Consider the following 72,089-nt stretch of genomic DNA (forward strand, 5'->3'; position numbering starts at 1 on the left):
GAGACAGTTAATGTAGTAAAGGAGTTTTGCTATTTGGGGAGCAAAATAACTGATGATGGTCGATGTAGAGAGGATATAAAATGTAGACTGGCTATGGCAAGGAAAGCGTTTCTGAAGAAGAGAAATTTGTTAACATCGAGTATAGATTTAAGTGTCAGGAAGTCGTTTCTCAAAGTATTTGTATGGAGTGTAGCCATGTATGGAAGTGAAACATGGACGATAAATAGTTTGGACAAGAAGACAATAGATGCTTTCGAAATGTGGTGCTACAGAAGAATCCTGAAGATTAGATAGGTAGATCACATAACTAATGAGGAGGTATTGAACAGAACTGGGGAGAAGAGAAGTCTGTGGCACAACTTGACAAGAAGAAGGGACCGGTTGGTAGGACATGTTCTGAGGCATCAAGGGATCACAAATATAGCATTGGAGGGCAGCGTGGAGGGTAAAAATCGTAGAGGGCGACCAAGAGATGAATACACTAAACAGATTTAGAAGGCTGTAGGTTGCAGTAAGTACTGGGAGATGTAGAAGCTTGCACAGGATAGAGTAGCATGGAGAGCTGCATCAAACCAGTCTCAGGACTGAAGACCACAACAACAACAGGTATGTCAGTATTGTTGAACACGGAAGCAGAAGTCTTCATGCAAATAAGGTAAAGATGTTCAATATTTATGATATCTGTTATTGCCAGCGCGTTAGTATAGAAGAGTTGGCTGATAACTTGTAATTGTTGAGTAGCTCCGGAATGTATGTAAACTGTTTCGAGAAAAAGACTAGTTAGATATTTCATTTTTGTAATGCGTATAAAATTTGTTAACAGAGCCATGTGTAATTTGATGATTTACATTTTTGTTGGAGTAATGACGTTAGATAATACTTGCTGTTTAAATCTCATTGTTTGTGAATCAGTTGTGAGTAATGCAGCTTCAGTTGTCAGATGTTTTTGAAAACACAAACTTAACTTGCAATGCAACTTTGCGAAAAAGAAAAACACAACTGTTAGTTAATAATTCGCCATAATCAGTACTGCCTCCCAGTCCAGTTCATATATTTTTTTTTAAGGAAGTAGGATTTTCTTAAATGTTCTCGTTTATCAGCCAAAAGAACTTCATGTGCATTTCAACTATTATGGCCAGCGTTGCACACTGCCGAGCCTGTAGCTAGCATTCATTTTTTTTATGAGAGTACAGAGTACATCGCGTTCCACCGTGGCTGCTCTAGAGGTAAGATACTTTATTTGTTATGTGCACAGGGACCAAAGTTACCAGTTTTGAACAGGGCCAGATGGTTCAATGCCTAAGGGGCTGAATGTATTTTGCAGTGACTGCATTTCATTATTGGTATTGGGAGTTGCATTGCCCAATCGGTTCGTGTAAAGTTTTGCTAACAATAACACAGAGTAAGCGCTCCATTTGCAGTTACAGCACGCCACATGACAATTCGAGATCTTTATCCATTCCACAGATGTGACTTCATTCAACGTAATCGTTAAGTTTGTTATTTCATTCGTATTGAAGAACGTTACACACATAACTTTACAAACTGAAGCATTCAAGGTAAAAGATATAAAAGATATCCGTCACAGTCTCATCACAACAGAAAAACGGCCAATACAGCTTCGTTTTTGATATTTCACAGAAAGCATTCACCTTCGGCGATTTTCCTTCATACAGCACAATTTCAGAGGATTTTCCATAATTACTTCTGAATACAAGCTGCACTGTTCTAATAGATAAACGTCTGTCATATTCCAACACCCAAAAACACTATCATTGCTTTGTCGCCATGTTGTCAAGGTGCTGCATTCGAGCAAAAAACGACCATCTATATGTCTCCATATGAGCCCTAATTCCCCATTGTTATCTTCGCAGTCTTTACGAGATATGTATGTTGGCAGCAGTAGGATCTATAGTGTTTCTCTAATAGTACGTCGAATTCCCTCCACCGATCCCCAGTTCAGTTCCCAAAGCATATCCGTAACTTATGAGTCTTGTTCGAAACTATCGGTAACAAATCTATTACCGTGTCTCTGAATTGCTCCGATGATTTCCTTTAATCAGACCTTGACTGGATCCCAAACACTCAAGCAATACTCAAGAGTAGGTCACACAAGCTTGCTATATGTGGTCTCCTTTACACATGATCCACATTTTAGGAAAATTCTCCCAATAAACCAAAGTCCACCATTTGCCTTCCCTGTGTGAATATTCAGATGCTCGTTCTATTTCATATCGCCTTGCAGCCCAACGGCCAGACATTTAAACGATGTGGCTGTGTCAAGCAGGCCACTACTAATGCTGTATCTGAACATTACGTTTTTGCTCTCCCTAATCATCTGCATTAACTTACGTTTTTTCAACATTTAGTGCCACCTGTGATATATCACACTCACTAGAAATTTTGTCTGAGTCAGCTTGTATCCTCGTACAGTGACGCATCTTCGACACTTTCACGTACACCGCAACATCATGAGCTAATAACGCAACAGCCCGCCAGGGCAGCTGTCCTATCACACTTCCCTGGGTCACTCCTGCCAATGCCCATGCCTCTGAACACTCGCTCTCGAGGACAACACACTGGATTCTATTGCTTAAGAAGTGTTAGGATCACTCCCGTGTCTGGGAACCTATTCCAAATGCTCGTATGTTCATTAACAGTTGGCAGTCGGGCACCATGTCAAATGCTTTCTGGAAATCTAGAAATACGGAGTTCGCCTGTTGCCGTTCATTCATTGTTCGTAATACAGAGGGGACAAAAAAAAAAAAAAAGAATCCATTGTTTAAAAGTCCATAACTTGCAAACTAATTGAGGGACTTGTCTCATTTTTGGTGAAAGTGTAGCTTGAAGTCCAACTTAAAATATCTCTATAGGTTCTAAACATTCATGGTGGTGTCTGTTTGTTCTATATCGTGTCTCCCTACCACTTTCGCGCAACGACGCTCTGAGCGTGTTTTTTAGGGAATTAACTAGTTTGAACCTGGGAGACGCCAGACCACACATGACATGTAGAATTCAGAAGAGTTAAGTGAGACTAGTGTTGATATAACCAAATACTTAATGATCTCAGCGTCAGCTCCACTGCACTCCCTGTAAAAGAATCTTAATACTAACTGAATTTAGTGGAAGGGGTTCAAGGCTTTCCTATTTTTAGTTAGCTGGTAAAATAACGTCGAAAAAGCAGTTACATTTACCATTGGAAATTTTATTCTACTCACAAAACATCGTTTATAAATTGCACTATTGATAAAAGGAAATGTTTTAATACAGGATGGTAAAAACCAACTGCGTTCAACAAAAATGCAAACGAATATTCCCTGAGTGGGTTTCCAAGTTCTACAATGGATCGAAGGATGATCAATGCCATATCACATCTATAATCTAGGTTTACATTATGTTTCACAAGAGAGAAAACTATCAAAATGGTCTACAGTGACACTCGATTATCTTTAATTACTTATCTAACTTGTCGTAAATTACAGTGGCTGATGCGGCTTCTCAATAACTATATACCAGAAAAATCATCGCGTTTCAGATCTTTAATTCAAGTGGCATATGTGAACACCATGAGTTTTAATTAACGATCGACACTAGTATTACGTAAAAAGGGTGTGTAACAGATGAGACTTCTGCAGTTCTGAGTGAAGCCTTATGCGCTCAAAAATGCGGCATCGCGTGCGTTCATTACCTTGTCGGTGTTTAGGCAGCGTCAGTGCAGTGGCGGGCAGCACAGCTCCGCTCACCTCGCCATCTCAGAAGCAAGTCTCCTAACTTCTCCTTACTACAATTTACCGAAGTTGGTTTAAAAAAAAAACTATCTGGCTGCGTTTTCATCTGACCAATCAGGGTCTCAATGTTAACCTTAAGCTCCGCCTACAAAAATTCTGTCTATCCAATGAGAAACGTTATACTTTTCGTGGTGGGGCAATGTTTTTAAAGTTTGCAACGTAACAGAGACGCGAAAAACTCTCACGCTGAAACCTGCAGCTGGTGTGGTCCTTTTAGCGTTATCGGAAGATCTATACTGTTGTTCTGGAGGGCTCTATCTTTTAACATGGGCTGAGGAGTGGTCCTTGACGTACCTGAGACGCGAAAAAATCTCACGCTAAAACTTGCGAGTGGTAGTGGCCCTTTTTGTGTTATCGTAAGATCTATACTGTTTTTCTGGAGGGCTCTAGCTTTTAACATGGGCTGGGGGGTGGTCCTTGACGTAACAGAGACGCGAAAAAGTCTCACGCTAAAACGTGCGGGTGGTGAGGCTCTAGTGGTTAGCTGGCGACGTGGGTGTCCAGTCCATCCCTTATCGTAGGGCCTTCTAGCTTAACACTGTTCTGCTCTCGGCTTCTGTTCTCGTTCCTCCCCTCGGAACTGCGTCGATCTCTTGGTGGGAAGGTACGACATGCATTTAGGTATTCTTGTGTTAGTCTGTGGTATTCCATTTGCTCACTCGTTACTCGTATTACTTTGGTTAATTTAATGTTACGATTTATTCGGAGCTCTGTGACATACTACTGGATTTGCTTATAATGTCAGGGTTTGCATGGAAGGTGTTGGATTTGCCTGACACCTTACAAGGTGTTCGAAATTGTCACCATTAACACCCACACACAAACGATGGTGCCGAACTGCAGCACTAACTACTGACTGCAAAGTGTTCAGTTGGATATTTGGACATGAATTTACGATGGATTCTCGAAGTTCATCCTATGTGCGTGGCTTTTGTCGATAAACGACATCCTTTAGTGTACCCCACAGGTAAAAGTCCAGAGGAGTTAAGTTTGGGGAACGTGGTGGGTACTCCACAGCACCTCTATGGCCTATCCATCTTCCTGGTAGATTTTCGTCGAGATACGCCCTAACACTATTTTGGTAGTAGGCTGGGGCACCATCCTGTTAAAAGTAAACTCTTCCGTCTCCATACAAGTCTCGGATGGCAGGTAAAATGTATGACTGAAGCTTCTGAAGGTACACCTCTCCGGTAACTGTGATGTCAAAGAAGAATGGCCCAATCAAGCCTCGTAAGACAACCCACACCACACATTTACTCCTGGCAAATTCACGGCTTTGTTTACACGGTGGTTCAGATTTTCGGCGGCCCAGTAGATGCAATTGTGACGATTGACTTTACCATTGAGTTTGAACTGTGCCTCGTCAGACCACACAATCATCTCTGCAAACTCTTCATCGTTACGCACCATGTTAATAAACCACTTGCAGTACTCCATTCTTCGATCTGGGTCGTCCTCGTTCATTGCGTGTAACAATCGTGTGATGTAACACTTCCACTTTGCTGACTTCAAAATTCGCCGAGCACTTGAGCGACTCACTCCACTTTCACGGGCACACTGTCTCGCAGACTTCTGTGGTGAGTGAGTGAATTGTTGTAACACACGACGGGAGTTAGATGGACTTGTTACTGTTACATGTCGTCCAGATAGTTGTTTGTGTACATCTTCGGTTTCAAATTTGTCTCGACTGCGACGAATCGTTAAAAGTGTCGGTGACTCTGTTTGATACTCATTTCGACGTTGCCGTTGAACCTCATTAATGTTTTCCTGCTTAAAATACCACTTTAAAACTGACTTCCTTTCTTCGAATGTAAGTATTGTGCCAGCCATGTTTACTCAAGTAACAAGGTGCAACTAAGAACAAAACACTGACTATCTGGCGACTGTCATCTGACAAAACAAAATAACGCAATACAACTTTTGTGTTGCGATTGCCGTAACTAAAAACTCTTACCCTACCAAAGATAAGACAACTCTGTCAATTAGTTTGCCAGTTATGGACTTTTTAAAAAGTGGATACATTTTTTTGGACCCCTCTGTATATAATATGAGGAAAGGGCAAACTTAGTTTCACACGGTCGATGCTTTCTGAAACCTTTCTGATTTGCAGACTCAACTTTTTGGTCTCTAGGAAATTCATTGCATTCAAACTCAATACGTTCAAGACTGTGCAACAAATCGCTGTTAAGCATGTTAGTCTGTTATTCTGTGGGTCCGTTCTTTTGTCCTTCTTATAACAGGAGTCTCCTGCGCTTTTTTCCAGGTGCTTGGGACTCTGCTCTGGACGAGAGATTCGCAATAAATGCAAGATAAGTAAGGGGCCATTGCTATAGAGAACTGTCTGTAAAATCGAATTCCAATTCCATTTGGACGTGGTGACTTATTTGTTTTCAACTATTGCAATTGTTTGTGTACGCCTTGGATGCTTATTACTATGTCGTCCATATGGGACTCAGTGCGGTAGTCAAACGACGGAATGTTTGTACGATTCTCCTGCGTGAACGACTTCTTAAACTGGAAATTTAAAATTTCTGATTTGGTTTCGCTATCTTCAGCTATCAAGAAGCATTAGACCCGCTTAATTTTACACGGGACCGTACAGTACTGCCAAGTGGTGCCCAAGCCGCGCACAGGATGAGGAACTGTTGCGTGGCTTTAAAGTTGCTTGTGTGTCTAAAGGTGTGTGCAGAGACATGGGCCGGTAATGTCTCCATACATGTGTTATGTCAGAGACCGGTTTATTCTCATGAGTGGATTCTGTAAGTGCGGAGGAGGACGAGATTGTCAATATCAATTAAGAAATGTTCTGGAAGGGCGGAGTCTCATAAGAAGACAAAATTATATTCATTATAATTTAATTCACCAGAATTATACATCAAATTTGATATATCTTATATGAACAGTAGTATGTGGGTGTATTCTCAAAATGAGCAAAGTTATTCGTAAATAGTAATCGCAAATAAAACCAAAATAGCTAACAGTTTTTCTGTCTGTCTTAGTAGCTTTGTTATAAATGACATCTACATTCGTCAGCATGTGCCCATGGGATGACTGGCGATGTTATATCACAGAGATGGATTTACAATTAGAAAAGCATTCCGCACAGTTATGATAACAGGCAGCGAGGCCAAACATATACTTTGCGTTTCGGGTTGATTCCCGAAGTGATTCAGGAACCATATTGGGATAAGCGACTCGTGCGCGAAATAGCAGGTGATGTTTCCGCTGGGAGTAGCTGTAACAGCGAGTGTTGCTTCAACTCGGGTAAGTAACTTTGGCACGCAAAGAGAAGCTAATAATGCTCGCAGTGAAAAGTATAAGACTGGAGAAGGAACTCATACATTGGCGACAGTTATTCTGTTGAGCGTATTCCTTAGGGCAGTAAAACAACTGGGAAAACGTAGTTTCCAGCCGCTGGAACAAGACAAAAGGTGGTAAGCGGGCATAATAAATAGTATGCCAGGATTAAAGTAGTTTAACAGATTTACGAGGTGCGTTCAATAAGTAATGCAACACCATTTTTTTTCTCGGCCAAGTTCGGTTGTGATACATCGTGGAATGTTCCCGCTTCAGCCTCTACAGATTCTAGAAGTTCCGATAGTGGGCGGTGATACACGTTGCCATCAAAATGGCGTCTGTAACTGTTGTGCTTTCCAAACAGAGAGTTGTCATTTAGCTCTGGTAGTGAACAAAAGCACCTTGAGTCGTTTGAAGAGACGTGAATAATCATTGTAACAAGGTCGCGCAAATCTATCCAATGTTCCGAGTGCCGGCTGGTTCCACACAGCTGCCTCTCCTATAGTGACGGAACGTGTGGACACTCTTACTCGTAATCGAGGTGACCAACAGATCACAACCAAACATCTCGCTACACAACTGGATGTTTCTGTTGGTGTCACTGATTCACTCTCCACCAGTTGGGGTTCTCATAGGTGTGTACCCGCTGGTTTTCTCATCGTATAACAGAAGACCATAAAGAGGATCAAAGGACTACCTCTGCGGAATCTATCGTAAGTTACGAGACTTATAGTGACAATTTTTTTTGTCGAGAATCGTCACAGGCGATGAAACATGGGCTCATCACAACGAACAGGAAACAAATCGGCAGTGACGGAACTGTAAGTTTTACTTTCCTTTCTAAATTCTTTCCTTTTCTAAAATTACTTACTAGAAGTTCGTACTAAGTAAATTATAACGCGGGGATGAAAACTTATGTTTAACGAATGAAGGTTTATTTCTCTTTCTTTTCAAATGTAAGGGCTTTCAATTATCAAACATGGATTGTAAACGAGTGTCTGGTAAAAACTAATGTCCTCACACTATGCGAGATGAAAAACACAAAAAAACAAAAAATTTCAACTTAAAGTTCAGATTTTCAAAATATCAGCCTCTTCAGGTGTTGGACTCTTGCGTACCACCAACAAGTTCTACATATTTTTGTCAATCTTCACTTTTACTACAAACATAATGGTAGCAGTTGGAATTTCCGCCAATGCGGTCTCGATGGATACGTCACTAACAACACGCACGGACAAAATACGTTGTCTATAACAATTCGCCTCCGATCCGTGTGTTCCTGTGCGTGATTCGCAAGTGAGCTTGTCCTTTTCCATTAGAACGTAAGGACCCACAGAAGTCTGCGAACCAGAGAAGAGTTCACAAAACTTCATTGGCCTGTTCTTCCTTATACATTCTACAGTCGGATCTCGCACCTCCCAGTTTCCGTCTGTTTGGGCCAACGAAGCAGACAATCCACGGGAGAAATACGCGGTTGATGAGGAGGTTATGATGCAGCAAGACGTTGGCTCTGATGTCGACAGGTGCAGTGGTACCATACGAGCATATACTCCCTCCCAGTAAGGTGGGGTAAGGCCGTCGAATATAAGGCCGTGTGAGGGTTGTATCAACGCACTGCTCTTGTATGAGTGCTAGGCAGTTTTGGTACGGTGACGCTACGTGCAGATAGATGAACGACCAGGTGCAGTGAAGCGACATGTAGTGAACGCTGTGGAAGTGGGAGTGTGCCACGGGGCACCCGCCTGGCTGCTCCCTGCCGTGGAGTACAGCGATGTACGGGCAGACTAGTCTGCCTGATGAAGGTACGGTTTATTTTAGAAGCACGAGGATTTCGTAACCAAACAGAAATACAATGTCGGGACACAAGAGCACAATTGATGGAAATCACTTCACTTCTTGGTTCAGGAATATAAATAACCGCCATAACCTTCCATGAACCTACTTGTGGAAAAGGAAGTGCAGAGGTGGAGAAACAGCGAGCTTAACAATGATCAAATCTACCTTTTGAGAAAAAAGCCATAAAGTTATTCCCCATAGCGGTCGTCTTTTACTAGATTGGTAACAGGATCAGGCGATCGTGGGCTTGTCCATACAGTCGCTAAAAGGCAATTGGCATCTACTGCCGCAGAAACCACTGTAGTGCTCTTTACCTATACGGCTGTCAGACCAAGGAAGGTGGTGACGTTGACAGGTTGTGAGTGCAATAGAAAACTACGACTTACTAGTTCATTCATGGATTAAGGCTGGCATTTTTCAACTATGATTCCGAAATTAGTTCGTCCCCATATGCAAGTAGCTGTGCAAAAGTACCTGCCGAAACAGCTGGCTTCCTTAGGGACATGTTCGTATGCCAACCAGACCCTTCTTAAGGGTGCCAGAATCAAGAAGAAAATGTGAGCCCCTGAGTGAAGCTACGACGGAAGACTACTAACATGACATGTTCGACCACGGCTTATTGCAAAATACTCATTCCCGTTTTGCCAGTTCGTTCAGGTCAAACTGAGTAGATGGACACTGAGTGAGGTGACAAGTCATGGGATAGCGATATGCACATGGACAGATGGTGGTAATTCTGCATACACAAGCAATAAAATCACGGTACGTTGGTAGAAATGTCACTTGTACTCATGTGAAAACGTTTCCGACGTGATTATGGAAGCACGATGGGCATTAAGAGACTTTGAACGTGGAATGTTAGTTGGAGCATGTGCTTGGGACATGCAGTGCCGACTCGGTAGGTGATGTTTGAAGTGTTCGCTGTCTCAAAAATCTCCAGACACCAGTCTTTGAATGCTGACATGTATTTTGACCGGAACCCAGGTTGGGATCTTTCTGTGCGTCGGTCTGTGGGTCTGATGATGGAGTAATATATCGCCGAAGATGGTAGCTCGATGAAATAAGAATTTGGAAATTTAGACGGTAGAAAGTAGTTTGATTTGACATTCTGTACTTAACAGCCGAGCTCCCACACCATCTCTGAATAGATGGACATAAACAGAGCTCTACACAGTGTAGCCATGTTACATTGTTCTGCTCAATCACCGAACATGTCTCCAATCGAGCACATATCCGACGTAACAGAACGACAACCCCAGGACCATCCACAAACACTATTAACCACCCTTTTATTGGCCGACGAGGTTCAACAGGCTTGGAATTCAATCTCTCAAACTGACATGTCGCACCTGTATGACACAATATTTGCACGTTTGCATGCTTACATTCTATATTCTGGGGGTTACACAGGTTATCAATGTATCAGCAGTTCACATTTGCAGTGGATTATTTCTCACTTGTGTTAACTTGTGACTTTGCAATGTTGCCCACTTAAATATGTTAGCTAGACAAATGTATTCCCGAAATTTCGTTACTGTACATTAATTATTGTTTGCTCTTTCACACGCCCTTAATTGATTATCTAATGCCGTTGGCCGATGTGTAGTTGCAAGAACATTTGGTAGTGTGGCTACAGTTGTGACCTATGAGAATCACAAGCTGTTACAATTATGTGCTGTGGTTTTTCCAATTTTTTACATAATTCATTTCCCGTTATTATAAAATGTTAAAAAGCTTCACAGTTTATTTATTACTTCACTGTCAAATCTGTAATTCGTTCCTGTATAAATTTCGTTTGGCGTTTGTGGGGTAATTATTGTAATTTTGCATTTCAGCTTTCAGCTGCGCTTCTGCGTATGTATATTAATTAAGTTACATTCTCGAACTTTAAGTCATTATCTTTGTTTGTAACGATTACGATGCCTTAAATCCATATGTTGCACTTGATATATAAAAAGCAGTTACGTGTTTACTTCTTTCGTTGATCAGCCCTGCATATGCAGCCCAGTAGATACCTGCACTTCTCTTGGTGCGCAGCACATCCAGTGTTCAGGCAAAACATTAAGACTACTATACATGACAATAGTATCTGTTCCCGAAAGAACAGTTACCGTAGATGACCATGCAGCTTTGCTAGAAATGAAATGATAATTAAATAGAGACCCTAGCTGCAAACAGGCGTTAATGTACTTCATTAGGGACATGTTGAAAATGTGTGCCCCGACCGGGACTCGAACCCGGGATCTCCTGCTTACATGGCAGACACTCTATCCATCTGAGCCACCGAGGGCATAGAGCCTAGCGCGACTGCAGGGCTTATCCCTTGCACGCTCCCCGTGAGACCCACATTCCCAGCATATCCACACCACTTCTTTCGGGAACAGGCACTATCGTCATGTATAGTTAAAATATGGCTTCCCGGCCATTGACCTTCCTGTGCGAACGCACACACTATGTCCGAACTTGTACGGGACTTGGTAGATTAATCTGCCACGAGTAATGAGTATGATGGGCAAACATTTCTTAGGCGCAGTCGAATGTAGAGGTGTGGACATGTTGAGAATGTGAGTCTCACGGGGAGCGCGCAAGGGACACGTCCCTGCAGTCGCGATATCCTCTGTGCCCTCGGTGGCTCAGATGGATAGAGCGTCTGCCATGTAAGCAGGAGATCCCGGGTTCGAGTCCCGGTCGGGACACACATTTCAACATGTCCCTAATGAAATACATCAACGCCTGTTTGCAGCTAGGGTGTCCATTTAATTATCATTTCATTAAGACTACTGCCTAGCGAGATGTTGGATGGCACCTAGTGGCGTTGCGGACACGTGATGGGGTAACAAAAGTATGTAAGCGGAGCAGACACGGACGAGGGCCACCCTTGCGAAGATCAGGGCTGCAAATAGGTAAATCCATTCACATATGCGACTTCGACAATGTGCAGATTATTATGACTGTCGCTAAAACGATGAGAGTATCGAAAGTGACGTCGTATTGTTGTGACCATCTACGGAAATTGATAGGACAGAGAAACTGCCACTAGAAGCTAAATGGTTGGCCGTCCACGACTCTCCACAGATCGTGAGGTTGGGAGGCTTGTCTGCTCCGTAAAGTAGCATAGATGGTGATCTGTGGCATCTCTGCAGAAAGAGCACAATGCTGGTGCTCGTTCAAGTGTTTCGAGCACATCGTTAATCTCACATTGTTGAACACGGAGCTCCGCAGAAACCACCACTACCTGTTCACATGTTGACCCAATGACGTCGTCAATTACGAATGCAGTGGGCACGGGACCATCGCGATTCGACTGTCGATCAATGGCAACGTGTCGGTTCTTCGGATGACTCACGTTTTTGCCACACTAGGGCGATGATTGTCTCCAAAAGCGCCGTCTCGAAATTATCGGCGGCTCGAAACGTGCAGCGCGCCACGGATACAGGCTGGTGGGAGCAGTACTACGTTAGAGAAACATTCTCCAGCGCTTGCATGAGACCTGTGCTAGCACTCGAAGTCACGCTGACAACTTCGAACCATCTGCATCCGTTCATGTTTCACGTCTTCTCCGACGGCGATGTCTTCTTTCAGCACTACGATTGTCCATGTCGCAGTGCCAGAACCCACGTTGATGTCTATGTCTTGGCGACCAAATCCACCTGATGTAAATCCTATGAAATCCATCTGGGTAGCTATCAGGCGCCATTACAGTGTGTGCAAGTTATCGGGCAGTTATTTTCTCGAATTACGTGATCTGTACATAGACATCTAATGCTATATACCTCCACAAACCTATCAACAATCTGTTGGATCCCTGATACGTAGAATCAGGGGTGTATTTCGTTCCGAGGACAGACAAAGAAGCTATTGAGGACGTGTTCATTAAGATTTAGCGCATCAGTATACTTCTTCCTGTGCTTACGTCAAGTACAGCCAACAAAGTGAAGCGTTGTACATGTCATATTGCGAGATGTGCCTTTCAACGTTTTCTTGGGTTCAAAATGGTTCTGAGCACTATGGGACTCAGTTTCTGAGGTCATCAGTCCCCTAGAACTTAGAACTACTTAAACCTAACTAGCCTAAGGACATCACACACATCCATCACCGAGGCAGGATTCGAACCTGCGACCGTAGCGGTTTTGCGGTTCCACACTGTAGCGCCTACTACCGCACAGCCACTCCGGCCTGCTTTCTTGGGTGACTGTGCATTTCAATGTTTCTGTCACTTCGTATTATTTACAAATACTGTTGGTGAATATTGGCTGTGACAGCTACATACACTGCCGGAAAAATATCAGAACATCCGTTAATGGGTTTCCAGTTCACTTAAGATTTATTGTTGCAGCAGCGCATGTGGAGTACATGATATGATTACTTTTATACGTCAGTAGTACAAGCTGGTCTGAGGTTCCAGGTATCGCCCGAGCTGAAACACCCATTCCAGCAAGTGGTATAGCCTCCACAGGTGGCAGCGCAGGCGCTGACTCTTACCCAGTTGATCATGCAGGTGGCGAATAATGTCATGGGATACGCCTGTTCGACGTGTTTACGTAGTTATGCGAGAGTTATTGGTTGACGAGCCTCAAGAGATACTTCTCGTCCCACCATATCCCACAGGTACTTGATTGGAGACATGTCTTGCAAAGCACGTTCAGTTTCACGGGCTGTAAGTGGTGAGCACGATTCTGTTCGAACAACAAATCACCTTCTTGTTGCAAGAAATGCAAAAGAACGGATCTAACAATATTAGCGTCCCAAACAGAAACACTCAACGTGAACTGGAGTTGTAGCTTATCGCATCCCAGACCGTAAGGCCCGGAATGGGGTCAGTTTGTCTTGGACGAATGCACTCTATGCGATAGGGCTTACCCGGTCTATGCTATACACGCAAACGACCATTACGTGCGTGCAGGGAGAGTCTGCTTCCAATGTTGCAGACAATTGCGCGCTACTCCAAGTGATTCTCTATTGGCACTAGGCGAGCTGTACACGTAGACTCGCTAGAGGTGTGCGTGCCTGTAGTCCCAGCGAAAATAACGAGTTCGCAACGCATCGTGTTGACAGGTATTGGCTCACAAGCTTCTTATCTCTGCTGTGGTAGCTGTACGATCCGCCACGCTGCCCTTACAATACGACAATCCTGGCAGGCGTCTATTCTGCGTGGACGTCCAGAACCTCGTCTGCAGGTGTGAGATTGTTCACGAGACGGCTGATACCAGAGTCATTGCACAACCGGCGTAGCACGTCCAACGTGTGTGGCAATTCTCCGAAAGACCATCCCATTACTCGGAGGACCATCATTTGACGCCTTTCAAACTCGCCAAGTTGGCTGCAGGAAACATTAGTGCGTTTCCATGACATCTCAGCCTGCTTGTTTCACGTGTGCTTCACGTTAAGTCCTCTGGCTATGAGCCTTCCTTATGGCATTCCACAGATGGCTCATCACCAGAGGGCTATGAGCATCTACTGTCCGCTAGGTTGCCTATGCCGTCATCGGATCGAAACCGACGCCGTGTTTCCAGGTGTACTTATGTTTTCCGGCAGAGTATGATCTGCTTCTGGCACGTTTTAGTAGATTTTTACCTAACATCTGTCTTGTTGAATTGCAGGGCACCTGACGATGTTCGTATAGAATGAAACTTTCAATGGGTAATGAAATCCACATAAGTTAAAAGTTGTGATGGTTTTCTAAAGTTTCATATTAATAAGCTGTGGAGACATAAACATATATGGATGCCAACGTGATCACTATTGATGTTCAGAATGGCACACCATCAGGAAACATTCCGACTCTGTTCTTGATTGAAACAGTTGATTGTAGAAACAGCAGGTAGCTAAGTAGACTAGGTTTCAAGTTAGGAAAAGACACCAACACTTCTTCGTAACATACAGAAGCAACAAGGTAACTAAGAAGCACGCATTACCAATCAAATATTTAATGAGAAATAAATAATAACTCTAATTTACAGTGATAACAGTCTTAATGAACACTCCATAAAATGAAGAAAAATGGATGACACCTTCTGTTAAAATAAGAGTTTCAATATGAAAATGGTCACTAGCCAAGATCTTCAACAACACAGTCTTATTAACAAGATGGCGCTAATGTTCCATCTCGAAAAAGTGCTAATGCTGGAGCCGCTTGTCAGCGGATGTGAACAGACATTTCTGCAGAGCTGAGCGTAGCAGCTGCTGGTCTTCAGCACGCAGGCTTTTGTCGCCTTTCCAACCTCAGGTTGATTCCGCCAATTGGTGTCGGCACTGGGCTGTTCGGAGCCAAGCGTAGCTTCATGTCTCCAACAGGCAGTAAGTCAAAGTTTGACAGCAGATGAACTATCGCCGTCTTCACCTGCATCAACGCGAAACGCATACCTGCAACAAAATAAGCGAGACATCACTTCGTTACAGATAATGTTAGATATTAGCACTCTTGAAGTATTGTGGCGAATAAAAAAAAATATTCAGCATCTCACATAAGACTTTTTAAAAGTTTCGAAACTATTCTGTCAACGGAACCAGTATTCATTCTTTATAGCCACAGAGAGGTATCAGGAGTTTATAAACGCTGAAATCCTATAGTACAAGTGTTTTAATCAACATAATGTGTTCGACAACGAATTCCTTATAAACAATAAAGTTCAGAGTGCTAGCTTCCGAGGGAGGATGGAATTACGATCGTCGGTCTCGTACACAGGCCACTGTGAGTGTGGTTACACGGTTTTCCACGCCGTGTTTGACAGATTCTTGAGCACTCTTTATCAGAGCTAATACAGAGCCTTACCATGCACTATTTGCGAGTTGAACAGGGAAGAGGGGATCAGTTACTGATACTAAAAGTACACTTCGCCACCCTGCTTTCGGTGGCTTGCGGAGTATGTTGTACATATGAGTGCAGTCCATTTTACGTGAACATTTTACCACGAAACACTTTTGGTCAAGATGTTCTCCTCTGTAAATAAGTGTTTCGCGGGGATGACTGCAATGCTGAGGACCTGGATTCGATTCCTGGTACTGTCAAAGATTCCTCGTGGTGAGGGGGACAGGTTAGCATTGCACACAACCTCTTGATGCCAACTGAGGAGCAACCTGAACGAGAAGCAACGCCTCCAAGCTCTGAAAAGTCAACAAAACAGCCCGGTGTGTGGTGCGCTGACAATATGCCCCTACGTACCCCATACATACACAGAGGATGACACGGCGGTCGGTCGCCATCGCTTGGGCCATCAGGACCTGGGCAAGAGGCACGCATGTATTTTACTTGCTCCAGATGAGTTCACATTTCTGGCACAATTACTCCGGAAAAACGCGAATACGAAATCACCAGTAGTTCTTGGAAAGTTTTCAGCAGTGTCTGAGTGGACTGATTTGTTACGGTGGACGAAATGATCCACATCGTCACGGCAGAAACGGAACAACAGTCTAGTCACAAGGCAAACTCCCTAATGAGCCCTCCCTCCCCTCCCCTCCTCACACAGTTTTAGTGGTAAGATGGTCCAGTGGACAACTCGTCAAAAAACGAGCACAGATGAAGGATAACAACAAGACGAAGGTTTACTGAACTACAAAAAAGGAGCAAAATAGAATCAATGAATGGTCCACGTTGAAGATGTGTGATATCGAAAAAATCCCTGTCGCCATGGCCTTTTGTTTCTGTGGGCACGGTGTTTGACTGCAAATTGGTAGATCCGTGTTCAAATCGCCCTCATGTCTTTCTTTTCAGGAAGTTGTGAACTACCCGTCGGCTCATTGCCGCGTCTATTCACTGTATTCAGATTTGTGTCTGTGTCGTGATGTAACGCCAGTTTGCAACAGCGAATTGTAAGGAGGGGACATCCAGACGTACCTACCAACTCTTCGCTCTACGTAAGTATCACATGATATGACTCTTGCGTTCAGTTTTGAAAATTTTGACTTTTGAATTCCTTTGTTGTAACGTAGTTCACACCCGTTCATTTGTTGTTTTCATTTCTGTGAGAGGTCTATTCGGCATCTCGCATGCTCTCACTATTCATCACATTTATTTGCGACTGTAATAAATCCTTACTACATGACTCATACTCTACAACCAATGTGTGGCATGACAATTGCCCAGACCACAGAAGGAAAAAGAGACACGCCAATGACGGGAAGAAAAGTTCCCAATTTTATGAAAAAAAGCTGCACGAGAGGAATCTGAACACGGATCTTCGGTTTGTAGTCCAACACCGTTCACCGTTCACTGTTTCTATTTTGCTTCTTTTTTCACAGTTCAGTACACCTTATTCCTGTTATCATGCTTGACCTGTGTTCAGTTTTCGTTGAGCTATCCACTGGGCCATATTACCATTGAAACTGAGTGGGGTACTATGTGGAGTTTCCCTTGTCAGTAAGTATAAGGCAGCATCTGAAATAGCTGAATCGATTTTCAGCGTAGAAAAAATTCCTTGTTTATTACAAAGGCTGAGAAAAATAACTGACGAATACATTGAGGTGATAAAAGTCACGAATACTAACATCCACAGGTACAGATTTCGGTAGCAACGCGTACAGAAGGTTTAAAGGGCAATGCATTAGCGGAGCTCTCATTTGCACTCAGGTGATTCATGTGATAAGGTTTGCAACATGATTACGGCCCCACTGTACGAATTAAGACACTGTGAACGCGGAAGGGTAGTTGGAGCAATGGGACATTGTATTTCGGAAGTAGTTAGGAAATTCAATATTCTGAGATCCACGGTGTCAAGAGTGTGCCGACAATACCATATTTGCAGCACCATCTCTCACCACGGATAACACACACTTAACGACCGGGAAGAGCGGCGTTGGGCTGGTTCTCTTAGTGCTAACAGACAAGTAATACTGCGCGAAACAACCTTAGAAATCAATGTGGGGCGTACAATGAAGTCTCCGTTAGAACAGTGGTGCGAAATTTGACGTTAATGTGCTGTGGCAGCAAACGACTGATCGGGGTGCCTTTGGTAGCAACACGACATCGGCTGCAGCACCACTCCTGGGCTCGTGACCACATCCGCTGGGCCCTAAACGACTGGAAAGCCTTATCCTGGTCAGATGAGTTCCAATTTCAGTTAGTAAGAGCAGATGGTAGGGTTTGAATGGGTGCAGACCCCACGAAGCCATGGACGCAAGTTGTCAACAACGCACTAGGTTGTCTGGTCCAACCTAATCGATCACTGAATTGAAAAAAAAAATGTTCTGCTTTGGAGATCATCTGCAGATACTCATTGACGTCCTGTTCCCAAACAACGACGCAATTTTTAGGGATGACTATGCACGATGTGACAGGGCCACAATTATTCTCCATTGGTTTGGAGAACGTTCTGGACAGTTCGAACGAATAGTTCGGTCGCCCAAATCGCCCGACATGAATCCCATCGAATATCTGTGGGAAATTATCAAGAGGCCATTTCGTGCTCAAAATCCTGCTCTGGCGACACTATCGCAATTACGGACGGCTATGGAGTCAGCATGGCTCATATTTCTGCAGGGGACTTCCAATAGTTGGTTGAGTCCATGGCACCTCAAGCTGATCCAATAGCCGGGCAAAAGGAGGTCCCATGACTTCTGTCAATTCATTTTATATAACAGCCTCTGGAACAACTATTTGATAAAATATGTGATTAGAAAGGCAGGATCGCTAAGGAAGAAAATCGTGTTTCATCGGTGCACCCGTTTACAGAGCGTACATATCTATATACATTTACATCTAAATATGCATCTGCATCTATGCACCGCCAGATTCGTAATGTTGTGTTGCGGTGAATACTTCTATTGATCCCTTTCCCATTCGAGCAAGGCACGTGGGAAGAACGACTGTCAACAAAATTCGGTATTAGCTGTAATTTGTCGAATTTACTCGTTGCAATCAATCCGCGAGACGTATGTAGGAGGAAGCAATGCTTTGCTCAACCCTATTACTTGAACTTGGTAAGGATCCCAAACTGATGTGCAATACTCAAGAATCGGTCGAAAAAGTGTTTTTTTATGGCAATTCATTCACGAATTAATTCCTGTTCGTTAATATTTATGCTAAGAATCTCACTCTAACATTTCTTTATCGAACTGTTAGCTCCACGGATCATTTCAATTAAGGTCGCTCCGTATGGTTACTAACGGCTTTGCCACAGTGATAACACCGGTACCCATATCACTGAAATTACGCACTGTCGAGCTTAGCTAGTTAGCACCTGGTTGAGTGACAGCCCTGGTCTGAAGCCAATCGAGGAGGAACTTGGCCGGTCGCTGTCGCTGAGCTGTTCTAGAAGCTTCAGTCCGGAACAGCGCTGCTGCTACGGCCGCAGGTTCGAATCCTGCGTCAGGCAAGAATGTATGTGATGTCCTTAGGTTAGTTACGTTTAAGTAGTTCTAAGTCTAGGGGACTGATGACCCCAAATGTTAAGTGCCATAGTGCTTAGAGCCATTTGTAGAATTTGAAGGAGAAAATTGGGTGAAACATAATAATGGCCGGGAGGGCGGTGTGCTAACCATATTCTCCCCCTCGTATCAGCATCTAGTCACACCTCATCGATGTGGCTGACACGGTAGTCGGTCGGTACCGTTGAGACTTCCGAGGGATGCTCTGACGGAGAGAGAATGGATACTCCTATATACTTTACGGAAGTTAATGTTTCCATCAATGTCACCAATAGTGTGATTGTCAAGTCGTGAATTAGTTCTCAAATGCATGCGCAGCAAGTTGCATTTATCTACGTTCACTCTCACTTGCCATTCCCTGCACCATTCGTCAATCCCTGCAGATCTTCCTGCAGTTCACTACAGTCCCCTGAAGTCGCGACCTCCGAACAGGCAACCCAATCGTCTGCAAACAGCCTCAAGGAGCCTGTGACGTTATCCACTAGATCAATTCTGTATATATTGTAAACGATAACGCGGCGCGGAGTGGCCCCGCGGTTTGAGGCACCATGTCGCGGACTGTGCGACCCCTCCCGCTGGAGATTCGAGTCCTCCCTGGGACATGGGTGTGTTTGTTGTTCTTAGCATAAGTTAGCTTAATGAGAGTTGGAATGCCCTATCCCGACAATGTTAAATTTAGTGACTTGCCTTCCCTGTATGCAGCCATTGACGTGAGACTTTTACAGGACATTAAACTGTATGCTGTGCGTCTACTGAACTACAATGTAACTGCATTTCATCCACTGCTTTTGGAAATACAATTTTTTAATTACACAGTTAAAATTTTGTATACATTTTTGTACGTTATCCCAAATAATTTTAATTACACATAACACTACGTTGTTCTTTTAGTTCAATAGACTTAGGATATGTGTGTTACTACTGCCTGAAAATCTGAGTACTCTATTCGAAGTTATTCCTGAGATTGAGGGAAAAATGCAACAGAAAATGTAAATGTTCAGGAGCGGCTTCTAAAGTTTCTAAAGACTGTAACTCACTTAATATGTGCTTAATTTTTTTGTTTTTAGTCACTCAAAAGCACCCTGCACCATACTGTATATCATCCTCTCAATCTTTTTCCAAGATTTTTCTTCTTTTATTCTTTCCGGACTCCTTAGTGGCCAACTGTGCTGCATACTCTGCTTTATCATTGAAAACCTTGTCCATCCGTTCAGGTTCTCTGATTCAGATTCCAGGATTAATTCCCATAAGCTGTAACACTTTCACCCTACCGATGTTGTCATCATTAAAAGCAATAACACCATCACCGACCCCACCCTTTAGTCTCTTCATTCCAAGAAACCAAGCGAGGTGGCGTAGTGGTTAGGCACTGGACTCCCATTCGGAAGGACGACGGTTCAGTCCCGCGTCCGGCCATCCTGATTTAGTTTTTCCGTGATTTCTCTAAATCGCTCCAGGCAAATGCCGGGATGGTTCCTTTCAAAGGGCACGGCCGACTTCCTTCCCCGTCCTTCCCTAATCCGACGAGGCCAATGATCCCGCTGTATGGTCTCCTTCCCCAAAAACAGCCAGCCAACCAACAACCATTCCAAGAAAAACATTTTTTGGTAAGCGAGTCCATATAACATTATTGAACGACTCATTGAGATTTTGAGTCTGATCATGCAGAGACTTCTCCAGTAATTCAGGATTTTCCAGATCTCTGTAAATAGGTTTTATGATATCCATGACTGCTGCTGGGATGGAATGATTATGGCTGTATGAACTGTTTGAGTGCTGGGCATTGCGGTAATTGCACCATGAATCAGTTCCTGGAGGGCAAAGGTGGTTTACTGGTTTTTCATCAGTTGACAGTCTGTGGAAGAAGGTAGCCCATACTGCCTGCTTCATTTCCAACAAATCCTCAGTATTATTTCTAGTGTCCATCCCATAATACTGCTGTAGTTCATCAAGCATATTGTCTGTCAGCCTGCCTCTTATAGTTTTACCATCCGAAAGTTTCTTGTCTCTCAAACTTTGTTTCAACTTTACTGTTTTTGATAGTGCTACCAATGCAGACACATAATTTAACCTTTATAACTCAGCAATCCACAGTAATCTATTTAAAAAACTATCGATTTTATTAGATCTTGAAGTAATGCACTTAAAAATTTTAAGATTTTCAACCGGTGTAAACTATACTTAAAAAATAAAATAAAATACTTCTCATGTGAGTTTACAAATGACATATATCATTTTATTCGAAAAATTGCAAATTTTATAATGAGATAAAAATGCGAAAATGTTAAAACAACCTTTTCCGTTCTTACTTCCCTGAAGTAGTGTGTAAGTCTAGGAACCGATGACCTCTGCACATTTGTCCCTTAGGAATTCACAAACATTTGAGCATTTGTAAACGATAATGTTCGTATCAAAATTTCTTCGGGTATTCCTGGAATTACGTTTGCATCTGTCTATTTTGTTCCGTTAAGACCGACGTGTTGAATTGTTTCAGCAAGGACCTCTTGGACCGTGTCACAAATCCGGTAACCTCGTATTTTATCCATTATATGACAGCACGGACTGCATCGAAGGACCTCCTGAAGTCAAGGAACACGGCACCAATCACAGCGCCGATGTCCACAGCGCTGTGGATCTCATGACGAACAGATCTGACGAAGTTTCACTACGTTTTTGTTTTCGGAATCCATGTCGTCTTTTATATAGCAAATTTTCTTCTTCAAAATTATTATAATGCGTAAGCATAAGACATATTCCGTAATACTACATCTGACTGGCGTCGGTGATATACGCCTATAATTATGTGCACCTTTTCTACAACCGTTACTGAAAACGGGAATGATGACAATAGAGAAACGGAGGTATTTGATTACGAATTGTAGTTGCGGCCTCCTAGCTTAACCAGATTCCATCTGTCTCCACACATGCACAGCGAGTGAGATACAGCAGTGGTAGAACATTGGATTCCATCTGTCGCAAAGGTACACACTGATTTAGATACTACAGAATTTGGATACTAGATCCACTTGTCTCCACACCTAAACACCAAGTCAGGATCCGCAGTGGTAGAACACCGGAGTCCATCTGTCTACGCACATACACGCCCAATGACGTACCACAGTGGCAGAGCACTGATTCCACCTGTGCCTACACCTTCACACCAAACGAAGTGCTCCGGCCGTAGAACACCATGCAAGATTTGATATGGAATAGGTGACATGGTCCTGCAGATACTTCCACGGGATAAGGAATAAATAAAGACCTTGTTGAACATCCCTGCCAAACGAAGGCGACAGACTAACACAACAAATATTTCTGTTGCTCTAGAGAAAGTTGCTAAGCACAGCCTGAATCACAGAATTGAGACAAGAATTGAAAAGACAAAAAACATTAAAGGATCAGAAGTAATATTGTTTCAGAAGTAAGACCCGCACTTTAGAAGCCTACCATGGGGCGAAACAAACGCAGGGAATAATATGGGTATAAAGCGTCAACTTAACAATATGATCTGTGAATTTTTATAGACATTTTATGCTGAATTTTATTGTCTCCATACGTAAAAGCCGTGTACCGTCGTCCTACATGATTTAGAGCTGTTGTCTTTGACATTTGCCTCAAGCACTTCAGTTCTGAATTTATCTGAGAATCGTAGATGTCGCCAGTTGTCAGTTGGTTAGAAACGACATTAAATGTAATTATTGACGAACGTGTAGCATCTACACGTCAGAAATTTTACAGTGACACTTACGTGTCAGTTACAGTGGAACTATGAACATGTTCATACGAAATATTAATTCTTTAAGTAAAAAGCTATCAAGATGATGAATGGAGTGACTCACCAATACAGATACGTGGACCTTCGCCAAAAGGCAGAAAGCTGAAAGGATGCCTGGATGCCTTCTGCTCCATAGAGAAGTGCTCCGGATCGAATTCCTCAGGGTTTCGATAGAACTTCTTGTCATGATGGAGTCCCAGGACAGGAACGATCACCTTAGTCCCTTTTTCCAAGACACAATCGTGTCCTGGCAGCTTATAATCCTTCTCGACCTCACGATTCAGAAATGGAGCGGCAGGGTGCATTCGAAGGGTTTCTGTAAAAAAAAGGGACATATCTCAACGTAGATATCTTAGTGAGTATTCTAAAGTGCTGCTCCACGTAAAGTCTTACTGCTCCACATATAAAAATATAGTAATCTCGATTGAGTAAGAGAAGATCTGTCATTCAGAAGTTCGTAAACTGTTTGGTTTATGACCAGCGTTCTTTTATAACCGGTGTTTGCTGCGCTATGAAGAGTAAAATAGGTAACAGCGTAGGAGGCTATGAGCGGAAGGGTTATGTGTTATTATTACAAGGATTGAAAATACGGCAACATCCACCGTCATCATACAGGTTTTCATGCCCATACAACAAGTCGACTATGAGGAAATTGGGATTATAAATGTCGATTTAAAGAAATTCATAAAATGTGAGGAAATGATGTGAATTTGATAGTCGTAGGTGACTGGAACATTATTACATGGAAGGGAATGAGAGGCAAGAGTACTGGAAAATAGAACACTCATTAGCAACACAACACATTCAAGTAAAGTCCATTAAGTTTGTGAGAGAAAATATAACTGGTTCTACTCGTGACATCCTTATACACACTTTATTATTATTCTTGTGTCAATTATATGATACGTTATAACAAAAAATTTATAAGTGAGATATTTTCATTCTGTATAATACAATGATGTGCCAAAGAAACTGGTATAGATACGTGTATTCAAATATAGAGATATGTAAACAGGCAGAATAAGCGACTGCGGCGGCAACGCCTATATAAGACAACAAGCGTCTGGTGCAGTTGTTAGATCGGTTACTGCTGCTACAATGTTAGGTTATCAAGATTTAAGTGAGTCTGAACTTAGTGTTATAGTCAACGCATGATCGATGGGACACAGTATCTCCGAGGTAGCGATGAAGCGGGGATTTTCCCGTTAGACTATTTCACGAGTCTACCGCGAATATCAGGAATCCGGTAAAACATCATATCTTCGACATCCTTGCGGCCGGAAAAGATCATGCACGAACGGCACCAATAACTTCAGAGAACCATTCAACGTGATAAAAGTGCAACCCTTCCGCAAATTGCTGCAGATTTAAATTGTGGACCATCAACAAGTGCCAAAGTGCGAACGTCATCTATATCGGAACCGAAGGCTCACTAGTGTACTCTAGAGGACTGCACGACACAAATCTTTACGCTGTTGATGACTAGAAACATGTTTCCTGGTCGGACAAGTCTCGTTTCAAATTATATTGAGGGATGGACGTATACGGGTATGGTGACAATCTCATCAAACCATCGACCCTGCAAGACAGATGGGGACTTTTCAACCTGTTGGAGGCCCTGTAACGGTATATGGGACGTGTGCAGGTAGAGTGATAGGGACCCATGATACGTCTAAATACGACTTTAACAGGTGGCACGTACGTAAGCATGTTGTCTGATCACCTGCATCCATTCATGTCCACTGTGCGCCCCGACGGACCTGGAAAATTTCCATGAGGACAACGCGACATCCCACACGTCCAGAATTGCTATCGAGTGGCTTCAGGAACACTATTATGCATTTAAACGCTTCCGCTGGCTGCCAAACTTCCTAGGCATTGAGCATGTCTGCAGTGCTTTGCAACGTGCTGTTCAGAATGTATCTCCACTCCCTCGTACTCTTACGGATCTATGGACAGATCTGCAGTATTCATGGTATCAGTTCCCTCCAGCTCTACTTCACATAACAGTCGAGTCCATACCACATGATGCAGCGGCACTTCTGCGTGCTCGCGGGGGCCCTACACAAAATTAGACAGGTGTACCAGTTTCTTTGGCTCCTCATAGTAACATAAACAACGGTATTCCAACCATACACAATAACTGTTGGCTGGTCGTGGATGATTAATAACAAACAAGAGTAAAATTACGTAATAGAACTGCTTGGATTTTTCAGAAAATCTTCAGGTGTGTGTGTGTGTGTGTGTGTGTGTGTGTGTGTGTGTGTGTGTGTGTGTATGTGTATAGAGTACATAAATGACAGAGTAAAGAATCTGGTAATGATAGTTAGGGGTCGAGCGATAGTCCTCTTGGACATAAGAGGGTAATTCTCGTTTCGCAACAATTCCAACGAACGTGACGTCATTTTGACGCCACGTGCAATATTGACGACGGCGTGATCGGCTATCGACTTTGTGACAAGGAAGAATATAACTATTATTCCTCCTCGATTAAGTCGAAGTAATTTAAGAACTCGTCTTAGGTTCTTGCATAAGCACACACTCGGAAGTCGCTATATATTCGGAAATAAAGAGACAAATGTTTGTGAGAAGAAGAATACAAATTTTATAGCAACTCATTTTATTCGCAGCATTTAAAGCTGCACCTTTATGTTCCAGCCGAACCACGTACTTGGAAATCATCATATATTCGCAGATAGATGTTAGTGAAAAGGGAGAATATGAATTTTATTGGTGCCCACTTCAGTGTCAGCAATTAAAGGTGCACCCTTAGGTTCCTGTCCAACCGCACCCTCGGAAAACGCCACACATTCGTAGATGAACAGCGAAATATTTCTGACGAAGAAGAATACGAATGTTAATGCTCCTCGTTTCACTCGCATCAATTTAAAATGTCCTCGTAGGTTTCTCCCTAACGACACACTCGAAAGGCGGCACATATTCGAAAATAAAGAGACAAGTATTTGTGATAATGGAGAATATGAATTTTATTGTTGCTCGTTTAAATCGCAGCAATTTAAGCCATACTCTTAGATTCCTGCCTAACCGTATACTCGGAAATCGCTAAATATTTATTTCACCCTTCATTCTCGGATCGGACTGAACGTAAATAACATCCAATATTTGCAGAACGTGTTTGTATTACGTTCACAAGAAAGTAACAGAACGTGTTGACGACGGTAACATGGAAAAAGAAATTACATATAACGAAATGTGAACCACCAACTTTCGACTCCAGAAACAACAACATTATTCATTAAGCAGCTAACCATGTGATGTTTGGCTCAGGTCTTTGTAACGATATTCCATCTTGAATTATTGACGATAGTAACTCACTCCTCAGGGAGCATTGTATTGCATGGAACTGGGGACCTAGAAACGACGGAGAGGCTTCGTCCCCACTGCAGCACAAGCCCACAACAGGCTACGGCAGTCCACTCACCGCACCGCCGCCCCACACTGACCTCTAGGTTATTGCACGTTTCGGCCCCAGTGGACCCCTACCCCCCCCCCCCCCCCCCCAACCCCCGTCCCCCTTCCGGGAGCGTCTCACAACAGAGACGAGCGTAACCCCAGTGATTGCGTGGTAGAGTAATTATGGTGTACGCGTACGTGGAGAACTTGTTTGCGCAGCAATCGCCGACATAGGGTAACTGAGGCGGAATAAGGGGAACCAGCACGCATTCACCGAGGAAGATGGAAAACCGTTTTAAAAACCATCCACAGACTTTGCTAGCACACCGGGTGTCTACACTAATCTGCCGGGGGGATTCGTGCCGTGCACCGGCACGCCTTCCCGGCTGGTGAGCCGTACTTAAGACCTCACGGCTAACCGGGCAGGCCTAAGGGAGCATTCTTATATGAAGGCATTAATCGGTGATAAATCCTTATTAACGCAGTAATTGTAGTAAATCATTCCAAGAATGTTGTGTTTTTGTGAATCTCCGGTACGCGCGCATGAAATTTTGTGATAGGACCGTATTGACTGCTAACGAAAGTTGATAGTCGACATGCACTCATCGATATTTTGTGCGACGTGAAAATGAAGTCACGTTTGATAGAATTGTGTGACGAACATTACCCGTCATGTAGGTACACAGACATTGCTACTGAATGCAGCGTAGCAAGGAAGGATTCGTGGATTGTCGGCTTTGTTCATTTAGTGGGGCATTTGTGACTTTAACCCAGGTACTACTTTACATTGGTGCTGTAGATTGCTTTGATACGCATTGTTGCGTGTATCATTAAATAACTAAACGGCGGATGATGGTGTAATAAGTGAACAACTACGTTGTTGATCGTTTGTTTGGTAATTCGCGTTCTCTGCCGTTAATGGCTCTTAGTATGTAAGATCACATTTCAATTACTAAAGTATGTTAAAAAATCATAATAATGCAACGTACCGTTCACAACCTTTTCCAAGTATGGCATCTGGGTCATTATATCTTCATATGTCACATCGCCGTTGTTCTTTTCCAGTATGTCGTCAATTTCTTCTTGCAGTTTCTTCTGTATATTCGGGTGTCTAGCGAGCTCGTACAGGCAGAAGCTTATGGTAGTGGAGGAAGTTTCGAAGCCAGCGAGAAAGAACTCCCACGACTGTGCTGCCACCTCGCTGATCGTCAGGGCCTTACTTTTTTCTGTCAAATACAAAATGTCTTTGCAGGCAGTCACTTACGTTACACAACAAATAAGTTTAATGAAGCATACTCTTACAGTGATTCATGGAATGATTGACTTTGAAGCTTACTCACTAGTTATTGTCGATGAACATTATGTAGGACTGAAATACCAACGATAATTGCAGAAAAAGTAGTTCTGACACATTCTATTCCTAAACGCACAATATAAAGGAAATAGTGCACAAACTTAAAGAAGATACGTTCTTATATGTACATGATGTTTAAAATGGAGTGTTCTACATTTTCACAGGAAGCAGTGGTGGTCAAAACTAGAAAAACGAAATATAAACAAATGTCCGGAAACAAATAATCGTGTCGAGAATGACGTTCATTACTAATTTCCTATTGTTTCTGTATTTGATGATGACAATGATGTTTGGTTTGTGGGGCAGTCAATTGCGTGGTCATCTGCGCCGCTACAAGGCCCCAATTATTTCACGGTCCAATTTTTTACACAGTCAAATCTAACCACTATCACGAAAGATGATGACGGTGAAATGATGAGAACAACACAAACCGCCAGTCCCCAGGTAGAGAAAAATTCCCAAGCTGGCCGGTAATCGAACCCGGGACCCCGTTAGCTAGAGGTAGCAACGCTAGCCACTTGACCACGAGCTGCCGACTTCTGTACTTCATCATACGATAGCAATGTCCGTCACAGCCAGTATCCAGTTCTGAAACTGTGTAAGCGTTATCATGATAAACGCCAGAGAGAAAGTGCAAATCCATGAGGTGTCAAGGGTACGTGGCACCAGGTTCGCTTTAATAGCTATGTGTGGGGCATGAACGGAGGGTGACAGAGTCATGGAATCACGAAGTTTAATAGAGAAATGAGCAGGGGCTGCTTCTCACCAACTTATTCACTAAAAACAATCCGCGTTACTGTATATCGTTATCTTTGCAGGAACTTAACGGGTGTGATTTCCACACGATGTGGCACCGCCTCATTTTATACACCTCACATGACAGTACCTACCAATATCGATTAGTGAACGGTGAAACGGTCGAGGATGTGCGTTTCGCCACTTACCTGGTCTCAATCTCTTGGATTTTTCTTTTTGGGGACATTTTGTGTACTTCATAACCATCGACAACGTAAAGACCTTACGTAAGCGTCTTTCTCAAGCATGTGACTAACTCTGAGGCAGATATGTGTGCTAGCACGAGTTCGTGATTCTTTGTGAAAGAGGTCTGAAGGATGAGGTGTTAATGATGGGCACTTTGGCATCTCCTGTAGTTTCAACGGACAGATGGTTACTTCAGGAAAGAATGATCTGTACATCAAGAACTTTTTATTAGAAGTTGTATGTGAATAAGACTTTTCTATGGTTTTGGCCAGTACGATCTCCTGGAACAATATGGGACATTTTTAAAACCACTTATATAAGATATGCTTAATCACTTCTGTTCGGTCCTGTTGTAAGTAGGCTGTTTAGTTTTTTTTATTGGTAACGCCGCCGCCACGTAGCGCTCTGTATAAAAATCACTGGCTGTGTTGTGTGCAGTCTGTGGCTGGTTTGCATTGTTGTCCGCCATTGTAGTGTTGGGCAGCGGCAGCTGGATGCTAACAGCGCGTAGCGTTCGCAGTTGGAGGTGAGCCGCCAGCAGTGGTGGGCGTGGGTAGAGAGATGACGGAGTTTTGAAATTTGTAGGAATTGGTGTCAGGAACTGATTTATATATTATGAATATTAAGGTAAATACATTGTCTGTTCTGTATTAAAATCTTTCATTTGCTAACTATGCCTGTCAGTAGTTAGTGCCTTCAGTAGTTTGAATATTTTATTTAGCTGGCAGTAGTGGTGCTCGCTGTATTGCAGTAGCTTGAGTAACGAAGATTTTTGTGAGGTAAGTGATTTGTGAAACGTATAGGTTAATGTTAGTCAGGGCCATTCTTTCGTAGGGATTTTTGAAAGTCAGATTGCGTTGCGCTAAAAACTATTGTGTGTCAGTTTAAGCACAGTCGTGTACAAATTTTTCTAAGGGGACGTTTCACTGTGTCTCTAACAGATTTCAGTGGAAAATTTCAAAAGCACTAACGGTCTCTAATGGAAAGCTACACAATGCATCTTTAAGTTCAATACACATCTTTACTAATGGAGTGGCATGAAGAAATCAATTTCTTATTCTGTTCTAATGAACCACGTACAATACCTCGTTAATTTTATGGTCAGGTTATTCTACTGCTTACTCAACCAGTATAGATTCACTCCCAACGTTGTTAATAGAAACACTAAACTGTACACCATATTAACTCATTTACGTCATTTTCACTAACGTGTTTATATCAAAATAACTGATACACAAGTCGCTTAAGTACTTTCAACTAAGCTGACTTGCACCAGATACCATCTAAAGTAGTGATAATAATTCCAATGTGCCCAGAGCATGCCTCCATCTCCTGGCATTCATACTGAGGGGCTGGAAGTGGATGACCTTTACGGTAAGTGGTGGAACTTGGTTTTTAGGAAGTCAGTAGTTCACCATCATGATTGAGCTTGCAGAGGAGCGGCAGGTAGATATCTAATTGTTTTCCGCCGTATCATCATAAAAAGCGTTATTAAATATTCGCTTGATTAGACAAAAGAGGAAAGAAAAGCAGTCGATCACAAACTCCGTCGTTTTATTACAGCAGATCTAGATTTTAACTACTACACAACCATCTTCAGTACGTATAACAAAATGTAGCATTGGTGCAAAGTGTCGCACACTAAACAATATTGGTCGTGTAGAGCTTGCAGGGGTCTAGCATGAACTCACGTGCTGTCGTTTTATCCAGCGTGTATGTCATACTATCAATGCACAGAGTGTGATCATACAGAGTCCAATCTGATTCATTTGATTTGCTTAGGAAACTACAACGAAGGAGCTAAGGCCCTCAAGGCATAAGCTGTACTTGGTGGCCAAGGAATTGCTGAGACAGGTAAGCTTGGAGGAGCGAGGCCCAGGCAGTAAAGTGATGGTGTCTGCGAGTTGACAAGGGCGCTAACGCAAGGCACATACACTGGCCTGTGTCAGTGTTCACATAGACTACACTCTGATTCACGAATGATGGGTCCAGAATAGGTCCATTCACGGACGAGGGATGTAGTAGTGTCAGTTTTAAGCGACAGTTGGGGTACAAGAACGTCGTTTCTTTCTGTTCGAAGAAAGTGTACACCTTAAAAATTATGTCTCTTGCTTGCTTATTTAGAATTCAACACTTAGCACCACCATCAGCCATTATAACTCGTAAAAAATGGAATAAAATTTCTCTAAATAACTTTCAACGATCACGTTTAATGCTTGTGCTGGCTACTATGTTCACAACAGACCACTCAGAGCCTTACTGAAAGCTCACTGGCTGTCGGAGAAGGTGTGACGCATGGTGTGCAAAGCGAGGCTAAACTCGACAGCCATCATTAGTGACTCCAACGTCAGCCACGCACCTCTGGGTGAGCGCACTCGAGCCACAGAATCAATACGCGGACCCAGAGTGGCTGGAGACTTGTGATGGCAACAGTGCCTGCAACTGCTAGTCGAGGAGGACAGCAATAGAGTTTGTCTGAAAGTGGCTGAGTGGGTGTAGGGTCCTGGGTTCGAACCGTAACCCGGAGGGTGGGAGGCTGGTCACTAAGTCAGAAGTATGAGAGCTAGCATGGATGGTAGGCCTGTGACTAGAAGGGCCAAGGTTAAGTGGTGGCAGCATGTAATTTTTTGTAGACTTTTAGACTGGCATAGACCTCCTCTCGAAACTGATGGTTGACAGACTGCAGGCAGGCATCCGTCTAGAGATGAGTAGTATTTATATGAGCTTGACTCATCCATTGTTTCGTGATCTGCCACAATCACCATCGCTGCAGTGGCTCTGCCTTTCTCCTGTTCCAAACATAATTACTGCTGGGATATGATATGTAGTAACTTCCCTGAAAGTGTGGAGACAGTACTGTCAAATCAGCGGGTTGCTCTTGGTCTAACCATGCCTGACTGTCTCCTGTCTCACCTGCTTTCACATGCCTCTTGCATTAACGGCGTCTTTACTTTATTCAGGATTGCCAAGTAAAATAGTCACTGTTTGACATGCTTCTCCCCTGCAGGCGATCTGCCCTACCAGATCACAGTTCATTATACAGTAGGTCTGCAAAGACTTGATATGCATCTTACAGGTTGGTGATTATGTATAGTACATTCCGTTTTTCCTTTACTATAGCTCAGCTGAACTAGGGACATTGTTGGCTGTATTTTTCTCTTTATCTAAATGATGTTCTCTATGACTAGCCCACTAATTATCACTCGTTTTCACAGTGACCATGACTCCATTGAATCCTTTCAAACTGGTAAAGGAACGTTATCACGTTCTCCCTTGACAAATTTCGTAGCAATTATTTAACAGCAAATGGTACCATTCAGTTAAATATTCATACTTGGAAATTTTCTTTGCTTATCATATGGGTTTTCAACTAATCCTTAGTTACTAATCATTATTTGTTACAGGTAACCCAGTCTACTATCAGTTGATGTACTGGTTCCCATTGTCACAACATGATAATATACAAACAGAGTTTGTTCATTAGTCCCAACTCAGTTGATACTTCCTTCCAAACCTTCAAATGGCCATTTGGGTACTGCTCCAAAGGCAGCAGTGTACGGCTTAGCTGCGCATGTACTCCATGGTGCATAACATCATGTACCCCCATCACCTCCACTGGGGCATCCTCTGTGCTTTCAGCTAGTGACTGCAGGAACCTCGCTACAGAGACTCCTATGTCCAGCAAATCCAATCAGGCCTGTATAATGCTCAGAAGTTGGCTCATTATCCCATTAGCCGTTTCCCCAAACCTCGGTTTCTCCGCCATTAGTCCCACAACGTACATATGTTACTCTGTGTGCGTTGTTACAGGTTTACTAATTGGATAATGCGATGTTCTATTCCAATTTTGCTACTCTCTGCCACTTCTCTTAGTCGATCCAGAGTATTATGAAGCTCTAAAATGTCGTCGACAGCTGTGGTCCCTAATATCATCTCCAGCAGCCTCCCTCCTGCATCTAACTACCCACTATTATGTCTCTGCAACGTGTGTGGTATCAAATATATCGCTTGGCGAAATTTCTCACGCAACCGTCCGTAACAAATACATAACCCTTGGTATTACTCTCACACTTCTTCTGGCACTCCCTTTGTCCCTCTTTCAAGGTGCCACTCTGAGAATCCTTCCTGTAGCCTTCACACCTCGTTTCTCACATGTGAGGCAATATATACCAACCATAATGTTTATCGATGATGGTTGGGAATTCATTCCTCACTTTACACGCACTGTGTGTCGGCCTTAACGTCTATCGGTTACTAGCGAGAATAGCATCCTCCTGTCTGGATAACAGCACGCTTCCGTTCAATTATTAATCCTGCAACTTTGCTTACTGCTTCGTCTCTGAAGGTTTACAGTGTTGCCAGGACTATAACGTCCTTCATGGTCATCTTTGATGTTGCCGCAACCCAGGTAAAAGAAGCTGCAATCCTACCTCCCCCCAACCCCTTTTCGAAAGACTCAACGTCGATAGATTGCTTCCATAGACAAAAAATCATAATTGTATGTCATCATACTTCCGTTGTACTCGATAAATCATTACAGTCCATCTCAATACAAACCAGACATGGATAACCCTTAAAATTTCTTAACTAAAAAAACAATCCACTAAACACAAATCACGCATATGAGATACAATCACTGACAATCATTCCCATCAATGTAACAATAAACATCCAAGACTAGCATTAAAAGTAATTTTTTTCATACAGATGTGCTGAAATAAGATCCCCCTACGTACTTCAGCAAACCTTACACATATGGTATTTCGTGTATGGCTTTCTCCCCACTCTTCCTCTTGCTGCTCGCCTTAGGTGCCAACATCTGTGACAAAGAGTCCAGAGCGTGCTGAAAACGTCGAAGGTGCCCCACATGGACAACAGTTGTCTGTGCAAGCAAATGCAATTTCACATTCACTGCTGATGCCATCTTAGTCACTTGGTATGGTCCCTAGCACCGTGATAATTTCTTCTTGTTATAATTTGGGATATATGAACTTGTTGACGTTACTCCAGCCCCATTCATACTCTAGTAATTTACCTATACGCTTCTCCATCCTGTCCCGATGTTCCAGGGCCTTGATATTTGCCTTTTGCGCACGTTTCCAAATATCCCTCAACGTCGTTGCAAATTTCCGTACTGCTCTTCCACTCCTCCTACATTTTGATTTGACTACATCAAATGGTAAACGCACATTCCTGCTATACACCACCTCATCCAGCGAAAGGCTAGTGTCAAGATCCGTTTTCGAATTGTATCACAGTCATTATGGTGGCAATTGAAGTAATGGCTCAAAATCTTACGAGTAGTTCTATGAATGTGCTGCTTCCTCCCATTACCATGTGGATGTAATGGGCTAGTCCTGAGTTCATAAACCCACAACACGAGGCACAACTGCTACACCAGATCTCACATGAAGTTGGTACTCTGGTCCATGATTGTCGTCTCAAGTATAACAAACTTCAGCAATCCACATCACCGTTGCCCCCATACTTCAAATGGCGATCATCACAAAATTTCATGGGGAATGATCAATGATAGTCAGAACATGGTGGTTTGATACTGGCGTCTGACTAAAAGGTCTAACAACGTTGAAATGTGGTTAGGGAATTTCCTAAACCAAAAAGAATTCGCTGACACTAGTAATGATCCTAAAGGACTGTAAGCGCTGTATTTGTTCGGTCCTCTGGTACTGCTACCAACTGATGATAACCACTCTTTAGAACTATTGTAGAAAAGTACTTACAATACTCTAAGCTACCAGACTTTTCGTAATTTTACCTATCGGTACTACTTGAGTTATGATAATCCCGACAGAATCTACGCTTCTTCATTCTGTTTGATTAATTCCTAGTTATGAAGTTGACTGGTGCTCCCCGGCTGCCAGTACTTTTCTTTCTTATGTCATTGTTTAGTTGTTGATTAATAAAATTTTCCATAATCAGTTGTAACTGATGGGACATCATATACAGTTTCCAGTACGCAGGTTCTTTACTCCAGTCGGAATCCTGTGCCATGTTAAGGGCGTTTGCGAGGAACGGGCCATGAGGGCTAAACAGGTCCTCAAATGCTAACAATTCCTCCGTACCTACCCTCTCTGCACTCTTCATATGCTCTGTGTTTGCATGTAACGTCTTGTTTGTGGCTATGGTCCACACTTGACCAGTCTAGATCGTCTTTGTCTATCACATCTAAATTAGTAACTAACAACCCTTTGTCTAAACTTAATTCATTGTTACTGAAACTATCCACAACTCTACACTATTTATTTCCTGTATATATACAATATTTCAACGTATAGTACATCACAAAGCAACCAACACATCATTATCATTATTCTCTGGAGGCTATACCACACACTTGTTAATAACGACTTTCGATCCCAGTGCCTTACAGAGAATTGAACCTTAATGATGTTGCCTACATATTAATTGGTTTGATCGTTATGACAGACGAAACTTGTGATAGTACATTATTGATGACAGTTTCCTCCAGCTGGAATAATGTCCCTGTGAATTCCACCACGCATTGCATAAAGTCAATTTTAGCATGGTGTTTACATAGGATTGTGCAACACCCGTCACCTACATGGGGCACAACCTCCCCACTCTCCTGGAACTACTCGCCCCAAACCTGAAACCCCTTCAGTGCTCACTGTAGCGACTCCACACCACTACACTCTACTGCATGTAACATATAAAGTGGAACGTTTAGCTGCATCCTAGAGTCCTTTTCTACCAGTTACATCTAGTAAGCAATATTTAACCTCTGTTAGGGTTTGGAGATTCCAATGGTGCTTAATGATGAATTATTCTGCCCTTACTCACTTCGTCTTTCGTTCCTAAAACCATGCTTATGGTGTCAAATTATGCCACATTTCATACATTGAGCTTGATGACGCTCCTATTGGATGTGCCCAAACACAGATATCTACAAAATTTTGTGTCAGTGAAGAAAACATCATTCTTATACATAACAAATGCTTTGCTTCCCCATCAAACCCAATTTGGCCCTCTGTAATAAGTCCGTCCAAAACTCCAGTCCCTTGGCTGCCATTATGTCATCTACAAACGGCGACACATCTTTAAACTTTCCTGAAAAGAGGGGAAACTAATCTGGCATAAATTGAATCTAATCAAGGAGCAGTCAAACTGGACAAGGCCAAATATTGTCTCATAGGCTCTAGCCACCTATACGTCTCTCAATTACTTGTCTTTAATTATGCTACTTGATTCGACAAGAGACACCCTGTCTGTCTGGCTCTAGCGTTTTCGAACTCCAAACCACCAAACCACAACGAAAGAAAGGAAAGAAAAAGAAAATAATAAGAAATAACAAAAAAACACACACACAGAGAGGTAGCTGCGCTAATTATTAATTTTACAGCTAGTGATAAGCCACCATGACTCAGTACATTGTTTAGTAAAATGTCCTTAGTGAGGATACATGTGACATCTTACAGGTGTGCTGTGGTATAACAGACTGAAATATGTGCGCCTCGCTTTTCACATTCCGGTGTAATGTTCCCTACAATTTGTGACAAGTTGGCCAGTTCTTCCAGCTTCAAAAATTCCACCTTCAAGTTTCTGTGACAGTCTCGTTTCTTAACCATTCCTCATAAACACAAAACAAGAGACAGAAAGAACTCAGTCATATCACTCTTCATTGTAATTGACACAGTTTCCTGGCGTTAAAGACATGGTCCTGGATCTCACTGCAGATGTCAGTAACCATATCACTAACCATTTGCAGACGGCGAGAGTGGTTGATCTGTATGGTGGGCAGTGGAACTAGGTTACGCATGGCCAGGAAGTCAGTCGTTCCCTACTGTGGGCGTGGTTGCAGTATAGTGCCTAGTGGATGTCTGGTTATTGTCTGATATATTGTCATGAAAGTAGCATTATCATTCCCTTTACTGCATAGCAAATTGCAACATTCGTGACAGTGCTCAGCGGAACCTACACCCCCAAGCCGTACGTGGCTGGCAAGGAGGTGCTGAGGTAGGCAAGCGACTTGTTGTCACTGACCAGTTGCAGTATCGCCAACACAGCAAAGGAGTTATCTAGCCAACAAGGTATCGACACAAACTTGGGGTAGGGCAAGCCGGAGCACATGGAATCATGCCACAGACGGTGAGTTAACGAGCACTGAGCTCTCATTTAAATATATGGCAGAAAGAGTCAGCCGACAGGAATTGTGAAACGAAGCGTGTCGTTCACGACCGCGTGGCACAAAGGGCGCAGATTCACCACGAGACGGGGAAACTCACATCCGTCTGTTGTCTATTGAGGCCTAAGCGCTGTAGTGTGCGAGCGAGACAGGCGAGAACATACGTTGCAGGGAAACCCAGAAGAAGGCTGCTGCGGCCAAGGAGTAGTAGCACTGGTAAGTATGGCAGACCTAAGATCGTCCATGAAGGGAAACATTTATGAAAAATATTTATTTCTGTAGTAATGCAGGCAATCAAGTCACAGTAGTTTTAATCTGCTATCCTCCATGAAATTTCATGGTGATCCTAATAAAACTTGAATAGTGATCATATTTATAATAGTTTAGTATTTACTGTTAAAGTGAAATTAACAAGTTTTGTAACAAAGCTGTGAATGCTAAAATCTGAACACTTTGGTCGATCTTAACGTTCGACATTTCATACAGAAGTGCATATTTAAAATGACAAACGTTGTAAATACCAACTATGTAACTTTATTTGTTTAAAAGATATAGTAAATTTAAATTATCAGTATTTTCAGTTATGCATCAGATCATCATTTCCTCCACACAAAACCCATTATACGATGACGGCATGACACGTTATTGAATCATTAGGTAACTGAATATTTGTTGTAAGGTTTAGTGCATAATAGTTACTTTTGTTCTTTGTTTATCAGAAAGCATATTGGGGCAAGGCTACTGGCCGTGACATTCAAAAAGTTAAGAAGGAAATTGTATTGGTTTTATGTAAAAGAATTTAACGTTTATTATGTAATGGATATTATTGTTACTTTATTTAGAATGTGAAAGTGGTCAATCTTTGATTATTTAAATATGTTAAAATGAACCATGGACCATGGACCATGGACCATGAACCATGGACCTTGCCGTTGGTGGGGAGGCTTGCGTGCCTCAACGATATAGATAGCCGTACCGTAGGTGCAACAACAGTGGAGGGGTATCTGTTGAGAGGCCAGACAAATGTTTGTTTCCTGAAGAGGGGAGCAGCCTTTCAGTACTTGCAGGGGCAACAGTCTGGATGATTGACTGATCTGGCCTCGTAACATTAACAAAAATGGCCTTGCTGTTCTGGCACTGCGAACTGCTGAAAGCAAGGGGAAACTACAGCCGTAATTTTTCCCGCGGGCATGAAGCTTTACTGTATGATTAAATGATGATGGCGTCCTCTTGGGTAAAATATTCCGGAGGTAAAGTAGTCCCCCATTCGGATCTCCGGGCGGGGACTACTCAAGAGGACGTCGTTATCAGGAGAAAACTGGCGTTCTACATATCGGAGCGTGGAATGTCAGATCCCTTAATAAGGGCAGGTAGGTTAGAAAATTTAAAAAGGGAAATGGATAGGTTGAAGTTAGATATAGTGGGAATTAGTGAGGTTCGGTGGCAGGAGGAACAGGACTTCTGGTCAGGTGAGTACAAGGTTATAAATACAAAATCAAATACGGGTAATGCAGGAGTAGGTTTAATAATGAACAAAAAAATAGGTGTTCGGGTAAGCTACTACAAACAGCATAGTGAACGCATTATTGTGGCCAAGATAGATACGAAGCCCACACCTACTACAGTAGTACAAGTTTATATGCCAACTAGCTCTGCAGATGTCAAAGAAATTGATGAAATGTATGATGAGATAAAAGAAATTCAGGCAGTGAAGGGAGAAGAAAATTTAATAGTCATGGGTGACTGGAATTCATCAGTAGGAAAAGGGAGAGAAGGAAACATAGTAGGTGAATATGGATTGGGGCTAAGAAATGAAAGAGGAAGCCGCCTGGTAGAATTTTGCGTAAAGCATAACTTAATCATAGCTAATACTTGGTTTAAGAATCATAAAAGGAGGCTGTATACATGGAAGAACCCTGGAGATACTGACAGGTTTGAGACAGATTATATAATGGTAAGACAGAGATTTAGGAACCAGGTTTAAAGTTGTAAGACATTTCCAGGTGCAGATGTGAACTCTGACCACAATCTATTGGTTATGAACTGTAGAATAAAACTGAAGAAACTGTAAAAAGGTGGGAATTTAAGGAGACCTGGATAAACTGAAAGAACCAGAGATTGTACAGAGTTTCAAGGAGAGCATAAGGGAACAATTGACAGGAATGGGGGAAAGAAATACAGTAGAAGAAGAATGGGTAGCTTTGAGGGATGAAATAGTGAAGGTAGCAGAGGATCAAAAAGGTAAAAAGACTAGGGCTAGTAGAAATCCTTGGGTAACAGAAGAAATATTGAATTTAATTGATGAAAGGAGAAAATATAAAAATGCAATAAATGAAGCAGGCAAAAAGGAATACAGACGTCTCAAAAATGAGATCGACAGGAAGTGCAAAATGGCTAAGCAGGGATGGCTAGAGGACAAATGTAAGGATGTAGAGGCTTATCTCACTAGGGGTAAGATAGATACTGTCATGATTAATAAAATTCTTTTCCGGGGTATTATGCCGTGGTCTGATAGATTTCGCATTATAAACCAACGTTTCGTCCCCATCTGCGGAGGACATCTTCAAGGGGGTTCGTGGCTTCTGTTAACTTCCGAAACCCACACTGTCTCACTACTGACTGCAGCAAATTTTTGTTTTCGCGTGCTCCCGCGCATAGGCGTGACGTCACATGTTTTGAATACGCGAGCGCAATTGGCCGTTGTCGGTTGCCGCCGTCCGCTGTTGCTATCATCCCATGGCGGAAGACTGGTACACATCTTCTTCAGCACCGGCATCCAGATGTCATTCAATTTCACGCCCTCCTCCTTCCTATTAAAATTCCTGGGGTGTTTCATAATCTCTATAGCCTCTCTGTAAAGCCTTTCATGATATCTGCTTGTGGCTGCCAGTACTTGAGTTCTATCAAAATAAATGTGGTGGTCTCCTGACTGCAAAGCGTGTTCCGCAACAGCTGATCTATCAATCTCTCCCCTTCTACAATTGCCCTTGTGCTCTTCTAGTCGTTTTTTGATCGTTCTTTTTGTGGTACCCACATATACCTCCCCACAACTACACGGGATCCTGTAAATTCGTGCTTTTTCCAGCGGTTTACGAGCATCCTTAGCCAATCTCAGGTGTTCTTGTATCTTCCGGGTAGGTTTGTAAATCACCGCGATATTCCGTTTTTTCAATATTTTCCCTATGCGGTCAGTGACGTCCTTAATAAAAGGCAGGAAAACTTTCGATTTTGCAAGCGCTTGTGCATTGCTATGATTTTCACGCTGCGGTCTTAACGCTCTTTTTATCTCAGCAGCCGAGTAACCATTCCTGAGTAATGCATCAGTGAGGTGTTCCAGTTCCGTATCCAGTAGCCCAGGTTCACAGATGTTCCTCGCTCTATCCGCCAACGTTTTTATTATGCCTCGCTTTTGTTGTGGGTGGTGGTTCGAATCCCGGTGTAGATAACGATCCATGTGCGTGGGTTTCCGGTAAACTATATGGCGTAAGCTACCATCCTGTTTCTTGTAAACTAGCACATCCAGAAAATTTAGTCTCCCTTCTGCCTCCTCCTCCATGGTAAACTGAATCTTCAGATTAATACCGTTTAGATGTTTGTGAAAACGGCCTAGTTCCTCTCTGCCATGCCTCCACAACACAAACGTATCATCTACGTAGCGGAACCAGATATTCGGTTTTTTGTTGGCAGTTTCTAGAGCCTGCGCCTCGAATTTTTCCATGAAAAAGTTAGCTATAACCGGGCTTAAGGGGCTCCCCATTGCCACGCCATCAGTCTGTTCGTAGAACTCATCGTTCCATTTGAAATATGTGGTCGTAAGGCAATATTTAAATAGTTCTGCAATGTCGGGAGGAAAAATTCTATTCAGTTGTGGCAACACCTCATTGAGAGGAACCATAGTAAATAGCGATGCCACATCGAAACTGACTAACATGTCCTCCGGCTGGACCACTGTGCCGCTTAATTTACTGATGAAATGTGCAGAATTCTTGATATAGGAGTCCGATCGTCCCACATGCGGCCGTAATAGCGTTGTCAAAAACTTGGCAATAGAATAGGTGGGCGAACCAATGGCACTCACTATAGGTCTCAGAGGAACAAGTTGTTTATGAACCTTCGGCAAGCCATAGAGTCTCGGTGGCAGCGCAACTGAATTGAACAGACTTTTCTGAACGTTCTGTTCTATAGAGGACTTCTTAATTAACCGCGTAACCGTTCTAAGAACTTTATCAGTCGGGTCTTTACTCAGCTTCTTGTAAGTCTGCGGATCTAGTAAGTCATTAATCTTGTGTGATAGTCAGTAACATTCAAAACCACCGTCGCATTTCCCTTGTCAGCGGGGACAATGATAATACTATCGTCCTCATTTAGGCGTTTTATTTCATTCCTCTCACACACGGTTAAATTACTTTTTGGAAGCTTTGCGCGAGCTAATACTCTCACAGTTTCTATGCGGATTTCTTCGGCTGTAATCGCGTCCACACTACGAATGCCTGCTTCTACACTGGCGATTATCTCCTCAGTGGGCACAACTCGCGGACTAATGGCAAAATTTCCACCCTTGGCAAGCACAGATCTCTCATTGTCAGATAACAAGTCTTCGGATAAATAGATAACAGTACGGGAAGCGTCTGACTGGCGGATCGTCTGATTAGGATGCAAATTATCAAATTTCTTCCTCTGTCTACTAGACGTTGTCAACATGTGGTTCCTAATCACGCCATGCAACAGTCTGTCAATTCTATCCCAGTCAACACTACACAATTTATTACTGATAGTAATATGGAGAGATATTAACTTACAGTTTGTGCTTGCCAAGTCCCGGCGGGTCTGTTGAATCCGCTCTCGTAGTAAAGCGTCTTCCGTCCGTTTGAAAATACGCTGCGCCTTGGCCGAGCTGCGTAGTCGCTTAATCCTCAAAAACTTTGGAATAACACCGACCGCTGTGCAACGAGACAGAAATGTGAGTGAACACAAAAGCTGCACTCTCTTCTTCTGGAGATTTTCCATGCGTCGCACATTCCTTGACATCTCCTCCCCGTAGAGGCGTCTAATTGTAAAATGTAAACTTTCAGGGCCGGAACTGTCATGATTAATAAAATTCTTTTCCGGGCTATTAAGGACGTCACTGACCGCATAGGGAAAATATTGAAAAAACGGAATATCGCGGTGATTTACAAGCCTACCCGGAAGATACAAGAACACCTGAGATTGGCTAAGGATGCTCGTAAACCGCTGGAAAAAGCAGGAATTTACAGGATCCCGTGTAGTTGTGGGGAGGTATATGTGGGTACCACAAAAAGAACGATCAAAAAACGACTAGAAGAGCACAAGGGCAATTGTAGAAGGGGAGAGATTGATAGATCAGCTGTTGCGGAACACGCTTTGCAGTCAGGAGACCACCACATTTATTTTGATAGAACTCAAGTACTGGCAGCCACAAGCGGATATCATGAAAGGCTTTACAGAGACTCTATAGAGATTATGAAACACCCCAGGAATTTTAATAGGAAGGAGGAGGGCGTGAAATTGAATGACATCTGGATGCCGGTGCTGAAGAAGATGTGTACCAGTCTTCCGCCATGGGATGATAGCAACAGCGGACGGCGGCAACCGACAACGGCCAATTGCGCTCGCGTATTCAAAACATGTGACGTCACGCCTATGCGCGGGAGCACTCGAAAACAAAAATTTGCTGCAGTCAGTAGTGAGACAGTGTGTGTTTCGGAAGTTAACAGAAGCCACGAACCCCCTTGAAGATGTCCTCCGCAGATGGGGACGAAACGTTGGTTTACAATGCGAAATCCATCAGATTACGGCATAATAGCCCGGAAAAGAATTTTATTAATCATGACAGTTCCGGCCGTGAAAGTTTACATTTTACAAGATAGATACTGCCTACAAGAAAAATAAAGAGACCTTTGGAGAAAGGAGAACCATTTGCATGAATATTAAGAGCTCAGATGGAAACTCAGTTCTAAGCAAAGAAGGGAAAGCAGAAAGGTGGAACGAGTATATAGAGGGCCTATACAAGGGCGATGTACTTGAGGACAGTATTATGGAAATGAAAGAGGATGTGGATGAAGATGAAATGGTAGATCCGATATCGTGTGAATAGTTTGACAGAGCACTGAAAGACCTGAGTCGAAACAAGGCCCCCGGAGTAGACAGTATTCCATTAGAATTACTGACAACCTTGGGAGAGCCTGTCCTGACAAAACCCTACCAGCTGGTGAGCAAGACGTATGAGACAGGCGAAATACCAATCCCAAAGAAAGCAGGTGTTAACAGATGTGAAAATTACCGAACTATCGGTGTAATAAGTCACAGCTGCAAAATATTAACGCGAATTATTTACAGACGAATGGAAAAACTGATAGAAGCCGACCTCGGGAAGATCAATTTGGATTCCGTAGAAATGTTCGAACAGGTGAGGCAATACTGACCCTACGACTTATCTTAGAAGAAACATCAAGGAACGGCAAACCTACGTTTCTAGCATTTGTAGACTTAGAGAAAGCTTTTGACAATGTTGATTGGAATACTCCATTTCAAATTCTGAAGATGGCAGGGATAAAAGACAGAGAGCGAAACGCTATTTACGATTTGTACAGAAAGCAGATGGGAGTTATAAGAGTCGAGGGGTATGAAAGGGAAGCAGTGGTTGGGAAGGGAGTGAGACAGGGTTTTTTCCTATTCTCGATGTTATTCGATCAGTGTATTGAGCAAGCAATAAGGAAACAAAAGAAAAGTTCGGAGTAGGTATTAAAATCCATGTTGTTGTTGTCTTCAGTCCTGAGACTGGTTTGATGCAGCTCTCCATGATACTCTATCCTGTGCAAGCTTCTTAATCTCCCAGTACCTACTGCAACCTACATCCTTCTGAATCTGCTTAGTGTGTTCATCTCTTGGTCTCCTCTACAATTTTTACCCTCCACGCTGCCCTCCAATGCTAAATTTGTGATCCCTTGATGCCTCAAGGAGAAGAAATAAAAACTTTGAGGTTCGCCGATGACATTGTAAATCTGTCAGAGACAGCAAAGGACTTGGAAGAGCAGTTGAACGGAATGGATGGTGCCTTGAAGGGAGGATATAAGATAAACATCAACAAAAGCAAAACAAGGATAACGGAGTGTAGTCGAATTAAGTCGGGTTGCACAGGATAGAGTATCATGGAGAGCTGCATCAAACCAGTCTCTGGACTGAAGACCACAACAACAACAACACACAATGTAGAGTAAGCTGTAGACAATTGGATGGACGACTTTAGAAAAGGGAACTGTGCTAGTTAGTTGAGCGATGATGTCGGCGCGCTAAAAGCGCGGTCGGAGACGAATAATGGGAAGTTCTAGTCGAGACTCCAAAGGGTACAGTTCGAATTGAGACACGAAAGCGGACAGTCGGCCTTCAGGCAGCTAGGAAGTGAAACGACGTAGAAAATTTCGCGTTGTGTGGTGTCGCGACACTTAGTCTCTGAGCGGTGAACAGCTGCGCGCCTGGTGTGAAGTCGTAACTTATCGCTTATATACCTTGTATTTCGGGATGAGATTGTGAATGTTCGAACTGTGTCAAATGGGTAAGCCCTCGAGCGTAACAGTAACTCTAAATACGATCAGTTTCGCTATTAGTCAGCTTTCTGAATAAACGTTATTCTAACCAAATCGCAACTGTGTGGCCTACATCATTTGTGGGTCGTTAATTTAGTTCCCGATAATATTATTACTGCTAATAAGATATTAACTCTGTATTTCGAAAACTTGCCAACAGCCAGAAAATTTAACCAAAGGGTCAGAAGTGTCTAATTTAGGGCATGTAATGCGACACGTTCGGTTCAACCCCTAGACCAGTTTGAGCCAAGACTATTCGACGAAGTGGAACCGAATGTGAGCCCGAACATCTTTGGGGCATTAGCTCACAAGCCGCAGTGTGATTGGAGACGACTCACAGCCACAGTGCCTGCCCACGCAAGCGGAGACAGACTGCATCAACGTTTCCTGCACGGATGAAGGATACGAGCAGCTGCACAGCCTCAGTCTCGTACCAGACACCACAATGGTAGGAGGCTGGCAGCAACAGGGAATACACGACAGCGTTGTTTCACTGAAATGATGGCCAAATTTTGAGGGGAATGCTGCATTATACGCAAAGCTGTTAATTGTGGGGACAAATGGGTAAAGCCTAGAGGTCAAATCACTTAGTAATGCACATTTGTTTCAATGCATAACATCCCTCCTTTGCCAAAGTCACTGATGCATTAGCTTATTGACCCTTGACAGCAGGTTCTGGCGCCAGTGATGGTAGAAACTAAGTCACCATGAAAGAGAGAATTAACACCAAACAGGTCCCGTCACCCTAACTAGTGCCAACATGCTGAGCTACAACCTAAACTGTCCCCAATGTGTCACCTGGAGTGAAGGAGGAGACACTGGAATGTAAACGCATATTACATTCATTGTACATTCTTGTTTAACAGCTTTCAGGGAATGCTCTTTTTACATGAAGTTACACAGTACATTAAGCGTGTTTATAATTGTACAACTCACATTTCAGTGGGCTACGTATATACTATAAAGGAAATACTGTGAAAGTTATTATGAAACTGTATCTAAAACATGCCGTTGCTGCAGTTCTACCGCAGCTGATTTTTCTCTGATCGAAAATCACTATTAAATTTTGAATTTTGTCTTCCAAAAGCGAGACAAGGGAAGTGCTAAAACCTTAGGCGAGTTCACTGTTGGTGCACGTAGGGAGAGAGAAGTTAGTCTCCATATAGTCATTGTCTAAGTCAGTCAGTGTGAAAGAATTGCAGTTATATGAAGCAGTGAATACCGAAAAACGAATATTAAAGCGCCTCAGATGGAAGGATTTGGAGTCAAAGCAGACCATATTATAGCTTGCTTCGGATCTGATGATGAGAGACCAAATTTAAGGCGACAGGGCTGCTACGCATTGGAAATAACCGAATAGTCATGTTGAGATAAGGCAAAGCTTGCTTTGGACAGTATGAATACGTGGAAATCATCTGACAGGAAGTTATATACTGTTTTTCAGCTGTAATAATGCTAGATTATTCAACGTTCCTTTTAGTTTCGTAACAGGAAATAAGTTTTCTTTCTTTTTACTTTATGTGTTTTAGAAAGAAAATTTACTTTCATAAATTTTTATAATCTTATCAGATTATTTGAATTTATTTGAAAGTGAGTTTTTACGTATACTCCTTCTCTGTTACGTGATGATTAATAAAAACTCTATTTCTGATGTTTAACTGCTACATCTACTCGAATATGTTAGTCTGACAGTAGCGTTTCAATTTATGTACAGTGTGCAATTATTAAACTATATGAAAGAAAAAGTAAATTAGTTACAAAATACGGCGTGCACACATCTTATTCAACATGTAAACGTCACTACAGATAAGCCATGATCGATATGCCTGCCATCATTGGCGATGACGATGTGCGCAGACGAATAACGAAATTCTACATGACCCTCTTAAGTGTCGGAACATCGAGGCTGTCGATGACCTCCTGATGACTGTTTTCAGCTCAGCATGGCTTTGCGTTTGTTGCAGTACACCTTTTCTTTAATATAGCCCAATAAAAAGAGTCGTTTGTATTCAGATCAGGAGAATATGGCGGCCAATGGACGCCGATGACAGTGGCCTCTGAGTACCCCAGAGACAGAAACCGGTCCCCAAAGTGCTTCTCCAGGACGTCAAACACTCTCCTCTTCGATGAGGTCGTGCTCCGTCTTGCATGAACCACATCTTGTCAAAAGCAGGGTTACTTACAATAATGGGGAAGAAATCATCTTCCAAAACCTTAACATACCGTTCGGTAGTCACCGTGCCATCTAGGAATATCGCATCGATTGTTACGTGACCGCTCATTGCACACCACACAGTCACTCGTTGAGGGTGACGAGACCTCTCCATCGCGAAATGAGGATTCTCAGTCGCCCATATGCACCAATTTTGCTTATTGACGAACCCATCCAAATGAAAATGTGCTTCGTCGCTAAACAAAAGGATATTCACTTCAAAGTCCTGTTCGTCAATTCTATGGACAATAGCGTTTGCGAAACACAACCGCTGTACCATGGCTATAGGGCTTTATGAGTGATGGGCTTTAATCATGTATGGGAAGAGATGCAGGTCTTCAAAAACAGCCGCGCGGGATTAGCCGAGCGGTCAAGCCGGCACGGTAGCTCAGTGTGTTCGGTCCGAGTGTTAGCTGCCCTCTCTAATAAAAACCTGAGTTAATGGATCAACAACGAACTGAAACGGGTGTCTTGCGACGACCGCCCCGAGAAGATGCAACGAACTAGGAAACAAACAAAACGAGACTAAAAAAAATCGGTCTAAGGCGCTGCAGTCATGGACTGTGCGGCTGGTCCCGGCGGAGGTTCGAGTCCTCCCTCGGGCATGGGTGTGTGTATTTGTCCTTAGGATAATTTAGGTTAAGTAGTGTGTAAGCTTAGGGACTGATGACTTTAGCAGTTAAGTCCCATAAGATTTCACACATATTTGAACTTGTTTTTTTTTCTTCAAAAACAATATGTCGCAGTGTCTCCCAGCTGATTCCCACCTGTCGTGCAGCTCATCTGATCGTTTTCCTGGGACTGGTTTGAAACACAGCGAGTGGCTTCTCGACGTTTCCAGGCGTTTTAACCCATTTTGGACGACCGACATTGCTAATAATGTCATCACGTGCCCTACACGCTCTCTCAAACTTGCGAATCATTTTTTTGATTTTTAGCACACTTGGACTGGTAGTCTTGAGCTTGAACTCGGTGGCAAACTTCCTTTGAGCCGCAGTGCAGCTGTTCTTGCTCGCGTAGCATGCCACCATAAGCGCTATATGCTCAGACCCGCTGTGCCGTAGCGTTTTCACGTGCAAATAGCCGACGACAACAAGGCACATGCGCATACTTGTTCCCATAATGACCCGCGGCCAACCGTGCAGCTTGTAAGTCCTAACGCAAACCGTTCAGAAGTTACGACGATTTTATTTCATGCAGTTCAATAATTGTCATCATTTAGATCTTAGGCGACAACTATAGTAAATGCCAACGTTGATAGTTCATTTGTAGCTAATAATTACGTATTAAAGTTATAAATTAAAGAAATATTATCTTGAATGCTTTCATAAAAGGAATGCTCCTATCTGTTGCAGTTTCAGGCACATTTTCTGTAGAAGCTTTGAACTGTTGTACTCATTCTAGTAATATGTAGTTTAGATAAGTTTTGTAATGAGGAAAGATATTTGGTACCAATGTAAACGAAGGAAACTATTTCTTGGTCCGACATCCTGGTCTTTACTGAAGTAGAAAAGTTGTATGTAAGAAAATACTGATAACCATTTGCTTGAAGTGTGAAACATAATTGTCTTACTCGAACTGGTAACAGATATTAGCAAGTACAGCTTCTAGAGATGTGTTATACTAGTCCCTGCCTTAGTTGTGGGCCAAGTCCGGACGTTGCATTTCCGAAAAGAAACATCATCCATTACTCAAGCAAGCAGAGAAAATATTAGTGTTAACACGCTTTAGAAACGACCGTCATCTATTAGAATGTTTGGATTTACAATAGTCTTGAAGGTAACAGAAGTAGTTTTTCAGGTCCTGATTAGTTAATTAAGACTGCTTTTGATTTTGTGTTTAGTAAGTAACTGCATCGAAAATTGGTTGTCATGTTAGATGACTATGCCCCTTTACGTAGTTGCTACCCATTCATTCTTTATACTCAACTTCATAATGTAAGTTCGTACTTTTTTAAACATGGTGTTCGATTGGATTGTACGATTAACTTCAGGAAACAAATGTTTCATAACTATTGTGATTACATTCGCTCAGGTCAGAAATTCTACCGGCCGAGGTGGCCGAGCAGTTCTAGGCGCATCCGTCCGGAAGCGCGCGACTGCTACGGCCGCAGGTTCGAATCCTGCCTGGGGCGTGGATGTGTGTTATCTCCTTAGGTTAGTTAGGTTTAAGTAGTTCTAAGTTCTAGGTGACTGATGACCTCAGGTGTTAAGTCCCATAGTGCTCAGAGCCATTTGAACCAGCTATTTTCAGAAATTCTGAATTAAGTTTAAACCAAAGAAACAATAATAAAGACAACAAAAGTAAAAAAATAAAAAATTAAGCAGTTATTTGCAATTATCTGTATTCTTAAAAACCAAACAAAGAACATGTATGCAGTAAGCCTTTTTCGAAGGTGACGCCCTATGGAGAATGAAATGTCGTTACTGACGACAGCAAACAATAGCAATATGGCTCATGATGGGTCTCTCATAGTCTATCCAACAATGAAGAAAGATTTTACATCACTATTTCAAAATGGATCTACACCTCCAACTACTTATTCCTACTAAGAGGTGTAGAGTGCATCGGTGATGGAGAAGGGGGAGATAACATGAAGCCAGCATATAGGTATTAGAGTGCTCTTAAAATATGAAAAACTGGTGGACAATCACTTTTCAGAAACTGTCACTTTTCAGGGAGTGATATGTAGTTAAATTCCTTTAGTTGGCAACTTCTATATTGGAGTGAGAATTATTACCACTTTAGAAGAAGAAATGTGGCATGTGTAATGTTGGTAATCAACAACATTAATTCCAATGTTGTTAAATGAGACATTTGCTGCATATCATGTGCACCAGAACAGAATAATGATATCTTAACACGGCGCAAAAGCATTTAGTAATGACAGTCTACATAATCAGAGAGTTAACACTTAAATTTCTTTTTAACATCATTTACACTGAGAAACAGGACTTACCTTCCTCATTCTTCTGCCGTTCAATTAAGAAGCTGTCATCGACGTATCCTTTGTTCTTCAGCTGAATCATCAACTGTAAGAAGTCCTTCCTAATGACACCTGTCTCCTCTCGGTGTTTGACTGTGTCATTAACGACGCGTGTGAAGTACTCTGCGACATCCTTTGGCGTGAAGGGTACAGGCAGCAGTTTGCGCAGTTTGGGATTGGAGAGGCCCAGAGATAGAGTCAAGAAGGTACGCAGGGATGGCTTGAAGAAGCGCCGCCCCCACTGACGGAACTCCGCCTCGGGGTTGTGCTGGCTGTCGATGTCGATGCCGAAGGCGCAGGATGCGATGACGTCAGTAGTGTAGCGGGCAACCAGCTCGCGGACTTCCACAACGCTGCCCACAGGTGTGACGTCAACCAGAATGCGTGCGTTGTCGCGCACTATACCGAACATGGCGCGCATTTTTCCAGACGTGAATGTGGGTGTCAGCTTCTGGCGCAGAGACCGCCACTTGGGGCCACCGAGGAAGAAAAGGTGTACTGACAGGGGATCTGTCTCCTCGTCGATGTAGATGCCCCGGTCGGGAAAGTGGTTGAAATCCTTCACTAGGATCGTTTTGATCAACTCTGGATCCCGCACAATGAGGACAGGGTAATTTAATGCGTAAATACCCACGACATCCTTGCCATCTGTTTCTAAATAGATGTCCCGCAGGTCCTCGCTAGGGTTCTTCCTCATTAGAGTCGTGTTCCAGCCATTGCCCAGAGGGAAAGTTGGCTCCAAATATGGTAAACCTTTCTTCTTCCAGTACGTATAATTGATTTTAAATGTGACGTAAAGTATAACGAAAATAGTTGTCAGGAGAGCCAACATTTCAGTCCCCCATGAATCGAAGAAGATAGCCATTTTGGTTTCTAGAGAAACAAAAAGAAAGAATAGAACATTACCCTGACAGCACGTAATTACTTATATGCTTTGCTGCATTGTTCAAGCCCTTGACTACCACACTTTAGAAACAACAGTAAAGTGAAGTGTATGATGCGAACAGAACAAATGACAAGTGTTACCTATCCCAGTTGTACATGTCTCTATCAGAACTTTAATTGCACTATAACTTAGCTTTCAAACATGCGAAAACAGATATGAAGCTGATTCCTATAAAGTTCTCTTTTCTTTTGTACCTAATGTCGTCTGGATAAACTGATGTATGCTAATACGTGTGTTGTGAGCGAAGCCAATTTGTTGAGCAGATATGTTGTACAGTAGATGATGCAAGTCTACTGTGCTGTTTTCAGTCTTAATAGTTGCAAGAAATGTGTTAAGATTAAGGGACATTCTTACACATGTGCGCTTGGACGTGAGACAGAACAAAGGATTAGAAACAGTGCCATTGTTTAACGTAACTGCTTCTAAACTGGTAGTATCTACATCGTTCAATATAGATTTAAGATAATTGTATCCTTTATCACACATTCACGTTTCAGAAGTCACAAATTATCTTTACTGTCCATAAATTTCTTGGGACAAAGTATCAGGTATACTGAGTAGCCACGCGGTTTGAGGCGCCATATCAAGGATTGCGCGGCACCTCCTGCCGGAGGCTCGAGTCCCTCAAGGATGGGTGTGTGTGTTGCTCTTAGCTTAAGCTAGCTTAAGTCAGTTTAAGCAGTGTGTAAGTCTAGGGACATACGACCACAGCATGTTGGTACCTTCGTAATTCAGACACACACACACACACACACACACACACACACACACACACACACACACACTCACACACACAAAGTACCTGCTTTCTGCCACGCTTTAAAGTGGAAACATAAATAAATACTTGACTTTTATTCGTCTTACTTACTTTTATTATTCCCTTCAGAACCGTCCTGCATCAGTTAGTTTTTTCCTCTTTTTTAGGGAGCAAAGACAACTGAGGTCATAGGCGCCCTTGACATAAGACCATTAACAAGTAAAAGAAGTTAAAAACGACTCCACGTGTTGCCCAATAGACAAACGGAAAGAGAGCTAAAAACAAAGACTTCCTCTGGGAGAAAGATCCACAAAATACGCTGTAAAGACAGCAGAGGTCCCGAACCAAATACACTCCTGGAAATGGAAAAAAGAACACATTGACACCGGTGTGTCAGACCCACCATACTTGCTCCGGACACTGCGAGAGGGCTGTACAAGCAATGATCACACGCACGGCACAGCGGACACACCAGGAACCGCGGTGTTGGCCGTCGAATGGCGCTAGCTGCGCAGCATTTGTGCACCGCCGCCGTCAGTGTCAGCCAGTTTGCCGTGGCATACGGAGCTCCATCGCAGTCTTTAACACTGGTAGCATGCCGCGACAGCGTGGACGTGAACCGTATGTGCAGTTGACGGACTTTGAGCGAGGGCGTATAGTTGGCATGCGGGAGGCCGGGTGGACGTACCGCCGAATTGCTCAACACGTGGGGCGTGAGGTCTCCACAGTACATCGATGTTGTCGCCAGTGGTCGGCGGAAGGTGCACGTGCCCGTCGACCTGGGACCGGACCGCAGCGACCCACGGATGCACGCCAAGACCGTAGGATCCTACGCAGTGCCGTAGGGGACCGCACCGCCACTTCCCAGCAAATTAGCGACACTGTTGCTCCTGGGGTATCGGCGAGGACCATTCGCAACCGTCTCCATGGAGCTGGGCTACGGTCCCGCACACCGTTAGGCCGTCTTCCGCTCACGCCCCAACATCGTGCAGCCCGCCTCCAGTGGTGTCGCGACAGGCGTGAATGGAGGGACGAATGGAGACGTGTCGTCTTCAGCGATGAGAGTCGCTTCTGCCTTGGTGCCAATGATGGTCGTATGCGTGTTTGGCGCCGTGCAGGTGAGCGCCACAATCAGGACTGCATACGACCGAGGCACACAGGGCCAACACCTTGCATCATGGTGTGGGGAGCGATCTCCTACACTGGCCGTACACCTCTGGTGATCGTCGAAGGGACACTGAATAGTGCACGGTACATCCAAACCGTCATCGAACCCATCGTTCTACCATTCCTAGACCGGCAAGGGAACTTGCTGTTCCAACAGGACAATGCACGCCCGCATGTATCCCGTGCCACCCAACGTGCTCTAGAAGGTGTAAGTCAACTGCCCTGGCCAGCAAGATCTCCGGATCTGTCCCCCCTTGAGCATGTTTGTGACTGGATGAAGCGTCGTCTCACGCGGTCTGCACGTCCAGCACGAACGCTGGTCCAACTGAGGCGCCAGGTGGAAATGGCATGGCAAGCCGTTCCGCAGGACTACATCCAGCATCTCTACGATCGTCTCCATGGGAGAATAGCAGCCTGCATTGCTGCGAAAGATGGATATACACTGTACTAGTGCCAACATTGTGCATGCTCTGTTGCCTGTGTCTATGTGCCTGTGGTTCTGTCAGTGTGATCATGTGATGTATCTGACCCCAGGAATGTGTCAATAAAGTTTCCCCTTCCTGGGACAATGAATTCACGGTGTTCTTATTTCAGTTTCCAGGAGTGTATTAAATGTCCTTCGCATCGTTCGCTGAAACTGCCGGTAACTCGGGCGGAAAACATACAGTGGAACGTAAGCGGTTAAAAAAAAAAAGTGCGTTCGGTCAGGAAATGGCGAACGCTTAAATGTCGACGACAATGAGCACAAAGTAGTGGAGTGTCACCAGTTAATAAATGGCGATGGCTATAAAGACAGCGCTCAGTACACAACCTAGCTAAAAATGTTTCCCTCGCGACGAGAGGTCCAAGAGCAAGTCGGCCAAGCCGCTGGGAGAGGATTAATTCCATCGAACTTGTTCTAATGAAGAGAATACCAGTTGTGATAAACATTACACACGTTCCCGTGATCCAAATGCAGAAAATAAATGGTAACAGAGATTTAACAATCTAGCAGGCACATTGGCATATAAAATGCTCCAAATGCAAAGGTAGATCAATTTTTGCAAGTTTATATCCATTGCTGTGGCTGGACAAAGAGCATTTTCTGAATTGTGCTTCAGCTGCCGTGATGATATGTTGTGAGTATTTTCAAACACCTGTAGCACGTCTGTGAGAAGTTTGAAAGTGAGTGTGTCAAGTCTGGAATGCAAAATACACAGCGCTCGTGGTATGTAAGTAAACGTTGACCTTTTTACTTTTTCTACGTGGAGTATTCAAGAAGTAATGCAACACATCCTTCATCTCGGCCTATTTCGAAATCTGTTGAAGGATTTGGGGAATACTATGGCTTCAGCCCCTGAAGTTTCATGTTGTTGTGCTAGGTGGCAACACTATACATAGCCTTCAAAATGGCGACTGTAAAGAAGTTGCGTTCCAAGCAGAGAGCTGTCACTGAATTTCTTTTGCCAGAAAACCAAAGTACCGCAGATAATCATAGGCACTTGAGGAGTGTCTACGGTGACCTGGCAGTGAAGAAAAGCACGTTGAATCGCTGGGCGAATCGTCCGTCATCATCACAATAAGGTCGTGCAAACCTGTCCCTCTTCCCGCGCGATAGCTGGCCGCACACAGCTGTGACTACTGTAGTCTTGGAACGTGCGGACACTCCAATTGGAAGTGATTGACGGTTCATAATCAATCACGTCGCTGCACAACTGGACGTTTCTGATGCTAGTACCTTCACACTCATCCACCAGTTGGGGTACACATAGCTGTGTGGCCGCTGGGTCCCTCGCCGCCTAACAGACGACCGTAAAGAGCACCGAAGGACCATGAAAGGAAGCAGGGTTTCCCACTGCTATCCTGTTTCGGTTTTACACTCCTTCAGTAACTTAGTTAAGCATTAAACTTTTTTTTTTCACTTCTCAGATTCTGACCACAGATTCTGTGGCCTTCAGCTTCGTAGCACAGAATTCAGAAATAGTTTAAATAAAATTCCCCTACTAAAATATATTATTTGAGTACATTCTAATGTCTATTCTGAAAGTAATGAGCTAATAAGTTTATTGGAAATGCACCCTATTATTGTGCAATACATATTAAGTAAAATTCGAGTGAGCTAATAGATCGAATTCAGTTATGCATCCATTCCAGCAAAGTGTTTAAATTAACCTAAAGTCTATTAGTTAAATAGATATTAAGACTTGAAACCTGTAGCCTGTTTGACTTTCAGTGCCAATTGTTACCAAACTATTGAATAATACCGAGATCTGTTTTGATACTTTTGCTTCCTATATTTTTCTACGTAAAATGACTCCAGCCTCAACTTTGAAAGTGCATTAATTAAGAATTAAGTAATTTTGAATAAGTAAAAATTATTTTTCAAGAGGGCTGCAATGGTTATAAGTCGGGAATTCCCACTGCGGATGCAAAAGTTAGTTGTGCGTATTTAAATTGATACAGCTCACTTGTATTATTTAAGTAATAAAACCCAATAATTAACTTCAAAACCAATTAGAAACGATCAATTTAACGCTGGGAAATTATAAACTATAATATATTAACAGAAATAGTCAAACATTCAAGCACTCGTCTGTATAAGGTCCGAGCAGGTGCAGTTTTCAGTTAGTTCTCGGTCAGATTCTCATGGAGCAGAAGTGCAGCAAGTCGGTGCCGGAATGTGATGTGATAATACTTGAAACAGAAGCTTAGCTTTCCCGGTCGGTACCAAAAAAGTGTAATTGTATTCGGCTTTGAACATTTAACGCGTATTGTGGACATTGTTAAAGACTGGAAGTTTCTGACCTACCTAATGTGACGATTATTAAGTGTAAGAGGCCTGGTCAAATTAATATTGTGTGTGTGAGTGAAAACAAATAAATCGCACTGTGGTTGTCATAAGTGTTCAACAGTGAATACGGTCTTGACTTTTGATTTTGGAAAACATAATCTAGGATCCTGGTTTCTTAGTTGCAGTGTGATTTAGGTGAGACGGACGCAGCTACCTAGAAGACAATATTGAACAAGCAAAGTATGGTAGGTCAGGAACACTGCGCACTATCTTCTGGGTGAGGAAATGTTTCACTGCATCCAGTTGTGACGTGAACTGTAAGAGGCACTAATATAAGGATTCAGCCCGGCACATTACAACCATCTGTGCGGAATTGCTTGCGCATTACGCGGTTTATAGTGACAATTCTTATCGAAAATTGTCACAGGCTATGGAAGATTGGTTCATCACTTCGAACTGGAAATAAAACGACAATCCGGCGCCACACCACCTCTCCTACAAGGGAGGTAGTAATGGCGACGACCTTCTAGGACTCTTAAGAGGTTATTCTGTTGGATGTCCTCCCTTATGGTGAAACGTTCATTTCTGAAGTTTGTTTAGCTACCTTTAGGAAACTAAAGAAACAATTTCAGTGTGTATGTCGCCACAAAAATGAAAAATAACTTTTCCTTCCCCATGGCTACGTAAGGCCTCACGCAACTCAGCGAGCCCGAGAGAGCTCAGAAAAATTTACTGGACTGTTCTGCCTCACCCACTCTACAGCTCGAGTCTCCCATCTTCCGACTTCTGTTTGTCCCAAGGAGGGATGCATTCCACGGGAAGCACTACATGCATGATGGGGAGGTTATTGATGCAGCAAGACGTTGGCTCCGACGTGGATAAGTAAGGTGGCATCATGCAGGCATTCAGACCCTCCAAATAAGATGGGATAAGGCCGTCGCATTGAACTGATATTTTGTTCAAAAATAGGATTTTGTAGCCACAAGTGTGGAGTGCACTGGACTCTACTTGCTTTAATAAAAAAGTGTTGCATTATTTGCTGAAGTTCGCTTGTCCTTTTACTAATACAGCTACTGTCTTGCGTTTGGTTGTATATGCAAGTGGTCTGTCAAGTACAGAAGATGTTTTTCTAGTTCCTGTCGCGGAAAAATATCGCCATTCACAAACTATATGAGCTTTCCAACACGAATTCCGACGCTGAAATAATAATACTCAGATGGAGATAATAACAATTCTGATGAATATGATGAAGCCGTAGACTACAGCGAGCATGATTGACAAACTGAGAAGGAATAAGGTCCTCAAGATACTTGTAGTGGTGGTACCAGCTCGCAAATCAAATGTATTTCACGAAACAGAAACAGAGTAAATAGAAAAAATCTGAACTGTCAATAAAACCAAAACAAAAAGTAAAATTTCATTTAAACATTTTGGCTTATTACAATAAACTTATAATCTGTAAATCTTAAAAATACAAATCATTACTTTAAATAATAAAACAAAAACGCTTTATCTAATGAAGGTAACAGACTTTCAATTGTCATGGATCTCTATGCAAAATTTTGCTAGAAGCTTGCCACCTGTAGCAGAGATTATCCATTAAAAACCCTGAAGTAATAATAAAATTCTAATAACAGAGGTATGCCTTAAATGTGACTCCGTTTAAGTTATGAATATGTAACCGACTGATATGGAGTGCAAAGTACGCCGTGGGCCCGCTGACGTAATAGGAATGACCTGGCCCACTCGAGGGTTAAGAGAAGTTGAGCTGTCATAGAGAGTTCTCCAGACTTCCTGTTTGATGTTCGCTGTTGTCCATCAGATGGAATCATAGATAGAGAGACTCGTTAGCATGGCTGGAAATCAAAACTATGCAATCTCATATCCTATTTTGAGCGAATATGTTCATTTCTACAGACCTACTATACCCAAAATCTTTGCACTAAACACAAAGTGTGCTGTTAGCAGCCACAATTTATTTATTTCCATGACGCAATTAGGAAGTTTAAACCTCCATTAACAGGCGGATTTATGTGGATTAATGCCACATGTATGTGTTGTGTTCCGACTTTGGGATAACCTGTCGCATTAGCTCCAATCGTCACAGGCTGTTTTTCCTATCGTGTTACATGACAAACACAGACATTATGAACACTGCGGGAAGCAAACATGGCGAATAGAATATAAAATTATAGGTTACATTTATAATATTTAGCATGTTGTTGTTGTTGTTGTTGTTGTTGTTGTTGTCTTCAGTCCTGAGACTGGTTTGATGCAGCTCTGAATGCTACTCCGTCCTGTGCAAGCTTCTTCATCTCCCAGTACCTACTGCAACCTACATCCTTCTGAATCTGCTTAGTATATTCATCTCTTGGTCCCCCTCTACGATTTTTACCCTCCACGTTGCCCTCCAATGCTAAATTTGTGATCCCTTGATGTCTCAGGACATGTCCTACCAACCGATCCCTTCTTCTAGTCAAGTTGTGCCACAAACTTCTCTTCTCCCCAATCCTATTCAATACCTTTTCATTAGTTACGTGACCTATCCACCTTATCTTCAGCATTCTTCTGTAGCACCACATTTCGAAAGCTTCTATTCTCTTCTTGTCCAAACTATTTATCGTCCATGTTTCACTTCCTTATATGGCTACACTGCATACAAATACTTTCAGAAACGACTTCCTGATAAATAAATCTATATTCGATGATAACAAATTTCTCTTCTTCAGAAACGCTTTCCTTGCCATTGCCAGTCTACATTTGATATCCTCTCTACTTCGACCATCATCAGTTATTTTACTTCCTAAATAGCAAAACTCTTTTACTACTTTAAGTGTCTCATTTCCTAATCTAATTCCCTCAGCATCACCCGATTTAATTTGACTACGTTCCATTATCCTCGTTTTGCTTTTGTTGATGTTCATCTTATATCCTCCTTTCAAGACACTGTCCATTCCGTTCAACTGCTCTTCCAGGTCCTTTGTTGTCTCTGACAGAATTACAATGTCACCGGCGAACCTCAAAGTTTTTACTTCTTCTCCATGAATTTTAATACCTACTCCGAATTTTTCTTTTGTTTCCTTTGCTGCTTGCTCAATATACAGATTGAATAACATCGGGGAGAGGCTACAACCCTGTCTCACTCCTTTCGCAACCACTGCTTCCGTTTCATGCCCCTCGACTTTTATGACTGCCATCTGGTTTCTGTACAAATTGTAAATAGTCTTTCGCTCCCTGTATTTTACCCCTGCCCCCTTCAGAATTTGAAAGAGAGTATTCCAGTCAACATTTTCAAAAACTTTCTCTAAGTCTACAAATGCTAGAAACGTAGGTTTGCCTTTTCTTAATCTTTCTTCTAAGATAAGTCGTAAGGTCAGTATTGCCTCACGTGTTCCAGTATTTCTACGGAATCCAAACTGATCTTCCCCGAGGTCAGCTTCTACCAGTTTTTCCATTCGTCTGTAAAGAATTCGCGTTAGTATTTTGCAGCTGTGGCTTATTAAACTGATAGTTCGGTAATTTTCACATCTGTCAGCACCTGATTTCTTTGGGATTGGAATTATTATATTCTTCTTGAAGTCTGAGAGTATTTCGCCTGTCTCATACATCTTACTCACCAGCTGGTAGAGTTTTGTCATGAGTGGCTCTCCCAAGGCCGTCAGTAGTTCTAATGGAATGTTGTCTACTCCCGGGGCCTTGTTTCGACTCAAGTCTTTCAGTGCTCTGTCAAACTCTTCACGCAGTATCTTATCTCCCATTTCGTTTTCATCTACATCCTCTTCCATTTCCATAATATTGTCCTCAAGTACATCGGCCTTGTATAAACCCTCTATGTACTGCTTCCACCTTTCTGCTTTCCCTTCTTTGCTTAAAACTGGGTTACCATCTTAGCTCTTGATATTCATACAAGTGGTTCTCTTCTCTCCAAAGGTCTCTTTAATTTTCCTGTAGGCAGTGTCTATCTTACCCCTAGTGAGATTAGCATAACAGAGCGAATCAATTGAAACAATGTGAAAATAGCTATTTTTAGGCCCATATGAAGAAATTTGTTCGGTAATTTACACAAAAACTACGAAATATTTTACTAGTTGGAAACTTCAAATGATCATATAACATATCAATACATGTGCAGACGTTTCCTTAAAAAACAAAAAGGAGAAAGAACATCGATGCTGTAGTAATTCCACTTGCACGAGAACAGTTATGTGGAAAGAAAACGTCAAGCATTGTCCTTTGTTGTTGAATTAGGTAACAGCTGAATTACTTGTGTCTCGAAAAATGTTGTTTCATTTTATTCCAACCAAAGAACGATATTATGTTTTTTGTTATTGTTTTTGTTGCTGTTGCTGTGTGTGTGTGTTTGCCTGCATTATAAGATTTTATTGGAACAAAATTTCGCTGTCTGTAATTAACATTAAATAGCACAGCATAAATTTTGGCAAACAAGGGAAACATAACGACTTCAACATAGAGCTCAAACTACTATTAGAGAACTGTAACAGGGAATATGTATTTCTTAAAGAAAGATATTTGTCTAGTTAGACGACAGATGTAGGCAGATTGAGTGCAGTTTTATGATAGAGCCTTTTACCTGACTGGCAGTGTGGTGTTGAAATTTTTTCCGTAACATGCAGTACTTGAGGCGTTGTGCTTCAAACTTCTTTTCACTGAAATCTTTTTTTTGTGGTTTTGTTGTGGTATTTGTGTTGAAATACATCTGAAGGCCTACGAATAACCTTCATACGCAGACAATATCTCCTTATTTTGCTGTATTACGTCGCAGGTACATACAAACCTTAAAAATGCTTTCACTTTGTGAAATTCAGACGTAGACCTTTTCATCAGTCCTCAGGTTCTACCGAAGTAAATAATCTGATTTTTTCTCCCAATTAGTGCCCAAGTGCTCAGTCTGAGTCTCCATGACCTGCCTATTTGTGTTCGTGTTTCGTTTAGTGTAAGAAAAGCTCACAATATATCCAGGTACTCAATAGGCAAAGAAATGAAGTGAGTGGTGCTGCTGTCAGGGAAAGTTCTGAATTATATTATTGCGTCAGCTACATTTGTTTACTTTTTCTGCTTTTGTTTATACATGAACACTATTTAGTATGAATTATCTATAGGTACTGAACTACTTAGCTTCCGCATTTCCGCAAATTGTCGTGCCGACGGAAAAATCCAAGCACTGGAAAAAAATAATAACTGGAAATGGAACACAAATGTTAGAGCGTGGCGAGGGAAGCCGAGGGCATTGCGTAGTCTGGCCAGATGGTTACCTAGACTCAATACTCCTGGGCAGCCTGCGCACCTAAGAGACAACAAACAGTCTCCAACAGAGTGGTCCTGTGCATTACTCAGTGGGTTGTATTGATGCCGGTGTGTATCGTTGCCACATCTCCTACAGTGCGACGCCTCGAGCTCAGTGTCATCGACTATTCTCCAAATAGTCCCGATTTGGACCCAGTCTGTTTTCCTATACAAGGCTGAATACGCACTGAGTGCATGGCGTGTATACGAACACACATGCATATGGATGCAGAAGGGATGTCCTGCCATCATCACTTTTGAAATTACGGATCCCAAGACAATTCTGGTTCCACAGCTTCAACTTCCGGTGCTTCACATCAGGTTCACATTTTTAACACAGTGGGATTTACTGTAGTCCGCATATTGTGTTAGTGATCATATACTGCAACGTATGTATTCAATTTTTATGTCGTAAAATGGTAATACATTCATATTTATCGAAAGAGTGGCTGATCCGCCTCCTACTGTGTTTGTGTGACCAGTAGTGCGTCTGATTTCTGGATCTTCCATAAAGTATCACTAGGATCTTGCAGCAACAGCAGATCTCTTGCCTCTGGTCAGAGTCAGCAAACAGGTTGAAATCGTAAAATCACGACCACTATAAGGAAACAAACTGTAAAATGTTTGAAACACCCTGTCACCCTGATTCTGATCCGAGGACGGGGGAAAAACCTTCTAAACATGTGCTGTCCCTACCCGCAGGTTTTCAGTACAAACTGCTGCCAGAAACAAAGCAGAGCATTACATTTTCATTATTCGATAAACTCTCTGCCAGGCTCTTATGTGTGATTTGCAGAGTAGCCATGTGGATGCAGATCGTTTTTTAAACGATTTTTTTTTCCAAAATAGTTCCATCATGTGTAGCCTATGTAATATCGAGTGATCTGAATATGAAGAACAGTTTAGTTTCTCCATGATTCTTAATTCAGATTTATTAAACATGGTGGACTCGCCTCCGTTGTCGCGAACACTCACAGAGTGGAAAAAAACCCGTGATGCTACTCGCTGTTGACACTAGAGTGGCAATATCCACTGCCTACTCACATTGTGTATGTGACTGCTTGGTAATCACATTTTTCACGTATTCTTCGACAGCATTTATGTCTATTTGGTGCAAGTATACTGTACTGACAGAAACCGTATTCTGCAGGCATATGTGTCCCATATCATTCCAAAAAGCTGTCGGAGGACGTGGTATGTGCCACAAAATATATAATTATTTCGTATTTTTAACAAGCTAATTTCAGCAAAAACTGAGTTTGTACTGACCAAAACGTGCTGTCGTTCATCCGTAAACACGTACGCTAGACTAACAGTCAGCAGCGTTCACGGTAAAAGGGCATCAGTTTGAGAAGGTGAATCACGTCAGAAATGCGCTGCAACAGTGTTCAGCCGTGTTCCGGCTCGTATCGGGAAGTTGCGAGTGCGCCAGAGACATTGCTACTCCGCCACTGGGGACACGACCAGAGGGGAAGGAGATGGCGAGGACAGTGAACTCAACGCCGGTTAACCTGTGCCGGTGATAATTCTGTCCATAATCTTAGTAGTTATTGTTCGGTCTCAGCCGTTAAGCACGAGGTTGTGGGATGTATTGAAACAAGTTTTCTGCCACACGTGGAGTTCTTCGGCGGAAGTTCACAGAAGTGAGCATGTAGGCGATGGCTACTGTAACGCAGCGCAACATTTAGTAGAAATCATTCCTAATGTGGGGTGCCTGTCCAGTCGACGGAAGTTTACCTTCGAGCGAGTCTCATACTCATGGCTTCGCGTTACGGAGTCTTGCGCGTGGGTGCTGGGCATGCCGTGTGGCAACTGATGAAGTTAATTAATTTTAACCGAAGGCATTATACATATTTCACCAACACACTGACATCCTGTTCAATTTGGTGGTAGTTCTCACGGGCTTCCTATAGACCGATTTGTCTGTAATGCTCCCAACTGGCTTTGGGGGAGTTAAAAACAAAATTAAGTGAATGTTGTTCTTACATTAAACAAGGTATTCCCTGTAATCTCAAGCGGTGCATTGGCAATGAAATTCAAATTCTGGAAATAACGGTGCTAGAGGCTACTAATACATTTCCTCATGGATATCTAGCTTGCTGAGAGTAATATTGTTATTTTGTGTAACCTGTTGTAAGACGGACTTTATTAGAAACTCATAAGTTTCTCTTAACGACTATGAGGAAGAGAGTCACTGAACGTCGAAGAGAATCTTAGTATTATTTGACCTGAATCATTTTAATATGTACCTTTTAAAATGCTGAATACATATCCAGTTGTGTGCTGACTGTTGCTTACTCATGTAAGTGTGCATCACGCTTTCGAAAATGGAATGAAATATCCCCTACGTTCAATTGTGATTTAGCTGTTTGTTTGGATTCACGTTGATTACTTATTCAGAACTGATTATTTATTTGTAAATATTTAAGTAACTTGTTCAAAGGTTATACCCCCGGGAAAGAAACAAAATTAGTGGAATAATTTTGTAGTTAGTGATCAAGAACCTTACTGATCCCTGCTCTGTGCAATACAACCATTTAAAGTGTAAGCAAATAAAGTTGCGCGCATTTTAAAAGCCAACAACAGTGGACGGAAGAATAAACTAAGAGTTCGACAAATCTTATTGTCGAATTCCACGATAGCAAAATTGTTTTTGATGTACACAGGTACCAAAGTAAAGTGCGTGGAGGGGGGAGGGAGGGGGGAAGTTCCATTGTACTACAAACACCTCTTGACGCCAGTTTCAGTAGAAAATAACACCCATTAGGCACCATAAACGTAAGAACGCATGACACGAAGTTTGCCAAAAGTCAGGAAGTTTGTCACTTCGTAAAATACTTTGTGAACTCGCGAAGAAATGCGAGTTTACGTCAACATTACAGCTTCGTGCATGCTTGGATTCGGTTCAGTGCAACGTCTCAAAGATGTTTACAGTTGCGGTAATTCGCATTAACACTGAAGACAAAAAAAAATTATACAGTTAACATTGCTAAATGCAATGAGATGTGCCATATTATGAGAAATTTTATTGTCTGTGTCATGGAATTAGAGACTGTCAGTTCTTTGGAAAATTTGCTATCAAACAAGGCTATGGATATACAAAATTCCATGGAAATTTCTACTATCAGTGGGGGAAATGACGCACAAATAATTATTCAAGCTAGAATGGAGAATCTGTGAGACTGCGGACAATCAATGACGAAGCCAATGGCATATAAATGCGAGAACTATATGACAATTGACTTATCAGGCAATCTATCTAAGTTCCATAAAAAAATGGAAAATAAATTTGATGATCTGTTATACGATGATTATATGACTTTAGGAAACGTACAGGTGCAGGGAAGCACTGCTGTCAGTCAGCTTGATTACAAATGCAAAATGAAAGATAGATGAAAACTCTTTATAGGATTTGTGTCCGAGAAAGAGGATGAGGATTGAAGCAAGTCATTTCTAATTTTCATAATAATAGGTATAAACTAAAGGGAAAAGCGTACAAGAAACAAGGGGGGAGGATAAGAATGAAAACCCAAGAGAGACGTTCTGTGATAGAAAGGGCATAAAATAGGTATATTGTCGCCGGCCATGGTGGCCGAGCGTTTCTAGGCATTTCAGTCCGGAACCACGCGACCGCTAAGGTCGCAGGTTCGAATCCTGCCTCGGGCATGGATGTTGTTATGTCCTTAGGTTAGTTAGGTTAAGTAGTTCTAAGTTCTAGGGGATTGATGACCTCAGATGTTAAGTCCCATAGTCCTCACAGCCATTTGAAGGTATATTGTCCTTCTACGCTATTGCTCAAACTGTACATCCAAGAAGTAATGTCGGAAACTTAAATTCAATGTGAAAGGAATCTCAGTGATGAGAATCGCTGATGAGGTAGCTGTAATAAGTGAGGGAAAATTACAGGAGCTGTTGCATGGCATGAGTATGCTAATCAACGTAGAACATATACTGACAGCATACCAAAGAAAAACGAAGTAGTAGCAAATATGAGATTAACGATAAACTTAATATAAAAACCGGGAACAGCGTAATAAACGTAGTGAAAAATTCTGCAGCATTGGAGGCAAAATAACGCATGACGAACGAAATTAGGATAGAAGAAGCAGACTAAGACAAGCCAATAGAAGATTCCCTGCTAAGATGAGTCTGGCTGTATCAAACGTAGGTCTTAATTTAAGCAGGACATTTCTGGGATTGGACAATTGGGTACAGCATTGCATAGAACTCAGATAATCGAAATGTTCGACATCTGGTGTTACATTAGAATGTTGAAGGATAAGTGTTTTCATGCGATAAAAAATGAGGGAGATCTCCGCAGCGTGGAATACGTGGAAAACGTTGAGTAGAAGAAGCGACAGAACGGTAACACACATGGAGAGACTTCTAAAAGTAATTTCAAGATACTAGAGGGAGACGTAGAGGGTAAAAGATATAGGTGAAGACGGAGAGTGGAATGCATCCAACAAATAATCGAGGACATTGAGCGCAAGTGCTACTCGGAGATAGAGGGGTTGGCAAAGTGAAGAAAGTAGTTGCGGGCCACATAAAATCGGTCAAAAGATTGATGACCCTCAAAAAAGTCATGAGTCTGATACCATCCACACACACTATAATTTAGAACTCTGGTCTTTAGCTGACAATCGGAAGTAATGATTTAAGCTATGCACTGACTTTAATTTGGTGTACAGTGCACCATGATTGTGTTTGTGTATATGTGTGTTCACTATAAGCACAGAATATCGACGGTTTTACAAAGTGGTCAGTTGCAGAATGAAAAATTCGTGATGTGATGTCTGGTCAGCGCAGTACTTGCCTGTTGATGACGGTGCTGCTGCCGTGTGGAATACTGTGCGATGTATTCTGCGCGCCGCTTATATACGCGATATGAGTTCCGAGTTATGCAACTCACCCGTCACCACGTGACTACGAAAGAGATAAAGGAGTACACGCACTTCGATTGTAGTGATGGGCATAAAATCATGTACGGGCTGGTTAAAATGCTTTAAATGCAAGGAGAAAAGCCATTTAATGATTCTCCAGCAGCTCATTCTTTGAAAATCAAACTAAGGGCCTTATTGAGGGAAGAAGATTATGTTCTCGAAAACGTTTACAATGCAGACGCAACTGGGCTCAGTTCGAGAACTTTGGCAAGAATTGCTTCAGGTCGTGAATTAGCAGCACCTGGTTCTAAAACAAGAATCGTATTACTGCTTTAGCTGAGGTATTCATTGGTGAAAGGAGATATGAGCGTGGTTTTAAACACGTTAATATGTCTGCAACGTCTATTGCCCACAGGCCACAAAAGAGCCCCTGAACGGATAGTACGATTTTCTCGGACTAGTTGACGGAAGTTGTTGTACAGACTGTAATAACTCGTCAGATGAAGAATGGCAAAAGGAAGAAAACATTTCTGCCTCTTGACAGTATGCTAACTCGTTTCATGTGGCATATTAAACGAAAGGGACGAGTTTGTAAAAGTGGTTTGTTCTAGCTAACGTAACCTCCTCTTTGCCGCCGGTGGATCAAGGCGTTATTAAGATTTCCGGACGTTATTACAGAAAGGCGGTGTTACGTAACTAAGAGAAGAGGAGGAAGAAGATCGCCTGTTGGGAAATCATAAAAATATTAATTTAAGAGATGCATCCTACATTTCGGAAGAGCTTGGGATGGCGTAAAAGGACAGAGCTTGAAAATGCCTAGAATATAACGTTTGGTATGGCAGAAAGTTCTCAAAGTGCAATTAAAAGTTACGAACAGAATGTTCAGTACGCTAAGGGAACTCAACTGCCGCGAAGATGATGAAGAAGACGTTCAGAAAAGGAAGAGTGTCGATGGTTTAGTTCCAGGCACAAAATTATGCAGGATAGCAACCTTGAAAACCTCGTCACTGATAAAACTGGCGCCGCCAGAATCTCGTCCACCAGTGGTCCAGAAAATGAAGACTAAAATATACCAGGGGTTTCTGAGGCATTTACATGTTTAGATACTGCCTTGTGATGGTTTGAAGTTCTAGATAAAAGCGACCAGTAACAAACATCTGTTCTGAAAGAAGTGTGACTTACCCACTCGTAAGTTGGTAGGCTTGCTTATTCAGACCAAAAGTGAGGATTTTTTTAAACGTTGCATTTATACGTATGTACTGTACGTGTAACTTGCGCCTGTATTACATATTTTTGGTTACTAGACTGTGCTGCATACATTCCTACCGAACTTGCCTTTGTAATGAAAAAGAGGTGCAAGTTATGATCCTCTTCAGTCACGATATATCATATGCGATACCACCAGGTGTTATTTTTCTCTCGGGCTCGTACGCAGCTGAATCTTTTGTAGCCCTTGGTACGATGCACGATACACATCGCACTTTTAACAGCTCACGTGTTCATTCTTTTGTCGAGTACCACGCGGTGGCAGGTATGATTTCAAACTTCGGATTCTGCATCTGCACAACACGTCTCTTCGAAATAACAGAAAAGACATATCTTTTTTCTAATTACAAGTGTTTTTCACTTGTTTTAACGAGCTATTACACTTTACAGATATACCTTGGCTACTAGCTAATTATAAATTAATGTTCTAACCGATTTATAAGCTTTAAACTTTTTGGTATCACGTATGATAACTCAGGACTCATTGCCAACATTGTTTATGCTCGATGACCAGGTTTGACTGCTAAATTCAGAAGGACAAATCAGAACGCTGGGCAGAAGGCTACTAGAGGCCTTATTTTTGCACAGTATGAGCAGTGCAAGGCGTTACTTTGCTTAACTACTGACAGTAATTGCTTTAACGGTCCACAAAAAATAAAATAAATGATGACAAATAATGTTAATACGTTTTCATACGAGGAAAAGGAAAATTTTTGCTATGATAATTTTAGAACGTTTACTTACATTTGTTGAATTTCTTTCCTTCTTTAATAAAACAACATGGAGTGTCAAAGTTGTGTCTATAATTGTCCTAAATAACTTCTCAGGTATTATACACTGCAGCTCCAAAGGCACTGATATAGGCATGCTTATTCAAATACACACATCCGTAAACAGACAAAATATGGCGGCAACGCCTACATAAGACAAGTGTCTGGCGCATTTGTTAGATCGGTTACTGTTACTACAATGGCAGGTTATCAAGATTTAAGTGAGTTTGATCGTGGTGTTACAGTCGGCGCACAAGCAAAGGGATACAGCATCTCCGGAGTAGCGACGAAGTGGTAATTTTCCCGTCCGATCTTTTCATGACTATTCGGTGAATATCAGGAACCCGGTAAAACATCAAATCCCCAACATCGCTGAAACCGGAGAAAGATCCTGCAAGATCGGGACAACGACGACTCAAGAGAATCGTTCAGTTTGACAGAAGTGCAACTCTTCAGCAAATTGCTGCAGATTTCAGTGGTGGGTCATCAAGAAGTGTCAGCGTGCGAACCATTCAACGAAACGTCATCGATATGGGCTTCGGAGCCGAAAGCCAACTCATGTACCATTGATGACTGCACGACACAAAACTTTCGCCTGGCCTGGCCCCGTCAACGCCGACATTGGACTGTAGACCGAAAACATGTTGCTTGGTCGGACGAGTCTCGTTTCAAATTGTATCCAGCCGATGGACGTGTACGGGTATGGAGGCAACGTCATGAATCCATGGACCCTACATGTCAGCACAGGACTGTTCAAACTGGTGGAGGCTTTGTAATGGTGTGGAGCGTGTGCAGGTGGAGTGATGTGGAACGCTTGACACCTCTAGATACGACACTGACAGGTGACACGTACGTAAGCACCTTGTTGATCACCTGAATCCATTCATGTCCATTGCGCATTCCGACGCACCTGGGCAATTCCGGCAAGACAATTCGACACCCCACACGTTTAGGATTGCTACAGAGTGGCTTCAGGAACACTCTTCTACGTTTAAACACTTCCGCTGGCCACTAAACTCCCCAGACATTAACAGTATTGAGGACATCTGGGATGCTTTCCAACTTTCCACCCCTTGGTACTCTTACCGGTTTATGGATAGCCCTGCAGGATTCATGGTATCAGTTCCCTCCAGCACTACTTCAGACATTAGTCGAGTCCATGCTATGTCTAGTAGCGGTACTTCTGCGTGCTCGGGGGGGGGGGGGGGGGGCTACACGAGATTAGGCAGGTGTATCAGTTTCTTTGACTCTTTAGTGTATATGTTACCATCAATAAAAAAAATCACTATGGTTTCAAATATATTTTTGAGGCCATTCATTGTTAAATAGCATTAACACAAAGCATTTAACACAATCGTGGCCCACTTGTACTTTTATATGTGCTGGATACGGAAGAGCTTATGTATATGTGTAACTATAATTAGTAAATTCGTAAATAAAGGTGCATGACCACTGACCGATAACTCGAATATACATTTTTCCGAACAGCCATGTCCCCCCATTAGTCCAGGTGATCGTCACTGTTTTGTACCACGTATAATTCCCCCAATGGGGGCAGACACTTTAATTATTAAATATGTCCACTTCCATTCAACTTCGTCAATTTCTATGGATGCAGGCTGTTATTGTACTTCCTTTGAAATTATTATCTTCAAACGGTTTTTTTCTTTACTGTTGGGAGATGTCAACGAGTCGCAGGTTTTCATATTGAATTTTCACACAAACATGTTTAAAATTCTCTATATAGATACATAAAATGAGTATTATGTTCTGTGTACGCTTATTGTAATGTCATTGTTATTAATTTGATGTCGTTGTGGATAGATTACATTTCTCACTGGATTTGTGAGATATTCAGAGCCAACACTGAATAGGATTAAATAATTGCTTCAACTGAAATGAGTGGAGAACGAGAGTTTTACGTAGGGTATGCACAAAGTACATTACGTCTTGGAATTAAAAATAAATAAAGTACTGGAACATTTTTTATTATATGCAGATGAAAGCCACACTTAAATACTACTTTTATACATAGTTTCCATTTAAATTAAGCACTTATCGTAGCGATGGATAAGCTTGGAAATTCCTTCGTCGTAAAATTCGGCCGCCTGTGCCTTCAACCACGTAATAACTGTCTTTTGGGACAGAAAAGGTGCGATTTTTGTAGATTTCCTGGAAAGAGGCACCACAATAAACTCTCAAAGGTATTGCCAAACTCTGCACAACCTCAGAAGAGCAATACAAAACAAGCGCAGGGGAAAGTTGGGCTCAAAGATCTTGCTGATTCACTACAACGCCCGGGCCCACACGGCAAACGCCACTCGTGAAGTTCTCGAATCTTTTAAGTGGGAGTTGTTTCCTCATCCGCCGTACACTCCCGACCTGACACCAAGCGACTTCCACTTATTCCCAGCAATCAAGAAGTGGTTGGCTATGCAGCGCTTTGATGACGACGCACAGCTTCAAGAAGAGGTAACCACGTGGTTGAATGTGCAGGCGGCCCCCGAATTTTACGACGAAGGAATTTCCAAGCTCGTCCATTGCTACGGTAAGTGCCTTAATTTAAATGGCAACTATGTAGAAAAGTAGTATTTAAGTGTGGCTTTCATCTGAATATAAAAAAATTTCCAATACCTTATTTATTTTTAATTCCAAAACGTAATGTACTTTGTGGATAGCCCTCGTATATTCACATTTTAAGTAAGAGTTAACAGATTTTATTGTTGGTGACGTCCAGTTACAAATTTCTTTACTTTACTTGTTTGTTGGTCTGATGTCGCAACGATGTCAGCGTTAGATTTTGGAGTGAGTGGTCGGCGGACCTTTCCTGGCCTGTGATCTAGGGGTGGTGTCTTGGAACCTGCGGTGACCCTCAGGACGGTAGCAGGGAAAACAGCTCTCGCGAGGCATCATCGAGCAAACCGATGGCAGAACTATATGCAACATGCGTACAACTTCATAAATAAATGAAATGACGTTAAAGTAATTTTTTTCTTGGAAAGCAGAGGGTGAATTTTTCCACCAACTACCAGCAACAGGAAGCGAGAGGGATGCCGGAGACAGCAGTCTATTGCACCGTTGCGACTCTGTCTCTGAAATTTTTCATTCATTGTTTATGGCAGACGATAGTCAGTCTATAACCTGGTATTAAATTAACAAGCATCTGAAAAGCTGTCCATACATCCACAACGCGGTTATTGAGCATCTTCGTAGTGTATTGATTACAACGTTTCATAGCACATATTTTAACCTATGTAACGCTCTCGCATGGTTGCAGTACCAAAAAGTCATTTGGCAACCTTCGACAGTCAACTGTCAGTTCAGTTGTGCATATTGAATACAGTCTTAAAAAAACACGCATTTTTTCGTGTTCTTTATGATATTTCATTACCCCATGTTGCTGATTAAATGTCGCACATCACACACAAGATTCATGAGTGTACACCATTACGTCAGCATCGCGTGGTAAGTAAGCATTCACGATTATTTCTAAACAGATCGACTTTTTACTAAACGAGATCATTCTACTAAAAACCTGTCCACCACCGATTCACTTCACTCCTTTAGGAATGTGAATACAATTGCTTCTGCACGAACGAGTCTGTAGAATTACAAAACGTTTTCACTACACAGTATTTCAGACTGAAGAGAATCACACACGAAACCAGTGTAAACTCATGAATCGCTAATACTAGACGCAAACAGTATAACAACACATATGTATTGTCTTGTAAAATGCCAATGCAAGACTCTGCTTCCAGTAACGGGATCATAGTCACACCAGTGCCTTGTACCTGTGCACTTACACATTGCTATTACAGTTTGTTTATGCCTCGACAGAGTGCGGCATGTCAATACTTATCTCCATCGATAACCATCAGTACTTGTACCAAGTTCATTAATCTGACAGTTACGAAACACGTAACTAACAATCACGAAGGAAAGTCACCAAAACTATTAAAAAAACTAACAGATAAATGACTCCCCTTTATCGTACATTATATGACCAACGTCAGTCTTTCTACATTTAGACAGTTTGTATTTGAGTTTCATATAATATTAGCGGGAATAGATTTACGTAACTTCTATACCTAATATTTCAGGAATCACATACTGCTAATACTTTGGAGTTGGATACCTACAAATAACATACTTCAATCCATCTTCCAAGTTAGTTCATTGCCTTCTAGGTAGTGTAGTGTACCTTGCGACGGTGAACGGGTAACATATGTGGGGAAAAATTTAGACTTGTGAGACACCAAATGCGTCAGTACGAATAAAAAATTAAGTGAGAAATCACTGTTCTTAAGGCGTCCAAGTGTGTGGTTGGACCTTAAAATGTTGTCCATAGGCCAAGCAACGCATCTGTCGCACTTAACCCTAAGTGAGAGCAGTCATATGTTTAATGAAGTGACAAGCACTAAAATACAGTGAAATGGTGTTCACTTCTCAC

General features: G+C 42.4%; 1 protein-coding gene and 2 non-coding genes across 3 annotated transcripts; 1 reads left to right on the forward strand and 2 right to left on the reverse strand.

The window, feature by feature from the left end:
* Positions 1 to 11,137: 11,137 nt before the first annotated feature.
* Positions 11,138 to 11,212, reverse strand: Trnat-ugu (transfer RNA threonine (anticodon UGU)). Its single transcript has one exon. It is a non-coding gene; the product is annotated as a tRNA-Thr (tRNA).
* A 330-nt stretch (positions 11,213 to 11,542) lies between these two features.
* On the forward strand, positions 11,543 to 11,617 carry Trnat-ugu (transfer RNA threonine (anticodon UGU)). Its single transcript has one exon. It is a non-coding gene; the product is annotated as a tRNA-Thr (tRNA).
* Positions 11,618 to 14,832: 3,215 nt separating this feature from the next.
* LOC126271909 (cytochrome P450 6a2-like) lies at positions 14,833 to 50,640 on the reverse strand. The gene is made up of 4 exons (XM_049974299.1): positions 49,747 to 50,640; positions 27,462 to 27,698; positions 23,123 to 23,374; positions 14,833 to 15,284 (listed from the first exon to the last, which is right to left on the reverse strand). The coding sequence occupies exons 1-4, from the start codon at positions 50,636 to 50,638 to the stop codon at positions 15,112 to 15,114; spliced, it is 1,554 nt and encodes a 517-aa protein (XP_049830256.1). The 5' UTR covers positions 50,639 to 50,640; the 3' UTR covers positions 14,833 to 15,111.
* Positions 50,641 to 72,089: the final 21,449 nt, after the last annotated feature.

Source organism: Schistocerca gregaria, chromosome 5, assembly GCF_023897955.1.
Source record: "Schistocerca gregaria isolate iqSchGreg1 chromosome 5, iqSchGreg1.2, whole genome shotgun sequence".
Classification (NCBI taxonomy): domain Eukaryota; kingdom Metazoa; phylum Arthropoda; class Insecta; order Orthoptera; family Acrididae; genus Schistocerca; species Schistocerca gregaria.

Bases quoted from the DNA above. Each gene is read 5' to 3' on its own strand.
- LOC126271909 (XM_049974299.1), bottom strand. From the start codon at position 50,638: ATGGCTATCTTCTTCGATTCATGGGGGACTGAAATGTTGGCTCTCCTG. The intron at 23,375-27,461 runs GTACGTTGCATT...TTTTTTTTACAG, and splicing joins CTTGGAAAAGGTTGTGAACG to AAACCCTTCGAATGCACCCT. The intron at 15,285-23,122 runs GTGAGTCACTCC...ATTTTGTTGCAG, and splicing joins AGGTCCACGTATCTGTATTG to GTATGCGTTTCGCGTTGATG.